Below are 71,134 nucleotides of genomic sequence, written 5' to 3'. Positions count from 1 at the left end.
TAGGGGGTTGAAAGTACGGGAACAGTAAAATGTTGAATATATGAGAGAAGTAGGAAGTTGAATGTATGAGAACAGCAGGGTGTTGAATGTATGAAAACAGTAGAGTGTTGAATGTATGAGAACAGTAGGGTGTTGAAGATATGAAAACAGTAGGGTGTTGAATGTATGAGAACAGTAGGGTGTTGAATATATGAGAAGAGTAGGGTGTTGAATGTATGAGATCAGTAGGGTGTTGAATATATGAGAACAGTAGGGTGTTGAATGTATGAGAACATTTGGGTGTTCAATATATGAAAATAGTATGGGGTTGAATGTACGGGAACAATAAGGTGTTGAATATATGAGAGAAGTAGGGTGTTGAATGTATGAGAACATTTGGGTGTTCAATATATGAAAACAGTATGGGGTTGAATGTACGGGAACAATAAGGTGTTGAATATATGAGAGAAGTAGGGTGTTGAATGTATGAGAACAGTAGGGTGTTGAATGTATGAAAACAATAATGAGAACAGTAGGGTGTTGAATATATGAGAACAGTAGGGGGTTGAATATCCGGGAACAGTAGGGTGTTGAACATATGAAAACAGTAGGGGGTTGAATGTATGAGAACAGTAGGGTGTTGAATGTATGAGAGCAGTAGGGTGTTGAATGTATGAAAACAGTAGGGTGTTGAATGTATAAGAACAGTAGGGTGTTGAATGTATGAGAACAGTAGGGTGTTGAATGTATAAGAACAGTAGGGTGTTGAATGTATGAGAACAGTAGGGTGTTGAATGTATGAAAACAGTAGGGTGTTGAATGTATAAGAACAATAGGGTGTTGAATGTATGAGAACAGTAGGGTGTTGAATGTATAAGAACATTAGGGTGTTGAAAGTATGAGAACAGTAGGTTGTTGAATGTATGAGAACAGTAGGGTGTTGAATGTATGAGAGCAGTAGGGTGTTGAAGTGTTCTATAGTGGTCGGTGTATATTGTATAACATCCCTCTCGAGAATTTTTCACACATATGAAGACGTCGCAATTGCCGGTGAAGGTTTGCAAAACTTAGGCCTATGGGATAATGCTCTTTGAGCAGGAAGAGATCTTTATTGTCCCACACCTGCTGTGACATGTGGCCTCGGATTTTACCGTCTTATCTGAATTACCGCCCCGTTTGGTTGCCTCTTATGACAAGCAAGGGGTACTGAGGACCTATTCTAAACCGTATCACAACGGTCAGTTTTCTATAGTGTGAAAGCTTTAAGAAGCGGATTGGTAGTACAGTGTAGACGGAGTACAGTGTAGATGGAGTACAGTGTAGACAGTAGTACAGTGTAGATGGTAGTACAGTGTAGACGGAGTACAGTGTAGATGGAGTACAGTGTAGACAGAGTACAGTGTAGACAGTAGTACAGTGTAGACAGAGTACAGTGTAGACGGAGTACAGTGTAGACGGTAGTACAGTGTAGACGGAGTACAGTGTAGACGGTAGTACAGTGTAGATGGAGTTCAGTGTAGACGGTAGTACAGTGTAGACGGTAGTACATTGTAGATGGAGTTCAGTGTAGACGGTAGTACAGTGTAGACGGTAGTACAGTGTAGACGGTAGTACAGTGTAGACGGAGTTCAGTGTAGATGGAGTACAGTGTAGACGGAGTACAATGTAGATGGTAGTACATTGTAGAGGGAGTACAGTGTTGACGGTAGTACAGTGTAGACGGTAGTACAGTGTAGACGGTAGTACAGTGTAGACAGAGTTCAGTGTAGACAGAGTACAGTGTAGACGGTAGTACAGTGTAGACAGAGTACAGTGTAGACGGTAGTACAGTGTAGACGGTAGTACAGTGTAGACGGAGTACAGTGTTGACGGAGTACAGTGTTGACGGAGTACAGTGTATACGGTAGTACAGTGTAGATGGAGTTCAGTGTAGATGATAGTACAGTGTAGATGGAGTACATTGTAGATGGAGTACAGTGTAGATGGTAGTACAGTGTAGATGGAGTTCAGTGTAGACGGAGTACAGTGTAGATGGTAGTACAGTGTAGACGGTAGTATAGTGTAGACGGTAGTACAGTGTAGATGGAGTACAGTGTAGATGGAATACAGTGTAGACGGAGTACAGTGTTGATAGTAGTATAGTGTAGATGGTAGTACAGTGTAGACGGAGTTCAGTGTAGATGGAGTACAGTGTAGTTGGAGTACAGTGTAGATGGTAGTACAGTGTAGATGGTAGTACAGTGTAGACGGAGTACAGTGTAGACGGTAGTACAGTGTAGACGGAGTTCAGTGTAGACGGAAGTACAGTGTAGAGGGTAGTACAGTGTAGACGGTAGTACAGTGTAGACGGAGTACAGTGTAGACGGAGTACCGTGTAGACGGAGTACAGTGTAGAGGGTAGTACAGTGTAGAGGGTAGTACAGTGTAGACGGAGTACAGTGTAGACGGTGTACAGTGTAGACAGAGTACCGTGTAGACGGAGTACAGTGTTGACGGAGTACAGTGTAGACAGAGTACAGTGTAGACAGAGTACAGTGTAGACGGTAGTACAGTGTAGATGGAAGTACAGTGTAGACGGTGTACAGTGTAGACGGAATACAGTGTAGACGGAGTACCATGTAAACGGAGTACAGGGTAGACGGAGTACAGTGTAGATGGTAGTATAGTGTAGGCGGTAGTACAGTGTAGACGGAGTACAGTGTAGATGGTAGTATAGTGTAGGCGGTAGTACAGTGTAGACGGTGTACAGTGTAGACAGAGTACCGTGTAGACGGAGTACCATGTAGACAGAAGTACAGTGTAGATGGAGTACAGTGTAAATAGTAGTACAGTGTAGATGGTAGTACAGTGTAGATGGAGTACAGTGTAGATGGTAGTACAGTGTAGACGGAGTACAGTGTAGATGGTAGTACAGTGTAGACGTTAGTACAGTGTAGACGGAGTACAGGTTAGACGGAGTACAGTGTAGACAGAGTACCGTGTAGACGGAGTACAGGGTAGACGGAGTACAGGGTAGACGGTAGTACATTGTAGACGGAGTACAGTGTGGACGGAGTACAATGTAGAAGGAATGCAGTGTAGACGGAATACAGTGTAGACGGAGTACAGTGTAGACGGAATACAGTGTAGACGGACTACAGGTTAGACGGAGTACAGTGTAGACGGAGTACAGTGTAGACGGAGTACGCTAAGCTACTCGGTTTAGTACTTTCGTTTAGACTATTATCAGTTTTAAGAATTATACTTGAGTTACTATTTCCTACCCGTGACATATTGTGAGAATGGATCATACCATCGTCGCAGACCACGGGTTATTGTTTCATTGTGAAATATAAAAGTGGGTGTTATAGATCTATTTTTGTTAGTTTTGTATTGTCGGTGAAGAATCTAAATTTCTAAACAAAATTTCGGGCTAATTAATATAATCTATTTAAAGAATCAGTGTTCTGTTTGGGAAATATTGATCAAACAATTTAATGAATTTACAGTCTTTGAATTAGTTCCATGTTTCTACTCTCTGTGTTACAGAGAATTCCATTCTTGTGTACACTATAACTGCTGTGTGTGTGGTAAATCACAAATATCGGTTTTTATCATTCGAGATAAGTAACGTAACTATGTTATTTCTGTTAAAAGTATTTCCATAAGTAACGAAAGAAGTTTTATGTATCGGATAGCGCCATCTGTTGGACGATTGATTCTCATGTATTCACTAGGAAAGGTAGGGGAAAATTAACCTCTTTTGCAGTTGTTATGAATTTATTGCATTTTCAGACATTCTCAATGTGATTATTTTATTGAGTGAAGAGATTCATTTATCATAAAATAATATTCAACCAAATACCTCTGTAATTCAGACAGATATTGCACACACATTTACGTGAAAAATCTTATACACATAATTGTATATTGTTACTTTTTCATTAGAAGTTAGTATTCGTTCGTAGATCTACAAACTTTTAGAATATAGTGATTACAAACAGAAATTCAAAGTACAGAATGCCTGTATACTTCTAGAAGTTGAACTTAAAATACATGCCAACGTTCCTGATTAAGGCGAAATGAATTGGCAGAAGCCATTCCTGCTTTCCCGTTCAGAAAAGCAAAGATCTTCAGAAATCCCGAATATGTAAAAATATTCCCCGATTTACGATAACAAAACCCGATTTCCAACCCGAATTTAAAATTCTGCGCTTCTTCTTTGAGGCTAGCCAATCAGAGATCAGTTGCTATCTTGCGGTTCAAAAATATTTCGCGATGTTGGCGTTTGTAATTGTATGATCTGTACCTTTGACATTTCGTTATTTTTCCATCATTGCAGTTAGTACAATAACGCTTCAGAGAGAGGCTGATCCTTAAACTTGTATGAAATCATAATAACTAGCTGTACCCCACAGTAGTAACCTTTAATAGAAGGAAAACTTGATTTTTCACCGACTGACCTTTGGCTGACCGCGCAAAGATACGCAACTTGCGACGAGGTGTTGATACTGTACTGGTCATATGGAGACATGGCAGTGAGGATCATGGATTTCAAATTGCCATATTATTTACACAAACGATAGATTGATTGTTTGTTTACGTCTTGTCAAGAATTTTTCACTCATATTGAGACGTCACCAGCCGTAGGTGAAGTACCACAAATTTAGACCTACATGTACATGTATGCTTAGTGCTCAGGGCCGTAGCAGTGAGGGTTCTTTAGCGTGCCAACGTCTGCCGCGACACGGGACCTCCGTTTTTAAGGTCATATACGAAAGATCTGTGATTCTCACTTTTTAAAATGCCGAGTGTTTGACAAAGGAGCAATCACTACCTATTTTAACGTCTTGGGTTTCAAGACGCGGCCGTGGTACGAGCGGGGCTTGAACTCACGACCCCCCCCCCCCCCCCCCCCACCCCCCACCCCCGTTACGAAGCGAACACCAGGATTAACGCCAGGGAAACTTGGCGAAGTCTTCTTTCTGACAACTCTGCCTACTTCTGCCTCATCTATACAATGCTTATTTCTGATTTACTGGGATTCTTGTCCTGGGTTGTTTTTCTTAAATACACATGGATACAAGCCGAGATTACAAGACTACATTGCATCTGGTTCCAAAACTAAGTTCCTGTTGTTCTAGAAGTACTCGATGTCTCACCCTTATTTAGGATTTCTCACCGCGATTGCTTGGTTTATCTTTCACCGGTGCCTTGTATTTCGACCCTAACCTTTCAGTTCCTTCTTTGGTACTCTACCTTCTGTAACGATTTCACTTCTGCCTGAATTTAGACTTCTTGATTGACGTTGCCTTTGTAGCCTTTTATATAGCAAAGGGCTGTATAAATATAAATAATTTGTTTTTAAACTTATTTTTCTCATCAAGTTCGGTGGATCACTATACAATTGTGGTTAAACTGCTTGAATATCATTTGATATAACTTTGTGCTAATACAATGTATTTTGTGTATTGTTATTTCGGATTTCCAATATTTCGGCTTGAGCATCACTGAAGAGACATTATTTGTCGAAATGCGCATCTGGTGCATCAAAATTGGTACCGCATAAGTTTCACACGCACGCACGCGCGCGCACACACACACACACACACATATATATTATGTATTTGATGTATATGTATTTGATGTACATTTCATGTCATTTTGATATGTGGATTTCTGTCTGTTACAGAGCATTTCAATTCTACTTTGAAATCCATTCATTCCTGATACAAGATCAGTAATAAATAACACAACACAAATTGGACTAGCAACAACACGTAGCAGCTTTATCTTACATGTAGTATAATACCATACATAAAAAATAATAAAATTTCCAAAAATTTAGGTGTGCTACCAGCTGTACGTGTCGTCCTAAACTGATTTAACCACGTACTCTATTGAAACCGGTTCTATTGACTGTACATACCTAAAAAGGTATTCGAAATGAAAACTTTAAAATTCCGGAATAATCCATTCATTATTATTACCAAGTAGAAATTGATTTCTGTCTAATTCGTTCCTCAAACGAAAGAAATCACATTTTATCCTATTGTATTGAGCAGTTAACTGTGCCAGTGAATAGTCAGACATAGCTGGAATATAAACACAAACTTGAATCTTCACTACAGTATGTCAAAAACGGACAGATGACAGGCAAAAGGCAGTCAGAATAGCTCACTCGAGCTTTCAGCTCAGGTGAGCTAAAAAAGGCTATGTTTGGGGGAAATTGTTAAGAAAATTATTTTTTTAAAGCTCACCTGAGCTAAAGGCTCAAGTGAGCTTTTCTGATCAAAAATTGTCCGTTGTCTGTCGTCGTAAACTTTTCAAATTTTCATCTTCTCTCACTGTCAATTTCAACCAAACTTGGCACAAAGCGTCCTTGGGTGAAAGGTATTTGGTTGAATATTATTTTTAAAATCTTCTTCTCAGAACCATTGGGTCAATGAAGTTGACATTTACATGAAAGGTTTCTGATATAGTGGATATTCAAGTTTGTAAAATTCATGGCCTCCAGGGGTAGGTTGGAGCCACAATAGGGACTAAGGTTTTACATGCAAATATATATGGAAAGTCTTCAGATATGGACCAAGGTGACTCAGGTGAGCGATGTGGCACATGGGCCTTTTGTTTACGTGTTGTTTCGACGGGGAGGGAGGGGGAGGGAGATAAAACTTCTTATCACAATTGGATATATAGGCTCATCAAATTGTATGTTAAGGTGGCTCCACAACTAGAAAAAAGTAATAAAAGGATGAGGTGGAACAGTTATTAGAGTCGGCTCCCTTTTCCCTGGTCAATAAAAGCAAGTTAAAATTTTATACATAGACGCCACAGACAATGGTTTCCTATTAGTTTTGATAGTTCCCATTGTTTTGTTGTGCTTTTTTTTTTTACGAGGAATGTCAAAATAATTTTAAACCCCCATAACAAGCAGTTTTGGTCTTGGTTCTCCTTCATGAATAATGATAAACAAAGTAGGCGGGTCTTAACACAAAGGACAACTTTCACTTTAGGAATATGAATAGATCTCATGCTTTCCCCGTTTATAAATCACGTGACATTATTTGTGTTAGAATCTTGATATATTTTATCAATTAAATGGAAGCTATGCATGATTATCATTGTGATGAAAGTTGATGATACTGCTTATACATGTACCTAAACACGTTATCAAAAGCACATTCGCTCATAGATACCGCCGCTGAAAAAAAACCCACCCCGAAATAGTACAAATCGTATTGTTTAATATTCAAATACTTATTTTCAACTAAATACTGAAATTATATTAGAACTGTTATAACCGTCAACATACGTTTCGTTCAAACCCTATATCATATTGTGATGTACTACATATGTACAATTGTAAATATATGTCACAAGTGTTCACAAATAAATAATAATTTTCTCAGGCTCTTGATCGACTTTGCCTTGAAGCAAAATATTATAAATACCTGGGCTCTTTTAATTATTTATGAAAATACCGTGATTATTTATTTTAATATTTAAAAAGTACGTGCTGTGAAAATAGATGTACAATATACGCGTTAGTCTTTATGTTTTGGATAGTCATATTACAGGTAGAATAATGAACCAAAAGATCTGCCTGTAATGTGTAAAATTTTGATAAAGAAAGTAAAACCATATACTAGTGCATTCCACTTTGCATATATATCATGAAGTAAACAATGGAAAGATATAATTATTTGTCTAGAAACGTCAACTCATTTTTGATAATGATAACTACACGTGTATATACAACTAAATACAACTGATCAAAATTTAGTGTATTTGTAAATAAATCACATATACATGTATACCGTATCGAATACACACTGTTTAAAGTACAAATGACGTAGAAGGCATGTTTATGTTCCTAGAACAGCGGTCAATACATCCAAATCATGTGATATCGTTCCTAGAACAGCGGTCAATACATCCAAATCATGTGATATCGTTCCTAGAACAGCGGTCAATACATCCAAATCATGTGATATCGTTCCTAGAACAGCGGTCAATACATCCAAATCACGTGATATCGTTCCTAGAACAGCGGTCAATACATCCAAATCATGTGATATCGTCTTTTTTATAGAGCGAGATACACCGAGTTCAAACAGGTTTCCATAATGGAGGAACTTCTAGTAAAATATTTGCTAATCTTTTTTTTTTTTTTTTTTTTTTTTTTTTTAAATATGGACGATATCATTATGGGTTGCGTTTATCGCCATGCGAAATTTGAAAGTTTTTTAAAATTATATACAACCAGAGCCTAAATTATGTAACTGTACCTACTATCGTTTATATATTTACAGATTTGTAAAAGTATGGGCTAGGCCGAATTCCTATGGGAATTTCAGCTAATGAGGAAACCCCAAACTCAGAGATATATAGAGTTTGTGGCGAATTTATGCGCCGTGTATATAACATTCAAATAATAAAAGTGCAAATGTTAATTAGTTGAATCATATAAATTTTAACATGAAATAAGGATATATTTGGGGCCATTTCATATAACCATTTCACCTCATCCTTTGAAAAGTTAAATCATAATTTTTTTCTTTTTGTTTTTTGTTTGTTTTTGTTTTGTTTGAAACAGTATATTGTCACAATCGATGGTGGTGGGGTCAGAAAATGACTAAGTCAGAAGAAAAGGGGGTGGTACCTACAAGCTCTTGTTTCCTACTTTTCATAAGTCAATGATCTTTAAATACAATGGTACTTGTAACTTATGAAGACATGTACAGTGTAGAAACTGAGGATGACTTCCCGTTCTCTCTGTAATTCGCAAGAAATATCCTTGTTCATAAGCCTTTTATTTTAGAATACCCATTTTCTGTTTTGCGTTTTAGCAACACCCACGTGTAACTACACATATACCAAACATAAAACAAAGAATCATTGACCAGTGCACACAGGAGCAATCATAAAAAATCTTTGGTTAAAAAAACATAAATTTTATAATTTAAAAAAAAATATACACAAGAAAAAGAAGTCCATATATTGCGTGTAAAACGATGCTACATGTATATTCAATAATCTTGTGATGTATGTTCAATATCTTGTGATGTATGTTCAATAATCTTGTGATGTATGTTCAATATTTTGTGATGTATATTCTATATCTTGTTATGTATGTTCGATAATCTTGTGATGTATGTGCAATAATTGCATTATGGGTAATATGATGCAACAGCGTACTATTAAAGTAAGGACGATTTTCATTGGTTGGAAAAAATTAAAAGACAAGGGACATTTGGCCAAAATATAATTATATACCCCAGGCCATTACACTGGGAAAGTGACCAAATTTTTATGCTTGACTGCACGTTTAAATTACATTACCTTGCCTAAGCATTTTATTCAATGAACCGATTCTTTATACATATACCCATCATATCATACAATATACATGTATAATATGAGTCTGTCACACATACATCACAAGATATTGAACATACATCACAAAATATTGAACATACATCACAAAATATTGAACATACATCATAAGATTATCGGATATAGCAACGTTTTACACGCCATATCCATATGTTGATTTACTCAGAAAAAGATCTGAAAGATCCTCTCTTAGTAGAATTAGATTAAGTGCACGTAAACGTGCAATAGAAAGTGGTAGATATAATTCCACATCAATGAATGAAAGATATTGGCACTAGTTGGCTGTAAAAATGCACGAGTTTGCGAGTGCATTATGACAGCCAATATTCACCTATATAAGTTCGATAACCCTTTTATTATATAGCTAAAGTATTTAGTTGTTAAATTATATCCCTTTTCACTCAAACTACTCCAAAACAGACGAGAATTCATCAATATTGGCATCTAAGGTGAAGGTGTGCAATAACAGCATTTCTTCACTGTTCAATATTTAACCCGTCATTAATGCAATGAAGCAAACTGATTTTGTAAATGGGGGCATCATAATTTATGTACAGTAAAACATACCGGCTCTGTCAGATTCGGAGGACCGTCGTCTGCCATTTTGGCTTGTTTACGTCGCAAGCTCGTGCATTTTGACAGCCAACTCGTGCCAATATTCACCAACATAAGTTCAATAACCCTATAGTATTTGTATTTGTATAAGAGTGAGCGTGTTTAAACAAACAAAATCTATGTCCTTTGAATAACTGTCATTGTTTATACTATATACATGTACCGAGAATTTTCGTCCCCGTTTTATTTTCACTTAAGGTAGTACTCTACATCGTCATAATGGCTGACTTCCTTTAAATGAAAAATTCGATATCAGCAACATTTGACTTTTCCATTTCTATTAACATACCTAGCCGAGTAGATCAGTAGGTTAGAATACCGACTGCTGAACTGTAGGTCGCAGGTTCGAGTCCAGCAGGGGTTTTAATTTTTTTCCAGATTACCTTCTACTAAAACTGTATTTTTTGACAAAATAAAGTAAATTTGAAATTTTTCAACTTCAAAATATTGTTGTACATATCCTCCACTTTTCATCTACATCAAATTTCTCTGGTGTAGCATACCTCCTTAATGCGACTGGGTGATTTAAAAAAAAAATAATATATATATATATATATATATATATATATATATATATATATATATATATATAAATTTAAACATAGGTATATATATATAACAGACATATACATTTTAGGAAAATATCTTCTTAAAGTTTAGTTTTATACAGTAAGAAGGGGGTGGGGTGGATCTGAGGAAATATGGGCCCAAACGTCAGGTGCTTGAGGGATTTGTTGTTGGTTAAAACAGCTTGGAATAAATTTGTTTCTGTTGAAGTTTCTTAGTTTGCCATCAAATATCCTGTTTAATGTTTCTTTGTCATCCATATCGATTTCAAAGATTTTTGCTAGAAGCACACTCTCCCCAATTATCAGCACGGGTTTTATCCTGCGTGGTGGCTTCTTTTGTCAGTAAATCATTACCATCGTTTACCCAAGTTCTCTATTTCAATGCAAATAGAATTTAGAGTTATCTCTCTTTGTGTACATTGATGTATGAAGGTATGAAACACATGTTTAAATTTTTTTCGTATATATATACTTCTATGCAAAACTTTAAACCTATATTCGGTCTAGTTCAGGGGGTCATTGTATGAACAAACTTGATTGCATGCTACATGATGATACTTGCATAAAAAATTGAGAAATTGATTCAAAAGTGTTTTACAAGATCCCCCCTAAATACTGTAAACAACATTGTTTTCATCGCTATATTCACGGGCACTGGAAGTTAATGTAAATATATAGTATGTGCATGTATAAAAAAGGAAGGGTAGGACACTCTTTTTGAGGCAAATTCGGGTTTGGGTTATTGTGGGCGTTTCTCAAACGGCCTGACGCCATGAATCGTTCACATATACCTTACTTTCAATATATGTACGGTTTCTTTCCGTTCCAATGCCGTTCATTCGAAGAAAAAGATGTTTTACCTTGACCATTTTTTACCTTATGTTAGATGGTAATCTTGACCATTTGTTACGTTTTTTTTTATGGTAATCTTGACCTTTGTTACCTTATGTTAGATGGTAAACTTGACAATTTGTTACCTTATATTATGTGGTAACCTTAAGTTCTGATAGGTCAATAATAATTGACTATTTGTTACCTTATGTTATGTGGTAATCTTGACAATTTGTTAGCTTATTCAAGCTGGTAATCTTGACCATTTGGTTCTTTATGTTAGCTGGTAACCTTGGCCATTTGGTACCTTATGTTAGATGGTAACCTTGACCATTTCTTCATGGAGTTTCATTGCTTAAGTTCTTACAATACTGCAGATATTATATGGGCATCAAATATTGACGGACAAATAGCAATCAATATGAAAAAAGCAGAGGTAAGCAAGCTCACATATCCCACACTCTAACATTGCTTGATAATGCCTCACATAATGAATGGCAATGCAATGCATTACTGCAAGCACAGGACAAACGGACTCGAAATTATAAGTTCAATAGGGGCATAACTCCCAGAAAAATTATTAAATTAGAATTTTCTGGGAATATACACATCTACATAGTATGTCCTTAGTAACAACAAAGTTTCACGAAATTCTGTTCAGCGGTCTCAGAGGAGTTGCGTTGACAAGAACAGGACAGACAAGTTCGAAATTCTAAGTTCAAAAGGGGCATAACTCCCAGAAAAATTATTAAATAAGAATGTCCTGCGAATATGCATATCTACACAGTGTGTCCTTATTAAATACAAAGTTTCACGGAATTCTGTTGAACGGTTTTTGGAGGAGTTGCGATGACAAAAAAGGGGACTGATGGACGGGTAAAAAACATTTTATCCTTCGCAACTTTGTTGCGTGGGATATAATTAATACCCTCGTTTTCTTTATAGCAAGGGGGTTACAGAGCTGATCCAATGTTACTATCGAAGGACTTACATAGTGCAGTTTTACGTTTGGGTTGGATGTTAAATGTTGGAGATCAGACAACAGAACAATCAGTCGCAGACGACATTATCTATAAATATATCTAGTGTAGTCCATCACCGAATGAACAAAATAGTTACAACTTTATAACTTACACATTATCATATACTATAGCTAACTACTAGTTACAACTTTATAGCTTACACATTATGATATACTATAGCTAACTACTAGTCTAATTTATAGCTTACCCATTATCATATACTATAGCTAACTACTAGTCTACTTTATAGCTTACCCATTATCATATACTATAGCTAACTACTAGTTGCAACTTTATAGCTTACACATTATCATTTACTATAGCTAACTACTAGTTACAACTTTATAGCTTACACATTATGATATACTATAGCTAACTACTAGTCTAATTTATAGCTTACCCATTATCATATACTATAGCTAACTACTAGTCTACTTTATAGCTTACCCATTATCATATACTATAGCTAAGTACTAGTTACAACTTTATAACTTACACATTATGATATACTATAGCTAACTACTGGTCTACTTTATAGCTTACACATTATCATATACTATAGCTAACTACTAGTCTACTTTATAGCTTACACATTATGATATACTATAGCTAATGACTAGTCTACTTTATAGCTTACACATTATCATATACTATAGCTATCTACTAGTTACAACTTTATAGCTTACACATTATCATTTACTATAGCTAATTACTAGTTGCAACTTTATAGCTTACACATTATCATTTACTATAGCTAACTACTAGTTGCAACTTTATAGCTTACACATTATCATATACTATAGCTAACTACTAGTCTACTTTATAGCTTACACATTATCATATACTATAGCTAACTACTAGTCTACTTTATAGCTTACACATTATCATATACTATAGCTAACTACTAGTTGCAACTTTATAGCTTACACATTATCATTTACTATAGCTAACTACTAGTTGCAACTTTATAGCTTACACATTATCATATACTATAGCTAACTACTAGTCTACTTTATAGCTTACATATTATGATATACTATAGCTAACGACTAGTTACAACTTTATAGCTTACACATTATGATATACTATAGCTAATTACTAGTTACAACTTTATAGCTTACACATTATGATATACTATAGCTAATTACTAGTCTATTTTAGTTTTCACTTGATAATCATGTTTGTATTATTTAGTATATCAATTATTATCATAATATTGATAAACATCATTTATTACACGGAAAATGAAGATGCACGTTTCCCCTCCTTTTGTGAAATTGACGGGTCATGTCGGTTACTGTGTCAGTAGCACAACCCGAGAAATAATAGAAATACATCAAGTGGTTTGACATTGTTGTACTGAATGTGCTGCAAGTAATCTTGCAGGTAATCTGATAAATCTGGTGACAAGATACCGGTGTATATATATATATATCACAAATAAGTGTACAAACGCATACATATACATACATTAAAGCAAGAGAGATATAGAAAAAGAGGAGTGGGGAGAGAGAAAGACTGTTGGAGATAGACAGAGAGGGGTGGTGAAAGAGAGAAAGTAATACAAGTATGGTAAATCGTTCATAGCTAGGTTGTGTTCATATAAAAGAGCAAGATAAAAATAAAAAGTAAAATATAGATAATGATAAGTGTATCTGCCAATCAGAGTCTGTCAAAGAGAAAAAACCATGCATTCCTCTGATTTATAAATTCATCATATTTACAATGTTGAGTGTTTTAAGATCAATCAGCAGTTCCTGGGTTGATAGGCTTTGTTGCTGATATCTTTTCCTGTATATATATGATTTGATAATTAACAGAATAATGCTTATTTCTTTAGAACTAGTGATTCCAAAAATAAAAGTTTTTATCTAATGTAATATTGATACCTTTTGTATTACATAAAGTTATGATAGATCGGATCGTCGATCTTAGAATCTCCTGTACCTTTGGACAATCCCAAAGCAGATGAATAATTGTTTCGTCACTATTTTGCATAAACAACATAATTTGGTGTCTACCTTCCCTATCTTAAATAAGAATGAGTTTGTAGTTAAAATGTAGTTGTTAATTCTAAATTGTAACCACTGCAATTTAGAATTTTTTGTATATTGAAAAGGATGTGAATAAATATTTTCCCATTGTGAATCTGAAATTTCAAAATGCTTTCCCCCATTTCATTTTTCCTAATGGAATTATGGTCTCTGCAATTAGAGTATTATAGATATGCTTAGTTCCTATTTTACTTGTACAGAATATTCTAATAATAAGAGGCACAACAGGTCTGGGGTTGTTGGTTTCCATTCGAATTGTCTCAGTGGTACAGCTTGTTTTTATAGAACTTTGGAGTGAAGCATATATCCAAAAAAATGTTTTGATTTTATAAATTTTCTGTAAATTTTATAAAGAATAAAAAGACCCCTTTTCATCAAGTAAATCAGATATGTACACTATATTCTTCTCAAACCATTTTTATTTATTATAGAAAACTGTTTTATTTCCAATTTTGATTTTGTTATTATTCCATATTGGCTGGCTTATAAAGTCATACCAGGATTGAACTTTTATTTTATCTTGAACTATTTGAAATGCAGTAATGATATCTTTCCAGAAAGCATTGTTGATGTCTTTTTTAACAACATTTATATAATCAAATCCTGTTTTAATTAGTATTTCTAAGGAGACAATTTTATTTAACAATACTTTCCATTTTGTGTCTTGAGAATATAAAATTCTTTTCATCCAAGATGATTTTAATCATTTATGCCCGTCATTTTTAGTCCACCATTTACATGGTCCTGTATTATTTGCTTTCTTTTCAGTTTGTCAACCTTAGACTGCCATAAAAAGTTAAAAAGAATTTCATTAAGATTCTTTATAAAGCTATTTGATGGAGAAGGTAGTAAAATAAAAAGATAATTCAATTGTGAAATAAGCAATGATTTAATAAGAGTTATTCTACCAAGTGGGTTATATGTCGTTTACTCCATTGATTTATGCTTTGCTTAATTTTCACTAGTTTCTTATCATAATTGAGCTTGTGAATGTTCGTTAAGTTTACATCAAAGTTTATCCCTAAAAGTTTAAAGGTATGCATCCATTGAAAATTCACATCCTCACATAATTTGATAGATGAGTATTTTTTTTACTACCGATCCAGACTAATTGAGTTTTTGATACATTGATTTTAAGTCCAGAAATTTTGTAAAAGTTGTTTAGCTCTTTAACTGTTTCTCTAAGAGACCTCTCAGAGCCATCTAATATAATAAGAGTGTCATCAGCATAGTGTGACAGTAAGTATTCAGTGTCATCAATATTAATTCCTTTTATGTCTTTGTTATTTTTTAATTTGAGGGCTAGAATTTCGACGCAAAGCAAAAAAATATAAGAAGATATAGGGTCACCTTGTCGACATCCACGTCCCAGCCTAAACAAATTTGACAGATGACCAGCCTATGATACTGTTGAAGAGATGTTTTGTTGAAACACTGATAACCATTTTCTTAAAGATGGTCCAAAATAAAAAATTTGAAGCGTTTTATCGATAGATTTCCATGACACTGTATCAAAGGCTTTTTCAAAATTTATCATTAGTAATAAACCTGGTATGTCATTATTCTCAGTATACTGCATGAAGTCATAAATAAGACGTGTATTTTCATCTATATATCTTCCTGGAACAAATCCAGTTTGGTCTGTACTGATTATTGAACTGATTACTGTTTTAATTCTTTGGGCTATACATCCCGATCCAATCTTATACACTACATTTAATAAAGAGATTGGTCTCCAATTGTTCATGTAAAATTTACTTTTCCCGTCTTTTGGTATACAAGTTATTATACCTTGTTTTTGTGTTACAGATAATTATCCCAATTTGTATCCTAAATTTAGTGACCTAATTACAGTGTCCTAATTGTTTCCAAAATACTTTATAAAAAACTGCAGTAAAGCCATCACTTCCAGGGCTCTTATTATTGGACATATTTTTCAATACACGTGTTGCTTCATTATATGAAATATAGCCCTCCAGGGAACCCTTTTGCATATCGTTAAAGTTTAGTGCTATTTGTTTCTGATAAGATTTCATTTTTAAAGTCAAAGTCACATAAATCACTCTTATTTTGATAGAGGTTTCTATAATAATTTTCTATTTCCTGAAGGATATCTTTTTGTACTGTAATTTCATCAGTGCTATCTTCTTTTATTAATTTGGGGACAATCTTATTTGTGAAATGTCTATTCTCTAAGTTAAGAAAGTAATTTGTTGGTTTCTCTCCTTCATTGGTCCATTTTGCTTCAGATCTGACTATATTTTTCTTTTTATAAGTTTGTGGTTTCTAATATTCTCTTATTCTTTCTTTTTGAAAATTATTGTTTGAATATTTTCTTCATATTTTTCTTCTAGCTGGTTTATTTGTGCCAGCAGTGATTTTTCCTTTTCAGTACTTTTCTTTTTAATGTAGCTTGAATATGAGATACATTTACCCCTGATTTCCATTAGTAATGTTTCCAGAAAAAGTTGATCATTTACTATGAATTGAATTTCATTATCTGGTATTTTGTCCATATAGTCGATATTGTATACAGGTAATGTATATTTTTGTTTGATTTCATGTATTTTTTGGTTAATTGTTTTAAGAAATTCATATCATTGTCATATAATAATGAATTATTAAACTTCCATAAGCCTTTTCCATGTGTAAATTCATTGAGTTTAAGACTAAGTGACACTGGAGAGTGATCAGACTTGTAACTTGCTAAAATTTCGCTTTCTTGTATCATATTTAATAACGTATTGGATATCAAAAGAAAAAAATCAAGCCTTGCTTGTTTAAGGCGGGTTGGTTTACGCCATGTATATCTTTTTTTTATCTGGGTGAAACTCTCTGTAAATACGTGAAACTCTCTGTAAATACCTGTGAGGTTAAATTGAGTAACTATTTCTAAAACTTTGTCTCTTACTTTTGGATTATTTAGATGAAGATAATTATAATAATCTATATCAGAATCCATAACCAGGTTAAAATCCCCAACAATAATGATATTCTCATTTCCTAAATCAATAGCTACTTTGGAAAGTTCATGATACCGGTATATTTAATCAACTTAACGATCACAAGGTGTGTGATGCCGATTAAAAAACTTCACCATAAAGTAGTTTTCACCTAAAGATGTTTTTCCCAAGTTTAATCAATATTTGCATGCTTATTTGTCGAATTCGTGAAAGTCTATAGAACATAGTAAATGTGTCATATAGGAATATCATTGCAGATGATTCACTTTTGGTCGACATTGTTCCATAATATGAAGTTGTTAAAATAACGATTGACTGAGTGTTGGAACTCTGTGTCAATCTCATGACAACTTACCAGACGGCGAGGAACATAGAAGTCAGAGGAACCAATCCATTTGTGCTATGATAAAAATACATCCCCAATCAATATTCTTTATTATTTAAAAAATACCCAGCAATTACGACAACAACACAAAAAGAAAACAATAACAATCTTTTCTGTAAATTAAAGGAAGACGCTTTTCCAATAAATAAAAAATACCTATCATTGATCGCCGTGTACAATATGTTTCTGAAAGTGGTGAAAATATCACTGCTTTTTCAGATGTAGAAGAAAACAGTTAATAAGTATTTGACTTTTATATCTGGTATTAACAAATAGTCTGTTACTTCAAATGTGCTCCACACGTAATGAAAGGTTAACGCACAATATCACACAGGCGTAATCCTTATTGAGGTTACCATTTCTCCACCAGCAGAAGAAATAGCACCGATTGTGTAGGTCGCAAACTGTAAAAGATAACAACAAGTGTCATTTCAGAATTTTTATTCACGTTTTGTCATTTACAATAAATCATTGGGTTGAAAATTTATTTTCTGCAAGATTATTGGAAAACTTCAAATCTCATTCATTTGCTTTATGTTTCCATCAATGTGCATGGAATATGAGAGAGAGAGAGAGAGAGAGAGAGAGAGAGAGAGAGAGAGAGAGAGAGAGAGAGAGAGAGAGATTTTGTCCCACATACTTTATTTGAATACAAGCAGGGACTTTGTACGAAAAGCATATTTCACAGTCATGTGTCCCTTTGCGTAATTCCATCCACACTCATTGAGTAATACAATCCAGATAATAATTTTGAATACAGGGCATGATGACGTTAGTTGTAATCGAACTGACCCACTAACACACTAACACAATGAAAGAGAGGTTGAAGGGGGAACCGTCTAAAATACCCGCATTGCGTAAACGACAAATGAGCAGTAGATTAGATTTCCTCGTGACGCAATGAATTGAGTTTTTGGCCTTGTATATAGAACGTGTCAGTTTCATGGCTTTTCCCCCTAGAACCGTGTCAGTTTCATACTTTCTATACTCCTATATCTGACATATCTAGATTTCTCAGTGTTTCTCTCATTTTTTGATTTGAACTCATTCAACTGAACATAAAATGCACAATTAGGTTCTATAAGGATTAGCTTTCCCTATTGAAGTGCATGTCCCCCAAAAAACAAAAATAAAAAATAAATAAAAAATTCAAAATTCTAAGTATGAATTTAATCCACATACACACATTTATATAAAAACAGGTACATGTAGATATACTTTTCGTAAAGACATTTCATATAAAAAATACATATATATCATAGACACTGATTCTTGAGTATAACTGATCTGAGATAATTATCTTTCCTGAGTGGGTATCAATATATTTAGTTTTTCTGTTCCAAAAAATCCTAACATCTGTATACTGAAATACCTAGTGCAAAAGAAAAAAGTAGTGGCGAGTATCTTAACTTTGCTCATGTACATAAAGAATTATACAAATATGGCGAAGTTTAGTCTAATATTAATCAACATAAAAAGAAAGAAGGAAGAGTTTTGTTACATTTATAATATAAAGATGAACTTTACATGAATTATAAAACAGGAATTACTTTGTCATATCTCAAAGGAGCAGAGTTCCATTCCATAATAGGTAATAATAATGTAAGTATGACTATTTACAGAACGGTATCATCAGTACCGGTAGATTTTTTATGAGACATGAAAAAAAATCTACATTTCAAATTTCAATTGATATCATTTGATGAGAAATGATGTAATTTCCTGGAACAAAATACGACAACTGCACCCAAAAATCGTAGTCACTGCAGTTTGCACAAAGGATATAGAGTTTTAAAAAACGTGTTTTGTCATACATATAGGCCTACATGTAAATATTTATATGTAACAAAACGTCATTTTCTATAATGTTTTGTTTCCTGATTCAATGTGCATTAATGAGATCATAAGGATACCCAAGATTTTAGACGCGTCAAATGAAGTAAGATTTTGTTTATGTGGGATTTTCTATTATTTGATCAAACAACAATACATAAAAGAAAGTTTTTGAAGGATTTCAATTTTTGGGTAATGTTTTTCCATTGAATAATTTTCAAGTAAAGATTTGTAAATAATGCTAAAAATAAGGGTGGTTTCATAGAAAACTTTTGTGGTAAATATTGGTTTTTAGCAATACTGACACATTTACAAATAGTTTTTCAAAATTTTGTAACAATTTTTTGGTTATACTATGTCCTTAAGTTTATATACACGCGCACCGTCTTAAGTTTATATACACGCGCACCGTCTTAAGTTTATATACACGCGCACCGTCTTAAGTTTATATACACGCGCACCGTCTTTATAAGGTCAGATATAATCAGAGGTGGATTAAGTTTATATACACGCGCACCGTCTTTATAAGGTCAGATATAATCAGAGGTGGATTAATTTCACAGAATATAAAGTACTATCGTGTGACTATCTCAAAACGATCAGGGGTTTTGTTCACAGCTAAACTTCATGCTTTAGACTTTTTAAAATTGCCTAAATTGCAAATATATATGTGATTTTCAAAATTGAAGTATTCTAGAAATTTAACTGTCGAAGATATGATAATTTTTAATAAATTATCTGCGGAAAATGTCATACAATTGATATAGCAATATATAATGACAATCATATTCAACGCATACCTAACACGCAAGACATTTTATGTAATTTCTTCTAATTCAAATGTACTTTCCCAGTTTCGATTGCTAATACTCGTGATGACAATCTCCGGTTTGATATACATGTACAATTTTAAAACTTTGTAGGTATGCACATTCTTGAATAATACTGCAGGTGAAAATGATCACTCATAAGTGTCGCTGGAAGTGAATGAGCGAAGCTGACCCCGGGGCCATTTCTTCTTACGGCAATTACCAGCTGATGTTATTGTACCCAGCCTGCAGTAATAGTACCCGGAAAATCGCACCGAACACAACACTCACTGGTCCACTGACACACTGACATACTAACATACTGACACAATGAAAGACAAGAAAAGACAGGAAGATGTGTCTGAATTAGAGTAAGTTACGAAACAAGATCCGATTCCCCCGTGATGTAAATACCTGTATGTAATGAGGACACTGATACTCTCATACACTGAAGCATGTAAAACAGAAGTGTGTGTGTGTGTGTGTGTGTGTGTGTGTGTGTGTGTGTGTGTCATAAAATAATAATAATAAAGATAAAAGAAAGTGCAAAAATTAGCTTGTCAAAAGCGCTTAGAAGATTTGATTTAGTTATGAACATAAAAAATAATTTTGCAATTCAAGTTATATGAATACTAAGAACTACCATATAGAACATAGTTCAATTGAAAAGGAACACCAATGTCATGAAATTGCTGCAGAAGAATATCTCTTTGATGATTATATTTTGAACATTCAAGGAAATAATGCACATTTCCTTCAAATTCATAGCCACAATGCAAACAGTGTGGATCATCAGTCAAATAATCTTTCAATAAATGAGCATTCAAATTACTAGCTTTATTCCGTAACTGACAGAGAATGATATTTTCTCGTCTATTGCCAAATCTAAAGTGCGTTTTGAATTTTGGAATTCCCATCATCTTGAGTTTAGACTGGAATATGGATAAAGTTGGAGAATTCTTTATATCAGCTTTTAGCTCATTCCCGAGTTTGATTGTCGACGGAATAAAACTGTTGTAGTAAGAAGATGTTCGGCAAAGTGGCAGACAATAAAGATTGCCACTTGACCTGAGATTATACACATGATCAGTTGGAAGAAAATGTTTAATTAAGTCAGACATATACTGTGGAGCTATACCATTTATCATTTTATAGAATAATATAAGCTTATAATTATCCCTACGAGCTTCTAAAGGCTCCAAGCCCAATTAACTTTTTTGAAGAATTAACTCTAAGCCCTGTAATTATTCGTGCTGCCTCAACTTGAATCTTTTCAAGTAATTCAGAATTTTCTTTAGTACAATTACCCCATACTACATCCCCATATTCCAAGACTGGTTTGATGAAAGCAAAGTAGATCTTGATAAGTGTTCACCTATCAAGAGTATGTTTAAGCGATCTTAATATGTTTAACATTTTGGATGCTTTTTCATAAATACTAGAAATATGCTTGGACCAATAACCATCAGACTGGAAATGTAGGCCTAAGTGAATATGAGAATTTTGTTGACTAATAGCTTCACCGTCATATCCAAACTAAATCTCAGGAAAGTTAATATTATTTCTAGTAAAATCAACGTTGACAGTTTTATTTGAATTAAAATATACAGCCCAGGTATTAGACCAGTTTTTATTGTGTTAAGGGCAGTGGTAAGTGAAAGAGTTTGGTTTATAATGTCATTATCTATGATAGCAAATGAGGAAGTGTCATCAGCAAATAATCGAATAGTGTTAGAAATGTCATTGGTGATATCATTGATATATAGTAAGAACAAAAAAGGACCCAGCACTGACCCCTGGGGTACCCCAGCATTTAACACTTTAATACTTCTAGAGTTACTCGTTGTTGCCTCTGAGTTAGGTAGTCCTTAATCCAACCTAAAATATTACCAACAAAACCCAACCCCTGAAGTTTGTGAACAAGACCTAAGCGCTAAACTTTGGAAATATCGCAGAAAATAAAACGAATATCTTTCCCTCTATCTAAATTTGACATTATTTTATCATAGATTTCAACCAGTTGAGTCTCCTGGCTGGAATCCCGACTGATATTTTGATAGTAACTCATGATCTTTGATGAAGTTGAACATGTATTTAAATAGTATTTTCTCCATAACCTTACACACAGAACTAGTTAAAGAAATGGGCCTATAATTAGTAAGATGGTCTGTACTACCCTTATTCTTATATACAGGTGTAACATTTGCTTGTTTCCATATATATGGAAGACATTTTTTCCTGAGTGAAAGATTGAAGATCCTTGTGAGTGGCTTAATTTAAGTAATCTTGGTGAAATACCATCAGGTCCTGGAGGCTTAGGAATGTTTAATATTATTTAACATAATATTAATACGTTTAAGAGGTTGCAGAAGAACAATTATGAAGAACAACAGACAATTTCAAAGATATGAGAAATAAAAACATAGAGATTTCTTCATATTTTCACATCTTGAGTTGACAATAGATTAGAAAACTTTAGAATATTTGGTCTTTCATAAAAAAAATTGTCTTTGTATTTTTTCCTTCATTGTGGAAAAAGTTGGACACTGTAAAATAAAACGGAATTCATCTCCGATTTCTCCTTTATTACAATATGTACATAGTCTTTCATTCTGGGGAATACCATACCATCTTCCTGTCTCTATGGGTAAACGGTCATTTGAAGTGCGAAATAATTAATAAATAATTTTCTTAATTTTACAGGCAAAGTAAGTACATATTTCTCTAAACCAAAAAAATATTTGAAAAATTTATAAACCTTAGTCATCAACATCAGAAGACCACTTCTGAGTAAATTGATATCTCAAAATCAGACTAACTGTTATAGATAACCATTTAACATTTGCTCATTCCAAATATTTGGAAGTCCACACATGTTTAAAAAAATTTGAACACAGTCAATCCAAGGGTTTTTATATCCAACTTTATCATATTGGGTACAAAAATATCTATAAACAATATTAACAATTTTATTTTCTGAGTATAACAACTTTGCCCAGTATGTAACCATTCTTGTATAAAGCTTGATATACATAGGAAAACGCCCAGATTCTCCATATATCATACACGTGTAATTAGAAGTTGAGCTTTTCATATTAAAAATAGTTTTCAGAAATTTTAAATGTACACGTTCAATTATATCTAGATTTTTATAACCCCATATTTCACATTCATAAAGTAAAACAGGTACAACCACTTTATGAAATAGATCAAGTTGACATTCTACAGATAAATTAAATTGTCTGATTTTTCGTATCACACCATACATAGCTTTTTGCGCTTGTTCACATAAGTGCTTTTTAGCTTTACAAAATGTTCCGCTCCTTGTTAGTATGATCCCTAAATATTTAAATTCTTTTACATTTTCTATGCTATTATTGTTATAATAAAACGTCTTAATTTAGACAAAGAATCCTCACCTCTATAGCCCTGAGTATCTATGCGCAGGTCAGTTTATGGCGATTTACATACAGCTAGGCACGTCTCTATCTGAGTAAAAGTTCTCGAATGGGATTTTAAAGGAAACCAAATGATCAAAAACTATCAATAGAATCCCAAGTAAACTAAGAAATCACCCGTGACTATTTTGTGACTGCATGTTCCAAATTTTGAATGACAAGCATGGATAGTTCTAAGACATATATAGTATCTTAATGAATATCATAATAATGATAATAGTAATAATAATCTTCATATGATAAAATCGTTGAATATCTATCTATCTATCTATCGAATTTTTCTTTTTACGCCTATTGCGCTACAATAGTACGCAATCACGTGCAGATGGATTTTCATAATGCTCTATTAAATACAGATTATTCAGCTAATTTACACACCGTTGCGTATTAGACGTAAAAACAATCAACATTATGTCTTATGTCCTATATGTCATAGCTTTTTTGCATGTTTCACTAATTATTCACCCTACGTATTTGACAATATCATTATCAACGAGCTTGTTCTGATGCACCACAGCCCGATTCACTTACTGGAACTGGGTTGTGTTTGTGTGTGTGTGTGGGGGGGGGGGGGGGGGGGGGGCAATAAACTCGGGTCTGACATGGAATAATAACAATAATAATATTCTTTATTTATACAGGATTGCAGGCTTAGTTATTATACCGAGCGAAGCTCGAAGCAAGGCTCTAAAGGTAACATCGAGCGAAGCTCCAATGATTACATATTTGAGTCACGTGATTTGCTCTTCATTAGCTGAAAAATGATGCGGACTACCCATAGTGCTCTGAAAAAAATGTCACCGTCACTGCGGTATACCTCATTGACAATCCCGTAGGTAAAATGAATTGTTTGGAAAGTACCACAAACGTTTGAAATTCCAGACAAGCTTTCCCATACCTTCGTACATTTTGTTGTTGTTGATAACTGTTTGGGTTGAAAGAAAAAGCATCGCAGCTAATATGACGTCACGATGCACTGTTTACATCGACTGTGTTATATTTCGGATGGTGTTAAAGGAATAGGCGGATTAATTGTCTAAAATAGTGTTGCAAGATGTTAAGGGTCTTCCCTCATCTCAACGGTCACACCGTAAAACATTACAAACTAGTTTACATCGTGGTCCTGTCTTTAATATATATACATAATGAAATGATTCAATCAAATTAAAGTTGAAGTATTTCATACTACTTTTTGAGAGAAAATCTTTGAAAATTTAGACTTTGGGAAGCAGAAGATAAAATAAGATTAAAAGTCTTCAATAGGATTCGAGCCCACTTCAACAAGCAAATAAGATTCTATACCACTAACTGGTAATACTTTTTGATGTCTAATGCGTGTACCCACGAAACACTATAAAACGTGAATTAGGGCAGTTTGCTCTAACTGCTAAAATCATTTCATCTTTATGGTCAGATGTCCTTAATAGTTTGTAGAAAAAGTAGAAAAGTGAAATACTGGTGCAAACACGAGTTTCAGTGACTGATGCAAGTTTTTCTACCCAATGGTCGCCATTTAAAAATAATATTCAACCAAAGGGGGTGGGTAGGTTGCAAACCCGTAGCTCCCTCTCGTTCCGCCACTGAGTATCTATTTCATGATGAGAATAAAAAATGTCAAGCAGAAATTATTTAGAGTAGAACTTGTTATTAGCCATAGAATCCGTTAAAACTTTTTTCTGATAATAAAATTAAATGAAATTCGTATTAATCATGACGTCACGCATACATAAAAATATGCAAATCTGAAATATTTTGAACATGCGGATGCCACATCAAGTTTCTGATTCCACCTTCAGATATTGTACTATAAATTACAGAATGTGTAAAGGTTTTCAATGTTCAGTACTGTATTCGGTGACATGCATATCACGTATTGATTTTTTCATCAACAGTCTCTTAAATTGAGCATGAAATTTGATTTATTCACGAATATATTTCAAACCTCACTATCTAATTGTTTGTTTTTGACAGAGTTCAATAAACTCATAATGACGTTGAATTACGTATCAGCTTGGCGACAACCATCCCACAATAAAAACCACTTTTAGATCAAGTCCAGATTGCATTTTGTTCCTCTCTATATAGCACTCTGCTTACTCTTTAACTACATGTACGAGGTATTATATTAAAATGACAAAAAGAATAAACCAGTTTTCCAACATATTATTTTAATTTACATTCTATACATGGCACTTCGATTTTCACGAATTTCATTCGTACTTTTGCTACAAGAAAACATGTACTCATTCATTTATACGGTCGAGTCTGTCCGTATTTGGCACAATGTACAGTGTATATACACGTGACCCAATCAAGTAAAAAGAGCAACTACAGAAAATAAATATAATTTGAAATCTATCTGAATCCAGAATAAAGAATGAAAACATCTCGTTCACTCAGATTATCACAGTTCAAATCAAACTGACATGTCTTGCACTAAATTTCCAAGGAGACAACATAAAACTATACTGACACAACGTCCGAAAAACACATAAAAAACAACATCAAAAGCAAAATCAACAGATAAGTGTTTGACGAGTTTAACTCGTGCTGGCTACACAAAGAGCAAACACATGAAAAGGAAACACAGCACAAATAAAACAAAATATGGCTTGATAAAATTCGGTACTTGGATTTCAATACTAAGACGCCTCGTTTTGGATTTGATAAAGTTTATGGGTTGTAGCCCTTTGTGCGGAGGTTTCATGCATCGCGAGATGGCGCCTTGGATGCAGCGTTTGGCGCCATTCCATTTTCCAGGACCCTCTAACCGAAACTGAGTAGGAAGACAAGGTCCAAAGAAGCAGCGTGTCGCTAAATACGGATCCTCGAAGAAAAGTTTCGTGAAGTTTGGTCGGACTCCGATTTTCTGGGCGATTTGATCCATGTACTCTATCCAGAAGGTCTGGAAGATAAATATGTAATAATAAAGGACTATATCGTAATGTCAGCTTAAATCAATTATTTTCATTTTTCTGCCCTTGATTTTGAAATATTTTAGACATTTCATAAGAAATACCAAATCAAGAATGAGATATACTTTACCTGTAAGGTGTGCCGCTGCGACGTCACGTATGTTTCATTCATCCAGTCCCGTTTGTTTTGAATGTCTGCGATCATTTCCGAGTAAGACGGAAGGGTACACTGGTCTATAAAGAACAAACGTATCAGATGAAAAAGTAAAAACCGATATAAATCGTAGCATAAGTGGGTCCATATTTTGTATAATAACCGCATCTTATTGAAAATAAAATTCACCTACCTGTAACAAGCCGTGTGAACCACCTGCATTGGATTTCAGAAATTGGCATAATGGCGCCAATGGCTTGAACCAATCCCACAATTCCTAGTGTCGGATGCTGGAGGTGGGGTGGAAACATGTATTTGTATAGGCAGGTTTGGTTGTTTTCTATCGTAGTAACAGAATTATCCAGAAAAGCGATCTTGTAGTCGTAGCCGGTGGCAAACACCACGGCATCAATCTGCTCCGTCGTGCCGTCCACAAAACTGACGGCATAGTCTGTAAATTCATGCACATTCGGTCGGACCTGAATTGCACCAACCATAATTCGAAACGGAAGTTCGTCGTTTATTGTCGGGTGTGTCTGGAAGCACCTACCAAACAAAATTAAACTTATTTCAGTTATCATTCATAGTTATATTCATGATTTACATTAATACACAAAAAATATTTGAATTGTACGTGTACATTTTGTAGCATAACTAAAATTTGCCGCAACCGGAGCTGATGACTATTTGGCGTTATCAAGATTTAGCGATTTACTCGGTATCATTCAAAGAATAGGCGTTGAATGATGACGAAAAATAGGTATTTTCATATTTTGCGCAGCCATGGTTCACTACCAACGACGCTAAAATATGAATAAAGCTTTAGTAAATACTAGTATATGTCTTACAAGACGGTTAGAACGCAACAGTAGTGGTTTACCTTTGTGACGGTTTTACTCCATAAGCCTCATGATCAAAGTTGAAGTTGCACATTTTTTCCACACTCCACTGTAACACATTTTTAGGTAAAGTGAACAAGAAACGACTGTTTGCGATTGCGTCAGCAGGATACCCCCAGAACCCCTTCCGACTAACTACCCAGGCACCGCGTCTCGTGCTCAAGTAAACCTACAGAACAAGTTATGTGTTACTTACATTGCATTACACAGTGATTTTAAATCCACAGATCAAATGAAATGCCTCCTGAAAATGATTTAAACAACGAAACAGTATCCACACGTAACAGTTGCAATTCTGATTGGTTGTTTAAGAAGGGAGAGAGAGAGAGAGAGAGAGAGAGAGAGAGAGAGAGAGAATGATGATGATGATTGAGTTTTGGCAATATCTACCTGTGAAGCGGCGTGACTAAGGTCTACTGCGATATCTACACCTGAATTTCCAATTCCTGCAACATGAGAAAAGTTATGTACTACATGACATTAAAAATTCAAAAGAGACAAGTGTGTGCCATTAAGTGATTTCTTTATTAATATGGAAAAAATTAACAGGTTCAGAACACTCACGGACAATGACATACATACACTATGTAAATTTATATGCAAATAGGCACCTGCTGCCAGAGGATGTTACTTTAGAAAGATTACACACTTACCGACCACTAAGACGTTCTTCCCGTGAAAGTCTTTATTGTCCCGGTAACTATGCGAGTGCATGTTCGTTCCCTTAAAATTCTCCAAACCCCTAAACTTGGGGAGATGTGGATACGTGTGATGACCTGTACAAATCAAAACCCCGTCAAAAATGTCCGTCATTGGACCATCTGTCCCAGAAGTGAAGGTAACCCTCCACCGCCCAGTTTCCTCGTAGTCTTCGGCGGGTACCACTCTGTCCACTGACGTTTGGAACTTTATATGATCCAGCAAACCAAAGTTCTCGGCGTACAGGCGAAAGTATTTGAGGACATATTTGTGCGGCATGAAAGACGGGAAATCATCTGGGGGAGGGAAGTCACTGAAAGCCATCATCTCCTTGCTAGTGTTGATGACACAAGATTTATATACACTTCCTTTGCCGACTTTTGGCGTATCACTATAGTTCCATAGTCCCCCAATGTCATTTTCTCTTTCAAAGCACACGGGCTCAATACCTTCATCCAGGCAACATTTTATGGCAGCCAGGCCGCTGCATCCCGCTCCGATCACCGCTACCCGTTTCATTTTGAAGAGAAATAAATTATATTTTTCAAGTCAATAAAAGATTAGGGCTATTCTACCGTCAGTCGACAAGTGCTAGCTCAGACCGTGTGCTAAATGTTTATATACAGAGCGGCGAACAGCATCGGGCGTGGACAGAACTTGAACTGACCATTCATCGCGAGACTGAACGCGCCGCTAAACAGCGGATTCTCTTTCAAGATTGGGATTAAAATTTCACTGCTCGACTTTTTTGAGATGAGAAATACATGTATGTTTAAGGTGATGTGTTGTGCTTTTGATATTGTGGAATAAATTAAAATTAGGGTATTTTCAGTGGTTATACCGATAAGCAAGTAATTCTTTTCTTTTTTAAATTTCATTTTTGTTGAATTAACATTAAGGTAAACAAAGAGAAAATACCTGAAAAAGTTTATTCAATAATCAAGTAGAATCAAATAGTCTCATACCTCTCGTTATCTAGTATAGACCGTCAGGAATTTTTGGAATTGGAAATTTTCTTAATGTTTATTTCTTATCAATTAAATAGCATGTGGCAAATTATGATACATTAAATCCTATCCAAAATTTGCAACGGTTAAATTATCATAGAATTTGAGCAATAATAAATCCCAATGAAAGTTTATTTCAGAAAATATATATATTCAATAAAAAAAAAATGAAACTAGTAAATTACTTTCATCATCTTAATTAGTTTGTATACAATAGTATACAATAGTACGGATGTAAATGATGTATTTATTTGTCAACGCAGCTTGAGAAATTCCCCTGGGTTATGTGTTACTTAACTTCTGGTGTATATAACAACTGTTAAAAGACCATTTAGTGCACATGGTATTTTACAGGTGACATATTGAAACTGTCCTCCGGCAGAGTTTTTATTGGACATCAAAAGATGAGTTATGTAACTCGTTATAAAATGTGTATTGCCTAAAAAAAAAAAAAAAAAAAAAAAAAAAAGAGAGAGAGAGAGAGAGAGAGAGAGAGAGAGAGAGAGAGAGAGAGAGAGAGAGAGAGAGAGATTGTATACATTATTACACACCACTGGACAAAATACCACATAGGCTGGACGTCTGTACTCTATAGAGTGTTTCAGAACTAGGGCGTTTAGAGCACTTGTTTATAATGAAGATACAAGGGTTCACTAAATTAAAGGTTTAGAAGCGGCCCGATCACCAAGCAGTAGTAACATTCTTTTGTATGATTTGTAGTTTCTCCAAAAATTCATTCTAGGCTTTTTTTCTTTCTTAAAATATCAATTTCAAAAGATATTTAATAGGTACAAGCTCAGAAGCCATAGAACTTAGTCGAGATCGCCTTTAATCTAAGTCTCACTTTTTCTCTGTATGTTTCTTTTGTAAAAGTGAGACTTAGATCAAACTTGAGATCATCCATGTTGGATGGCCTTGGAGCCAGATGTAAATTTCGCTGAGTTTGCTATATTCAGACTATGACTATGCCCATAGTTTAATGTATCATCGGTATCGTCTAACTGTTAAACTTATCCGATTGCACCAGAGAATTATACGCACAATTGAAGACAACCTAAATTAAAACGAATTGATATATCTACGAAATTGTGCAGCTTATGGTATGTTTTATTTCGATAGAATATAATACAGAAGGTATTTGGATACGACAAAACAAAAATGAGAGATAATCATAATTAAAAAACAAACACCTATATCATAATTTCTTTCCACGATGTATATACATCATGAATATTTTAAATCTTCAATTCCATGGGAAGTTAAAAAGAAAGTGTCCATTGTTATGTTCTTTCAATGAATTTCAACATGTATAAGAGAAGAAAAAAAATCAACTACAAGTACATTGTAAAGATGCAAGAGTAAGCCTGGAAACAGGTGAAAATTAGTGATAGATAGGCTATTTTAGTAATAATAAAAACCTGTACAAATTCTTTCACAAATCTATGTAACATAATAGTTTGTATATCCACTGTCCTTAAAACAGACAGATTCATTATCCCTACATAGCGTGCACGCGACAAGGTACGTAACATACATGATGTAACCTCGACAAGTAACCCGAAATGGTCCAATTACTGTCAACTCGACAAGGTCACTGATTATGCATATGATCATAATACTATAGCACCGATATGACCAATGACCAACGACATGAACAATTCGATAGATCCTTGGGACGACCTGTCCTTTCCTCAGGACAAACGAAAAAGTATTTCAAACAAATATACATATGTAGGGCCGGGCGATTACAGACCCCTGGACGCACCAGAGGTGGGATCACGTACATAGGAGGAGTGAGCATCCCCTGCCTACTGGTCAAAACCCCGTGAGCCCCATAAGAAAAGTCGTACGTTGAATTAAAGCCACTAAATTAGATTTGAATAAATTACCGTTTAAGGATACAAAAATTACGCGCAAGAATCTGGAACAATACAATAATGATATAATTTGAAAATTCAGGAGATGTTCACTTCTAGACATCTGATCCCACCTCTGGTGCGCCCAGGGGTCCGTGTTCGTCTGACCTTTCATTTATAGTAATTAGTAATCAGTAAAACCTTTTCGTTTGTCCTGACGATCCGTCTGTAGGACTTATCGAATTGTTCGTGTCGTTAATCCTATCGGTGCTTTTTACAATTTTTTAATGACCTTGTATCCACTATGAGGAACCGACTCTATGTTGTTGGATTTTAGCGCTGTTTATTGAGAGAGAGAGAGAGAGAGAGAGAGAGAGAGAGAGAGAGAGAGAGAGAGAGAGAGAGAGACTTGCCTAGATGGTTGAGCGGTCTAGTGCTGGTCACACGCTGCTAGGAAATTTGGTTCCGCGGGTAGTGAGTTCAACCCAGGGCAGGGGGCGGAAATGGGTATCCAGGTAATAGTGCATTTCTCTGTGCTTTTAAAGTTAAGAGAAATACTACAATGTTTTCGCCTTTGTTATCTTTACACATTGTAATGATAGACTATTCCTCATGAACGCGCTATAGTTGTAAACAATACGCGTATGAATATTGATAAATATAGTACGTACCTCTATTTTAACGACTGGGTATTCCAACAGAAATGAAATTAAACTTAATATAAAAAATAACACATGAGGGTATGAACTGAAACGATTCATGTTAGAATATTTTCATGAAGTAGGCTGGCGTGAAACGTCACAGTTCATACCCTCATGTAATGAAATTCATTTTTTAAAAAGTATTTCAGTGTTCTAATCCCTAAAAAATCCTATATCATTAGATCCTGGGGATGTTTTTCTTCGTGTCCATTCTGATTTAGTTCTGTTGTGTAAACATGAATTCCACAGCGGAAATATCTACAGTGTATAATTAGAATTTGCCTGTCTGTCTGTCTGCCGTTGTTAGTTTCAGTGGCCAACCTTCGTAAAGTAAGATGAAGGGGCGTGGTACATTTTGCAACTTCCAAAGAGAGATGCATGTGATAAGAAAATAGTGAAAACAGGGGAGGTTTTTTTTTTTTAAATTATCTTCTCAAAAACCACTGAACTAACTAAAAAAGCCGAAACTTGTAAAAGAGGTTCAAAATTTCACATATTACTATTCACATTTGTATAAACCCCAGGAGCCGGGGAGGGGGGGGGGTCACAATAAGCATCTAAACTTTACCTGGGGATAAACATGGAGATTTATATTTATAATCACAAGTTTGAAATTGATCTGAAAGTATCTTCATGCCGTGTAGATTCAAATTTGCTCAAATCATGCTTTCCAGGTTTAAGGTAGAGCAATGGTAAGGGATTTATAGTTGAAGATAGGAATTTACCTCATATGCTTGGTGTATATCCAACGCTTTTCAAAAAAAAAATCACTCATGTAGAGACGTCACTAGCTTTAGGTGAAGTTCCACAAATTTTGACCTATACTTGACGATCAAGGCCGTAACAGTAAGGGTTCTTGACCGTACCAACGCCTTAATGCAGGGCGCTTGGTGGAGGAACACTATCTATAAAACGTCTCTGACGTGGCGCCGGGATCAAACCTGGTCTTCCAGTTGGAAAGCGAACGCCCTAACCATAAGGTCATCGCGACAGATACACGATGCCACACGGTCATCGCGACAGATACACGATGCCACAAGGTCATCGCGACAGGTACACGATACCACAAGGTCATCGCGACAGGTACACGATGCCACAAGGTCATCGCGACAGGTACAGACAGGTACACGATGCCACAAGGTCATCGCGACAGGTACAGACAGGTACACGATGCCACAACGTCATCGCGACAGGCACACGATGCCACAAGGTCATCGCGACAGGTACACGATGTCACAAGGTCATCGCGACAGGTACACGATGCTGCAGATTTTCCCTTCATTTGGAGACGGTTGTTGCTAAAATTGTTTTAAGGTGTCAACTCAATTCAGAACATTACTCTTCCTAGGAAACAATTATTTCTGATTTCTGTATTTGTGAAAAATAAGGAAAATACAGTGACTCATGATGTCGTGTATTGAGTGTTCATGTCGATGTTTAATACAGCGATCATCGTAAAATGTCAGATCATCTCTGATTTCATTCCATGGATTTTAGTACTATACAGTGTCTGTATAGAAGCATAAGTAACTATTGATTTGAATAATATGGCCGTCGTTTCTTAAAATAAGTCATAGTCTTCCTACTTATTCCTCTGATTTCAGCGAGATATTGTGCTAATCAAGACTGAATGAGATAAACTATTTCTGTATATAAATTTACATTATGCCCCCTTCATGGCCCCTTTTGCTAAATATCAAACAATTAAAAATGTTGAATATACAATTTCCGTCTTATTTTAGTGAAAACTTAAACAAATTTTTATTTCGATGTACAAAAATGCATGCTGTTGCTAAAAAAAACCTATACTTATCTTTCAAACCATTTCAGGTGGCTCATTATACTAAGATTTTATTTTCTGGCTCGCTTAAGCACCTCGTATGAAGCATGATTTCACCGTCGAAAGAGTGATACAAACTCTCAATTACTTTATATTAATTTTTTGTGAAAAATGGAATAATAGAAAATGTGTACACCTATTGACTAAATGAGGGTTGATTATTGGTGTTCAGTTTAAGAAAATCCAGTGTCAGGACAAGAATGCCTGTGTTCTTTTAGATAGACCGGCTTAAATTTGATCCCTAAGGATAATAAAACTTAGTTATCATATTTCAAAACAAAATTTTTCAGAACACGTGTACTTAGGATTATTTTGTTTTCACATTATCACCAGTATGAGATCGGCTTTACCCATGTGACTATGTGAGATTTTTCTGTCTCACACTGCTGCGACGTCATTTGATTGTGATGTCACATATTATCTATGATTTACGTTACACGGTGAAGTAAGATAATTTACATTGTTTTCTTTAAATTTCATTTTGATATAGCTTTCTAGTGGACAACCTTGGGTTTTTTTTTAGTTTACACTTATAGTGTAAATCATTTTTGGTTATGCTTTTTCTGACTGTCTAATTAGTTTCAAATGAGGATTTCGATAATTTAGAATTTTCTCGAAGCTCTTGAATTTATTGCACTAAACTGTGGATAAAATGCGAGAAAATAACCCTTCATTGTTTACTCGTATGGGATAAGGAAATTCCAACTCTGGAACAAGATTAGCTGTCTAGGACTCTGCAAAGCCTCGTCCCAGACTGCGAATCTTGTTCCCTCGGTGAAATCTCTCTGTCCCTCACTCGTACTAATGAAAGATTCTTTTAATCCTACATGGACAAGCTCTAAATATGTACATCGCTAAACTTCACTTTTAAATCTATCTGTTTGGTCGACGAAACTTTATCATAACAAATGACCACTCCAACACCCACCAGCATATCTAATAGTTTGGCATCTGATGCTGTTTACTGCATGTTCTGACACGGTAGCCGAGGGCCGCCAACAACCTTGATCTAAAAACTTACATATAAGTATACCTGCATGTAAATGAAAATTAGCTTATTGTTAAGAGTATATATGACAGGTGTCATCGGCCGTCCTTGAGAAAACCGAAAATACATCTCAGTTCGGGTGTCCATCATCGCTAGCTGTCTGACTGCTGGCGAGGGTTAAGATAAGTGAAGGTTTTTCTTCAATCCGAATGGCTGAATGGCTGGTACTCAGACGCATGACCTACTTTTGACGATTACCAGACATTTCCGCTGCTGTCCAGTAATGGCGTCATTCATTCTTACACTCAAGCATAAACATTTCGGTCAGTGACCAGTTACGAAACTGACCACTGTATCTAAAAGCGGGCATTTGTTTATAAAGAGATGATTACACAAGCTTCTCCCTGGAATTTGCGCGTACATGCATATCTCTTTCGAGCCACTTAACGTGACCAGTCGGCTGCCAATGGAGGGAGCACCTGCTACTAGTCGTGCATAAAGGTCACAGCTTAGATATATAAAGGTACTGAACAAACGAGTGGACTTTTTTTAACATAATGTCTCACACATCTGAATTCACATATGTGTTTTCTACAAGGTTGTATTAAAAAAGGTTTAACAGAATTAGAAATAAACGGAAGAAGTAGAGATGTACATAGGAAAAACCTTATCTATTTATTGATGGAATAAGTTAAATCAATTTCTCTTCGATGTTTTATGTAAATAGCATAAAAATCAATATTAAATTATTTTTATTTCTGCATTTTTTTGGGCGTCACTAAGTATTTTACCACGTTTCAATATATATAAACTTTCAATTAAGTTCAAAATTTATCCAAGCAACTGTGAAAAAAAATCCATCTACCGAAGCAGGACTGTCTGACCTTCTTGAGATCACAATGACCCGGAAGCAATAATGCACATTGATGACACGCATGTCACAACAAGGTATATAGTTCCGGTTGATAATAGCAAAGCTTTAAACAGGAAACGAGCTGAATATAGCAAACTGGCTCATGACCAGAAACTATTATAAAGCTGTTAATCCCGATATTTATTGATTCCAATTCCGTGCATACCAGTTCCCCCTTTTTTAAACGCATAGAATGAGAAATAATGATGATAGAGACTATGATATGAGTTATATGGAATACTTTGAACAAACAGTGGTATAGATACGAAGGGAAAAATCAAATTTCAAAAGAATAAAGACTGTACGTTTAATTTAACAGAAAAGAATCAAATTGTCGGAGGACAAAAATCGGAGAAAAATATTCAAAATAGATAAATGATTGCATACATTGAACTCCCCAGCGTTAGGGACATTTTTCTCCGTTATTCATATTAAATACAGACTTCTTTAACCAATCATGAATGTAATGTCCAATTTATCTTTAACAATAACATTTCTTTTTGAATGGGGATGGATTATATTCTTTACAAGTTCTTTTCTATTTCATATCAAGAAGATCAATATTTAGGAATACATGCCCAAGGAGAAGGTACACTGAGGATCAATTTTGGCCTATTATCAGAAGTTGGTAATTTTATGCCCTAATACTATATAGGGTGTGTACTTTCTATATATAGTAATTATATCCATGTATTACGTATATTTATTGTGATATGAAGTAGCAAATTTGGCATGTTTTGCGAGTGCAAGATTTAACGTTGCGTCTTTAACCTGTGTCTGATGACGTTTTCTCAATTCTTATTCAGAAAAAATAGTTCAATATACCTTGTTAATTAAATTGCTTTGGATAATTTTTAAAACGTTATTAACACACACACACACAAAATTCTTTTCAAAAACATCATACAAATATCATATTCAAACACTATTTACAATTAACGTGTATTTGAATTGTGATATGAAGTAGAAAAGTTGTCATGTTTTGCGAGTGCAAAATTTAACGTTGCGTCTTCTATCCGTGTCTGATGACGTTTTCTCAATTCTTATACAGAAAAAATAGTTTAATATACCTTGTTAATTAAAATCCTTTGGATAATTTTTAAGAATTTGTTGATACACACATACAAAAATTCTTTCCAATAACATTATACAAATATCATAATCAGAAACCATGACCAAAGCCATCGAAATCCTTGTTTGAAAAGTTAGACTAAAGATGGTTAAATGTGAAGTAATTACGTGTATTCTATTGTAAAAAAAAACTTTTAATGGTATGAGCTCTGAAAATCTACGAGATTTTTTTTTTCAAACTCCATGCGTCCCGAATTAAATCATAATCTTTGTTTACCAAAACATCGAACAATTTTGAATGAGGTTCATAAATAATGGAAGCCAATTATGCAGATATTACATGGACTTCATGCTTCCATATTTTACATACCCCCTGTCATATATTACTAATCAAAACAAGACTTCATTTCTTTACTTCCATATTTGATATAACCTCCGCCCCAGTAATATAGTAGGAAATCAAACTTGGCTTCATTTCTTTATTAGTACTAATCATCTATATGAATATAAACTTCTATGTGGAGTTGTACTAATTATCTATATGGATATAAATTTCTATGTGGAATTGTACTAATTATCTATATCGTATATAAATTTCTATGTGGAATTGTACTAATTATCTATATGGATATAAATTTCTATGTGGAATTGTACTAATTATCTATATGGATATAAATTTCTATGTGGAATTGTACTAATTATCTATATGGATATAAACTTCTATGAGGAATTGTACTAATTATCTATATGGATATAAACTTCTATGTGGAGTTGTACTAATTATCTAGATGAATACTATACACCTATTTAGTGGCTATGAGGACAATAACAAGTTTATTGTCCCCCAAGACAGCAACTATTTCCCGAGGCGCAACCGAGGGAAATAGTTGCTGTCGAGGGGGACAATAAACTTGCTAAATTGTCCGAATAGTCAGTAAATAGGTGTTTTATTATACCGAAGTAGACTTTACTTGTGTCAGACATACCAAAGTGAAGTAAACTAACATACGGTATTAGCCTAGATGGAATTGACCGAGGTGATCCGAGTGGTAAACTATAATTAGAGTTATCAGACTTTGACGTCACAGAAAAGAAAACGTGGGAAAATATAGCATCCGGTAAATAGTTTCGACAGACAGCGTTATCCAGAAGAAATAGCAAATTTATTCACTTAACATCTATATAGGTATAATAAAACCTTCTATGTGGAGTTGTACTAATTATCTATATGAATATAAACTTCTATGTGGAGTGGTACTAATCTAGATGAACGTAAACTTCTATGTGAAATTGTAACGTCAAAGTGACGATATAACACTACAATCTAGCTTTATAACGTCATTATTTCACGTCAAAGTGGCGATATAACACTACAATCTAGCTTTATAACATCATTATTTCACGTCAAAGTGACGATATAACACTATATTTATATTGCAAATCACATTTTCCTCTAAGAACCAACCAATTTCGGCGCGCGACACAATCCGTTCACATTGACTATGAACGGATTATGAACTTGCTTAAAGCACGCGACTGAGAGAGCCTCAAATCCAAATCCGTATATACTGACCATGAACAGCTCAAAATTGCTGTTCATTTCTTAAACAATCTAGCTTTATAACGTCATTATTTCACGTCAAAGTGACGATATAACACTACAATCTAGCTTTATAACGTCATTATTTCACGTCAAAGTGGCGATATAACACTACAATCTAGCTTTATAACGTCATTATTTCACGTCAAAGTGACGATATAACACTACAATTTAGCTTTATAACGTCATTATTTCACGTCAAAGTGACGATATAACACTACAATCTAGCTTTATAACGTCATTATTTCGCGTCAAAGTGACGATATAACACTACAATCTAGTTTTATAGCGTCATTATTTCACGTCAAAGTGACGATATAACACTACAATCTAGCTTTATAACGTCACTATCCTCATGCCTTTGATAAAAATCTTGGAATTTCATTGGCAGAAACCAATACTACATACAACGATGTTATGTCTCTTACTAACGTGATTTTTTTTATTCCCCCTTCCACGTGATTTATTGACCACATACATGTATGTGTACTATGACGTCATGATAATACATATACCATGTCACTGGAGTCAGCGCATATTATGACGTCATAGGTATACGAAACAAATTAATTCATTTTTGAATTAACAGTTTGTTAAAAAACTTGTTTTTATACCTTTGTTGATGGTTTAAATGTTGCAGCCACTTTTTCATTGGTGTACTTTTGATAAAGTACCTCAAGAATACACACAGTGCAAGTCATTTATCATGACAATTGTATATGTACATCAGAAAAGCATTAAGAATGAATAATGTCAATATGCCTTTAATTAATGTATATGTAAAATCATCGACAGGATGAATTCGTTATGTAGACACATAGAAGGGTAATACGGAATTAATATATGGGGTCCTTGAAAAAAATTATATTGGGCGAGGTGTATTAATTACCCCTCTAAGTGTCTACATAACTAATAATATTTCACACGGTATCGACACAACTTATGTATCTGTCTTTTTATTATTATTATTATTATTATTTTTTTTTTTTATAAATTCCGTCAAATCGCGATGTTCCGATTGACTACCGACAGTGTTTGTGTGTAGAACGTGTAAGCTTAGGCTATTCCGAATACAGATCGAATTACCGGTAAACTAATTACTTACTTCTTACAAGTATTTTTATATTAATAAACATACATGCAAAAAACAATATATATATATATATATATATATATATATATATATATATATATATATATATATCAGAAGATTAAATAGTATTTCAAATTTGATAACAAATTTGAAATCATTGATTGAACCTTACCCCACTCTATCCCAAAATGATAATGAATTTAAACAAACTATCATATGTAACAAAAACGATTTACACATGCATATTTTCTGTTCACGTGAAATGTTGAGGTAGCGATAGAGTTTTTATACATCATTTAATAAAATGTCCTCACTGAATTTGAATCCTGGGAATCTGAAGTGCACGTAGAGTTGGTGAGAGAAAATATTACATATTCTTTCACAAACACAATAGCAGAGGGCCGCCCAACTCCAGGTTTTTGTTGGAAGCTGACAAGTCATTTAGAATATGTAAACGAGCGTGTAGACGCCAACTGCGCAGAGAATAGGAAAACCATCTCATTATTTTACTTTGCGAATTGTGCATGTCAGGCCAACCGCGGGTCAATGTAAAAAACAAGTGTATTGTATGTAGAGGGGACTTCTTCACCGGCCAATAACCGGTCACGCCTAATGGTGACGATTTCAACTTTTAAACTTCGAGACAGACACGTGAAGACTTAAACAATGGAACGATCGTCTTCCCGGGAACTTCCATGTATATCGAGGGCTGCAGGATTGTCATCTACATAATTAGATATCAGATTTGAATTTTACACTTGAACTTAATATTTTTCTCTATACTCCTCTTGATTTATTGATGCATATGATAACTTCATCAGCTGTTCATGGTGTATTGAAAACTGACAAATTACAATAATGAAATGGTATAATTACGAGTATCTCACCCGCACCAATTCCTAGTTCGTGCATCAGAATCAAGCGACCCATTTGTCTGTCGTCGCGCGCCCGTCATGTGTTTGTGCGATAATCTTGTGATGTATGTTCAATATCTTGTAATGTATGTTCAATAGTCTTGTGATGTATGTGCAATAATTGCATTATGGGTGATATGATGCAACAGCGTACTATTAAAGTAAGGATGATTTTCATTGGTTGGAAATAACGAAAGTATCCGGTGATGCAAAAAATGATACACCAGTATGTTAAATATAACACTGTATGAATTTTTAGGATCTGTCCTAGACAAAGGCCAGGCACCTGAAGTATGGATACTGCTTAACCCCCACCACACCCCTTTTTTGATATTTTTGCCGCGATAATTTCTCCGAAATGTGTCGATTCCCTGCCTATCTCATCTCTCTTTCGATTTATGTAATCGTTTCACGCTTTTTGTAAGCTATAGAGATTGGCCTTCCACCGGTATACACACTCCAGAGAAATAATCACCGCAAAAAAAGAGAAATTATTAAAAAAAAAGGGGGGGGGGTAGTATCCATACTTCAGGTGAAGTGTTGTTCAGAGTCAGAACTCGGGGGGTTAAATTCAAAATTCTGGTTCATTCCTTTCTGTTTTTCTATATTTTGGACCCGCCCTAGAGTCAGAAACTTAAGGTTCCGGAATTCTCTTGTTACATTCCTTTCCTTTCTGCTTTTCCTACATATGCATTTCGTTTTTACACAGTATTAGCAGATCTAAAAAGGTCTTTCAATTGATAAACAACCTTATAATAATTTTGGCCCCACCCCGGTACCAAAACACCTACACTTGGAATCATGTAATTTACAATTTCGGTAAAGAGTTACATGTACCTGCTCATATCCATTTAGATTCAATAGGATTAAAGATGTTACCTAAATGTTTTACACATAAACACATACCAAGTTTGGGCTTGGTCTGGAGTCTGAACCTCTACCGTAGGGATCATGAAATTTACAAGGTCTTCCTGTTCTACATGGCTATACATCGAGTTTTTCTTACAGATGTGAGGTTGTGAAGAAGAAGGATTTTGAAAATTGGTCAATTTCTGTCAGTTTTTGCCCCCTAAGGTCCCAGGGTGCAGGATTCCTGCAATACTTATGCTCTCTTGTCTCGAATATGCTTCATACCTAATTTGAGAATAATTGGAAAGGTAGTTATCAAGAAGTTAAAGATGTTCAATCAACACAAACATTCAATCGCTATAACAGTTTGGCCCCACCCTGATACCAAAACCCCTACCCCCGGGATCACGAATTTCATATATAATTTTTGTAGAAGGCTATCTGCTCCTTCTAAATATCCATTTAGCTTCAATTTAGTTCAATAGCTTTAAAGATTTTATGTAAATGTTTTACTCATAAACACTATATACATGGACCAAGTTAAGCACTGCCCTGGAGATAGAACCTCTACCCAGGGGATCATGAAATTTTGGTAGAGGCAAAGATTTGCATTTGTAGAAAAGAAGGGTTTTGAAAATTTGTAAATTTTGGGGAGTTTTCGCACAACCCCTAAACCCCCATGGGTGCAGGATTACTGGAATTTACAATTTTCCCCTTGTTCCAAATCTGATTCATGCTAAATTTGAAAAGAATTAGTATGGTAGTTATCAAGAAGAAGTTAAATCAACGTTAGCTTTAATTTTGGTGCTGGATGTTTTTTCCTTGTAAAATTGTGATTTGTTATTTTTATGACAGAAAAAATTACGGTTTACAAACTAAATATGTTAGTAATAAAACCTATTCACAGGCTCTGAAAGAAGCGAAACATTCATGTCCTCTCGAACAAAGATGATTTCTCTATAGTGCTATATATTTAATATAACCGAAATCTTTATTTTGATAAAATCTTTAACTTGATTTTAGTCTTATTAATGATTATGGTTAAAGTTACATATAAAACTATGATGATAGCACATTTTCACTACAAAATAACCTTTTCAAAATAGTGGTACAGTGTAATATTGCTTTAAAAATGTTCATTCATTAATCACTGACCATTTTGGCCCCACCCTGATACCATAACAAAATCCCCTGGGTAGAGGCGTACCTGCTCATTCTAAATATCTATTTAGTTTCAATGTAGTATCAATAGCACTAAAGATGTTTTTTTTTTTTTTAAAAATGTTTAACACATAAACACTATATACCAAGTTTGGCCCCGTCTTGGAGTTAAAACGTTTGCACCCAGGGATCATGCAATTTAAGATTTTGGTAGAAAACTTCCTGCTCTACATAAGATGTGTGGTTGTAAAGAAGGGTTTTGAAAATTGGTCAATTTTTGGCAGTTTTTGTACCGCCCCTAAGGCCCCAGGGGTGCTGGGGTCCTGAAATTTACAATTTATATCCCCCTTTTCTCAATGATTCTTCATACCCAATTAAAAAAATTGGAATGGTAATTATCAAGAAGTTGAAAATGTTCAATTGTTAACGCAAGACGGACCACTGAGTTTACTCAAGTGACTTAAGAAGATAAGTGTGACACAACAGTTATCTGAATAAGATTATTGTTCGATCACCACAATAATATGAATAAGATTATTGTTCGATTACCACAATAATATGAATAAGATTATTGTTTGATCACCACAATAATATGAATAAGATTATTGTTTGATCACCACAATAATATGAATAAGATTATTGTTCGATCACCACAATAATATGAATAAGATTATTGTTCGATCACCACAATAACATGAATAAGATTATTGTTCGATCACCACAATAATATGAATAAGATTATTGTTCGATCACCACAATAATATGAATAAGATTATTGTTCGATCACCACAATAATATGAATAAGATTATTGTTCGATCACCACAATAATATGAATAAGATTATTGTTCGATCACCACAATAATATGAATAAGATTATTGTTCGATCACCACAATAATATGAATAAGATTATTGTTTGATCACCACAATAATATGAATAAGATTATTGTTCGATCACCACAATACTTTGAATACGATTATTGTTTGATCACCACACCGCAGCTATTTGAACAAGATCAGTATTTGATCACAGCTATTTGAACAAGATCAGTATTTGATCACAGCTATTTGAACAAGATCAGTATTTGATCACAGCTATTTGAACAAGATCAGTATTTGATCACTGCAGTCATTGTTTTAACTATCGCAGTTATCATCATAAGACTTCTTTTTTCAAAACAGTAACTAATGTACATTGTATTAAACAGTTTGTCTACAGTATTTAGACAATATGTTTTAGTTTAACGATTTAACTTTATATATAACAGTTTAGCTTTATACAATGTATGAAACAGTTTAACTCTATATATAACAGTTTAGCTTTATACATACAATGTATATATGAAACAGTTTAACTTTATGTATAACAGTTTAGTTTATATATGATAGTTTAGCTTTATATAAAACGATTTAGCTTTATACACACACGTATGTATGTAACAGTTTAGCTTTATATATAATAGTTTAGCTTTATACATATGTATGAAACAGTTTAGATTTTTCCATATATAAAAAACTTTTCAGCTTTATATAAGATAAGATATTCTTTATTTCCTTCAAGGTACCGGTACTGGAGAGATATGAGTAGTTGACAGCTAGAACATTATACAATTAAATATGAACAGGAACAAACAAACATCATTATATATGTATAAAGTTACATTTTACGACAATCATACATAAAGAGATTTTTCAATTTGAAAACGTAATTAGAAACAATTTGAATTACTTTTTTCCATTTATCACGAGACCAATTTCCAAAACTAGTACCATTCATACATCCCAAAAGAGAAAGATATTGTGTTTCAAAACTTTGGCTCTCAAAATTAACATATTCTTCAAGGTCTAACAGATCCAATACATTTTCTAGTAAATGTTCTCTTTCTGATAAAAGTTAAGCTTTATACATATGTACGAGATGGTTTAATTTAAACAGTATTTTATTATGAAAAACATAATAAGGATTAGGCAGCAGGCAATGCCTACATATGTATGTATAAGCCTTCTCCTTTAAGGTACAAGGTAAAGTCCACATAATCATACACACAAGAAATTACAATATAGATATGAAGTAAAAGGATAATAAGTCATTCCAAATATAATGATTATATAAGTATTGATTTCTTGATATGAATAATAGGATAACAAAATAGAAATGTGGGTGGTTAATGGGATCTAAATGACATACAAAAGAGAAAAAATGAAATTAGATAAAAATAATGAAAGAAAAACGAATAAGTACAACAGGGGGGGAAAAACTTGAGAGTACCGACTCAAACATGATAAAAATAGACACACATAACAAATACACAGGTATTAAATGCATTTTTAGAATCTTTTGCTTTCTATAATATATTTCTGAACATATTCAAAAATCTTTATATTATCTATAATGTTATATATAACAGTTTAGCTTTATACAATGTATGAAACAGTTTAACTTTATATATAACAGTTTACCTTTATACATAAGTATACAGCAGTTTAAGTTGATTTGAATACTAGTATGCATAAAACAGGTAGTTTTAATTTGTTTACAAATGTATAATACAATTTAGCTTCATTTAAAATAGCGTAGCTTTATACAATACATACATTGTATGTATAAAAAAAATAAATAAAGGAAGCCTGTAACTGCGTAAGTTTTATGTGTGTGTGTGTTTTTTTTTTACCGTATATTGCAAGACTTGGTTGGAACTTCTTGAACCAACACTAACATTCCTTGCCTTGTACTCAATTGTATTTCAATCATACCGCATACGTAACCTCATTTTCTGTTATGTTTTCCAAACGAATAGATCGTAATATCTTAGCTAAAAAGGATGGATGTAACAAAATCATATCCAATGAGAATGGATGTAACAAACTCATAGTCTATGAAGATGGATGCAACAAACTCATGTACAATGAATATAGATATAACGAATTCGTAGCCAATGAGGATGGAAGTAACAAACCAATAAACAATGATGATAGATGAATTTGTAGTCAAACATTACAACACAACAAAGATCTAGAAAACACATGCAGGACCCAGAAAATAATCTCAGCTCTTAGAATTTTGCAACCGAAACAGCATGAAATAGGCAAGTTTAATCATTTTTTACTATCCTTTGAAGGATCAAGCATTTCTCTCCAGGAAGACAGTAAGCAGAAACATTAACCATACCGACATTTTCAACAACGTACATGCATTTTCTCAGCGTAAAAATGGGGACAGATGTACTCCGCATTACAAGATTGTCATTTGGAAAGTCGCCAAGGTCGGACTCGGTGTCAATGACCACTGTCCAGCAGACGGCTGGAATGACAGCCCAGGGGACAGTGGATGCAGGTGCGCGAAGATCTCGGACAATTCCGCTTCATCTTTCTCACTCCATTGCGCTTTTCACTGAGAAAGAACAAACCACAGTCGACGCAAGGTCGCCCAACTAGACGAAAATCCTCAAGCAGGGTGTTATGTTACCGAATACGTATTCAACATTTGCATAAAATGGACGACTGTGAAGAATATGACATTTGGAGCGGCCGCGGGCCAAAGCGGCCAGGTAAACACATGCTCGAGTTACATGTTGGACAATAAGTAATTTTTCTATGGAAATGACACAAGAAATAAGAATGAGTCAACAACCTCGGACTTTGACACAAAAAGATTAAAAGTCAACATGTTTCCATCCTAGAAGGTTCTGGGCAGTGTCACAAAATTAATTTAAAACCATTTTGACACCGAAAACAAATAGTAGGTACTATGTAGATACTAGTAAACCACGATAAAAAGGCGAGGACTGCATTTCTAAAAATATTGAATATTGTCGTTCTGCGCATGCATGTGCCTTTAGATCACGTGGTAAAGGCAATCATAAGCTGGCCAAGTTTGATTCAAATACTCCCTCTGATTAGTCTGCTGAACATGCAAGTCACTGATCCAAGACAAAGTGAATTTCTATTTAGACAGAGGCGAGGATTTGTTTTTAGTATAGTCCATTGAAAGCTCTGTTACGTTTCATAATGCTCAGAGACCATGTTGGTAGAGCGCTCTTTTTACGAATAGAATGACAAGTGTTTCTGTAATCATGAAAGTATTCACGGTATTCTGAAAACAAAATAAATAAACGTGACATGATTTAAACATATGTACTTTTCGAAAGTAAACATGTCATTTTACAGGCGGGTCAGCATGGATGGTAACTTTGACAATGCAGAAAACAAAACATTGACGTCACTGATGGTTTATAAGCAGTTCCATATAAAGTGTAGTTAATATAATAATAATAATAATATATATATATATATATAATCCAAAATGATCACATAATAATCAACGATCAGTTCCTGCTAGTACCTACGCTTACGGCCCCTCAGGCAGTTTGTCTTGAATATTTCAGTTTCATATATATATATATATATATATATATATATATATATATATATATATATATCAACGGCAAACTAACAACTCAACTTTATGACAAACGGGATGATTTCAGCTTCCCCGTCGTCAACTTTCTATATTTATGTAGCAATATTCCATTATCACCTGCATATGGTGTTTATATCTCTCAACTGATTCGATACGCAAGAGCTTGTTCTGCGTATGGTAAATTTTTGAATCGAGGCAAACTACTGACAAACAAGTTGATGGTGCAAGGGTTTCAACAGTCTCGTTTAAAGTCTGAATACAATCTATCATTGGGTCAAATGCTGTCTGACGTGTTTCATACCGATTGTTAGACCATTCTTGGCACACTGATTTTTACTACGGATAACTACGTTTACCTGATCAAGATATAGGGCTCACGGCGGGTGTGACCGGTCGACAGGAGATGCTAACTCCTCCTAGACACCTGATCCCACCTCTGATGTGTCCAGGGGTCCGTGTTTGCCCAACTATCTATTTTGTATTGCTTATAGGAGTTATGAGATTGATCACTGTTCGTTATATTCACCTTTCATATATACACAAATACAAAACACACACATACAAAACATACACATGCAAAACACACACATCTATAATACACACATACAAAACACATACATACAAAACACACACATACAAAACACATACATACAAAACACACACATACAAAACACACAAAAACAAAATACACACACATACAAAACACACACATACAAAACACATACATACAAAACACACAAATACAAAACACACACAAACAAAATACACACAAACAAAACACACACATACAAGACATAGACACTCAAAACACACATACAAAACATACACATACAAACACACACATACAAATACACACACACACACACACAAAACACATACATACAAAACATACATACAAAACACACACATACAAACACACACATACAAAACATACACATACAAAACACACACATACACAACACATACATACATACAAAACACACACATACATACAAAACACACACATACTAAAAAGACACACATACATATAAAACACACACATACAAAACACATACATACAAAACACAAACATACAAAACGCACACATACAAAACACATATACAAAACACACATATACAGAACTTACAAAACGTACACATACATACAAAACACACACATACAAACACATATATACAAAACGTACACATACAAAACATACACATACAAAACACACACATACAAAACGCACACATACATACAAAACACACACATACAAACATACACATACAAAACATACACATACAAAATACACACATACATACAAAACACACACATACAAACATACACATACAAAATATACACATACAAAACACACACATACAAACATGCACATACAAAACATACACATACAAAACACACACACACACACACACACACACGCACGCACACACACACACACACACACACACACACACACACACACACACACACACACACACACACACACACACACACACACACACACACACACACACACACACACACACACACACACACACACACACACACACACACACAAAACGTACACAAAAAAACCCACACATATAAAATATACACATACAAAACACACATACAAAACATACACATACAAAATATACACATACAAAACACACACATATAAAACACACACATACAAAACCTACACATATAAAACACACACATACAAAACCTACACATACAAACACACACATACAAAACACACATACACAAAACACACACACATATAAAACACACATATACAAAACATACGCATACAAAACGCACACATACAAACACACACATATAAAATGTACACATACAAAACGCACACATACAAACACACATATATAAAATATACACATACAAAACACCCACATACAAAACACACACATATAAAACACACACGTACAAAACACACACATACAAAGCACACACATACAAAACACACACATATAAAACACCCACATACAAAATATGATGCGAATTTTTCCGGAAAATTGTTCTACCCATAGATCTTTTTCTTTTGTTACCCTGGATTGATCCTTTTAATTTTATAAAAATACATGACGGCATGAACTGCGATGCGTCATGTCATACTTAATGAAGTGCGTTAGATGTTAAAATGGTTCCATATTCCTATGACGTCATAAGAGTTTGCAAAATCAATTGTTTATTTAGATTTATGCATATTTTACCAAACATTTGTTGGAGTCTTTTCCAGTGGTTATTGTAAAAAAAAAAATGTCTTCTTAAACACAGAATTATTTTAACAGTTTAAGTTATATATGAATATTCAATATGTTCCAAAATATTGAACCCAAAGGCAATAACTCCCTTATCACGTTCATTATTCGATAGATTTTCTTGTTCTAATACTGAAATTATAATTAGTTTTGTAAAAAAAAAAAAATCAACAACAGACAAGTTTAATGAAATTATTATGAATACCATCAAATCGTTTTAACCAGTTTTTGTGAAATTTTGATGATTCTTGTTGAAGAATATCTTGTGATGTATGTTCGATAATCTTGTGATGTATGTTCAATATTTTGTGATGTATCATAATCTTGTGATGTATGTGCAATAATTGCATTATGGATAATAGGATGCAATGTAGCATACTATTAAAGTAACGAGGATTTTCATTGGTTGGAAATAACGAAAGTATCCGGTGATGCAAAATGTGATACACTAGTATGTTAAAAATAACACTGTATGACTTCTTCGGACCTGTCCTACACATAGTATGAACACTGCTAACCCCCGCCCCCTTTTGCTATTTTTTCGGCGATGGTTTCTCCGAATTTTTTTGATTCCCTGCCAATCTCATCCATCTTTCGATTTATGTAATCGTTTCATGCTTTTTGTAAGATATAGAGATTGTCCTTCTACCGGTATACACATTTCAGAGAAATCATCACCGCAAAAAAAAAAATTAAAAAGGGGACAGGGAGTAGTATCCATACTTCAGGTGCATGTGATCCTAGAGTCAGAACTCGGGGGGTGGGTGGGTTAAATTTCAATTTTTGGTTCATTCCTTTCTGTTTTCCTATATATGCATAATTTTAGCTTTTGTCAAAGTTTCATATATCTCTGCTTCATTTTAAATAGTATCAGAATAATTAAAGAAATCCTTCAAATGATAAAGACAATTTTAAAATCACTATGACAATTTTGGTCCCACCCTAATAACCCTACTCTAGGATCATGAAATTTACAATTTTGGCAGAGGGTTTTCTGGTTCATTCAGTTGCAATTTCATATCATTAACATTAAAGAAGAATTACGTTATTCTTGCATCACCGGATACTTTTGTTATTTCCAACCAATGAAAATTGTCCTTACTGTAACAACGCTGTTGTGTCTTATTACCCATAATGCACATACATCACAAGATTATAGAATATACATCACAAGATATAGAACATACATCACAAGATTATCCAATATACATCACAAGATATTGAACATGCATCACAAGATATTGAACATACATCACAAGATATAGCTGCAATAATGTAGCCCTATCCAATTTTTTTTATTCTGACATTTTCGGGATAGGGCTACAATTCCATAGGATCTCCGTAATGGTGCAAAATAATTTTATGAATAGCCGACAATAAACTCTGTGTATTAGTCCCAAATGTTGTTTACACCAAAAGGAGTACCAACTTTGTGCTCGGGCATGTCTAATAAAGGTGTTTTTCATTAAATATAATGTACAGCATGCAAAATTCTTCGTCTGCTCCGCCATGCTTGTTATCGCGAGATCTCGTAGGTGGATCTAATGAAAAGCCTAAACATTGACAATCAGCGCGAAAATGTAGTTACTCGAGCCACTTCGACAAAGAAAGGAAAATCATATTGCTGCAGAAAGAATTTACACTCTGCTGTTCGGTTTTTAACTTGATATTCAATTCAAACCTTTTCAATACCGACGAAATAGCTTTCGCCTCCATACTTGTCCATTGATGTAAATACTACCTTATATGGCATATGCAAATGACTTGACAACCGGAAGTTGAAACTTCAGTACATCAAACATGGCGCACAAATATGAATCGAGAAATTGGAATTTATCGAAATTGTTGAAAACGGTACAATAGAGCCTCACAAATCTAAAGTTGCAGGTTGTAAATTTATATATTGACTAAGAAACATATTATATCATTTTATTTACGTAAAGAAAGTCAGGAAATGTTTAGAATGAGCGCAAATGTTGCGGGAGTGAATCACTCCCGCATTTGCACCATTACGGAGATCCTAAGGAGTTGTAGCCCTCTCCCTTAAAAAAAAAAAAAAAAAAAAATCAGAGAGGGCTACATTATTGCAGCTACACAAGATATTGAACATACATCACAAGATATCGAATATACATCACAAGATATAGAACATACATCACAAGATATTGAACATACATCACAAGATATAGAACATACACCACAAGATATTGAACATACATCACAAGATTATCGAACATACATCACAAGATATAGAATATACATCATAAGATATTGAACATACATCACAAGATTATCGAACATACATCACAAGTTATAGAATATACATCACAAGATATATAATATACATCACAAGATATTGAACATACATCACAAGATATTGAACATACATTACAAGATATAGAACATACATCACAAGATATTGAACATACATCACAAGATATTGAACATACATCACAAGATATTGAACATACATCACAAAATATTTAACATTCATCACAAAATATTGAACATACATGTACATCATAAGATTATCGAATATAGCAACGTTTTACACGCCATACTTGTTTTCATTTATAATAAAAAAAATTAAAAAAAACAACTAAGATTTTAATCCACAAAAAAAAAAAAAAAAAAAAAAAAGAAAAAGAAAAGTAAAATCAGTAAATTTTCGTAATATCAAATTTTCCAGACTTTAAGTTTTGGTAAGATATTGATTAATCAAACAGCTGTGCCGAGTAACAAATATAGAATATAGGTGTGTAGAAATGTATCTATCATTATTACATGTATATCACAGAAGTGGGGGGGGGGGGGGGGGGGGGGGGTTAACTGCTTTGCCGTGGGTGACGAAAGGGAAAGAACCATTACAAAAATATAGGATAACATTTCATACGTAGTCATCTTTCCTTAGTCATAGACAGAGAACTTAGTATGTGTTCACTGTGCATAAGGAATATGAATTCTCTAGGGACACAATTTTGTTTAGTCAGTATATGAACAAATAAAAGGCCCATGGGTCATAGGAGTAAAAACTTCTATTAGAAGAATTGCATGTGGTTAGTTTTGAGTGACGTCAGTATTTTCTAGATGGGGGGTGGGGGGGTGGGGGGGGGGGTGTTGTTAACTGCTTTGCCGTGGGTGACAAAAGGGAAAGAACCATTACAAAATATAGGACAGCATTTCATACGTAGTCATCTTTCCTTAGTCATAGACAGAGAACTTAGTATGTGTTCACTCATCGTCGGATACCCACGGCTGATCTCGTCTACTACTCATTGTCAGATACCCACGGCTAATCTCGTCTTCTACTCATCACATCGTCGGATACCCACGGCTGACCTCTTCTTCTACTCATCACATCGTCGGATACCCACGGCTGACCTCTTCTTCTACTCATCACATCGTCGGATACCCACGGCTGACCTCGTCTTCTACTCATCGTCAGATACCCACGGCTAATCTCGTCTTCTACTCATCACATCGTCGGATACCCACGGCTAATCTCGTCTTCTACTCAGACGAGATCAGCCGTGGGTATCCGATGATGGTGTTCACTGTGCATAAGGAATATGAATTCTCTAGGGACACAATTTTGTTTAGTCAGTATATGAACAAATAAAAGGCCAATGGGTCATAGGAGTAAAAACTTCTATTAGAAGAATTGCATGTGGTTATTTTTGAGTGACGTCAGTTTCTTCTAGATAACAACTCAATGATCTAATAAAAGTATTCTTTTAAAAACGATTTTACGTGTGGCATCTAGGTCACGTGACCTTTAATGTTTCGGTTCATTACATGTTACCTTTTCTGACAAGTTCCTAATATTTCTTTACAATACCAAGTTTTGGAAAAGTGTCAAACTTATCTTTAGGAGAGAAAGGAATATTTTTAGAATTAGATAATTTTTTTTGGGTTTAGATGTTAAATACCAGGACACAGTGATACACAGCCAAATCTAATGTTATATCACTGCCAAGATCCATATAATTCAATCTTCGTGTCATTCCTATGTTCATCTTGATGGTCATGAACAACGTCGATTCCGGTAATTACATTTATATACCTAGTAAGTAACATTCATCGAATAAAAATTCTATGAACTTTTTTGTGTTAACACATTTATATGTAATATAAATGCATCACTATGTCTAAAGGGATCTATTGTTTTTCAATATTCAAATATAACATTTGACTTTCACCTCTGGTATATCCAGGATCCGTGTTTGCCCAACTCTCTATCTCTCTATTTTGTATTGCTTATGAGATTGAACACTGTTCAGTAACTTAGAGTTTTCTGCCTAAACGGGATACCGGAAGTGACGTTATTCATTGATTATCATTACTACACGGAAAGTGATTGCGACGAACTGTTGAATATTCCTGGATTTATGCGTTGATGAGGATTATTTTTTGTATGGTGGATCAATGACATAAATAGAGATATTGAATAGTTGTGAACAGTACACGTATTTATAAAGTACTTTTACCTTAACGGGTGGGAATTACGAATGAAATGAAAATACAATGTGTTGTGTAATACGTATATTATACTTGATTGACACATGTGTCCGATGCCAGATTCTAGATGTTCTAAAAATAGAGCTTCTAGAATATTGTTGTTGCTCAGAGTTCAGCTGAAAGATGATGTAATTAATACTTGTGTGCCGTAATACTGTAAAATGTTCTAGAAGAGAATTCTTCAGAAAATTAGTTTAGTATAAATAGACTGTAAAATTTTGGTAATAAGAACCCTGAAAGCACTCTACAGAATTACATTTGGAATTTTACATCTGGATTGGACTTAACGGCCGAATGATGATTGTTATTTACGTCTTGTCGAAAAAATTTCACTCACATTGAGACATCACCAACTGGTGAAGTATATCACAAATCTAAACCTATGCTTAGCGCTCAGGGTCGTAGCAGTAAGGGCTCTTTAACATGTCAACGCCTGCCGCGACACGGGATCTCCGTTTATAAGGTCGTATCCGAAAGACCTGTCATTCTCACTTCTATATGCCAAGTATTTGGCGGAGCAATCACAACATATTTTAGGTTGTAGGCTTGACTAGGCCATGGCACGAGCAGGGCTCGAACTCACGACTTCTCGGCTACGAATCGAACGCTCTACCACTGAGCTAACCCGATCGGTGACTTAAGGACCGATGGTGATAGCTTATATCCTCGTGTGCGAATCCAGTTCGGCAGAAAACCAGCATCTGAACTTTTATTAGACATACTGTAAATTAGTTAATTCTTATTGATATATTTTATGATTGGTTTCTGCTGGCCTTCTGTTATTCTGGCCAATAACAAGCGTCAATATAAAAATATTTTTGAATTTACATATGGAATGCACTGCCACGTTTTACTCCGACATACTTTACATGCAGCGCCAACGCTGAAATAATGTGAAAATATAGAAAATACTGTTTTATAAGGTACATTGCCTTCACACACGCACACACGCACACACACACACACACACACACAACTTGTTATATGTCATACAAAAAAATGGTGATTTTTTAATATTCATTAAATACTTGGAAAATTTTGTTTTGTGCACGCCTCGAATACACCATTTGTTAACTAAATTTAGATGAATGTGCTGACGTCATAATGCTTCCCAGTATGAGGACAATCAAGAGGTATAACAGTTGGAAAACAAATTTAATCCATTTAAGAACACCATGAACATACATAATACTTTGCCAAAAAATCCTTTAAAATCAATTTTTCATCTTCATAATTTTCAGAATGTCTATCTTTTAAATCCCAAAAAGCTGAGAATGCGATCCCTCCATCTTCTCCGCGGTCTCACCACACGGGGTTCTTCCGCAGGAGAAAGTCCCGTGGTGTAGAGGAAACTATACCGTAAAGGCCTTGGTTTCATGGGCTTGGTCTTCGATTCTTCGTTTTTGGTGGAATCCTGGGTATCGGGTACAAGTTTAAAGCTTTCTATACTGGATAGAAACAGCTTTCGGGGAATAAACTTTGGTATTTTCCCTGTTTCTAATGCCGCAAGCTCCCCAGGTTTGACCAGTTCACTTTTGACCGGCTGGGTTTTCTGTTTTAATTCTTGTAATTCAACAGGTTTCTGTAGACACTCATTTTTCATTTCCTGACTCGCATCTGAAGTGTTCACATGTTTTCTTTCTATCATTACACTGCCGTCATCCTGATGTAGTTTCTGGGCTGTTATATCTTGGAAAACTATTGCACATGCCTTTTCGACAATGCTCAGGATATATGCTGCAACATCCTCTGTTTTTATACCAAGTTCTTCGCCACTGATCTCAGGAACAGAATGTTTGATTTGTCCGTTTTCTGCGTTCAGAGAGCTCTCAACAGTTGTCTTGTCTTGTGACTCTTTCTCCAGCACTGCCTCTCCAGTTTGCATGCTTGTCTCAAACACATTTCTCTTCTTTATTTTCTTTGGTTTGTGTAACTGCATGAAGTATTCATCGTCAGCCCATGACGGTAGGAATAAAGAAACATTTGCATTTGCAGCTTTTAAAACTACAATTTTCGAGATGGTGTCCTCAACCTGCTCATAGGGTACAGAATCATTTTTCGAATCCTTGTCGTCTGCCATAGAACGGAAAACTTGTCCAGAAATCATCTTCTTTTGATTTTCCATTCGCTTTACTCTTATCTAATGTATCGCCTCCAAGCAAGCGCACAGTATGTTTATGTTTAATCGCAAGGGAGAGTGTGTTACGTCGTACACTTTATGACGTGCTGTACATTGTGACGTAATAATTCGGTGACGTTTAAGAAATCAGATATTTTCTGAAAGAAGAGCATACACTTTCACCCCTTTCTTGCCCTGCACAAAGCACATTCTTAGTGTGTTATTTGTAATGCCAGTAAATGCTTTAATATCAACCATTCTAATGTTTCATTTTATGAAAATAAATTCTTGAATTAAATTAAAGACCATTGGAATAAAAAAGAAAAGCACTAAATACTAAAGCAGCACCCATATCACACGAGCTTTCACCTCAGATAAGCTTTTTAAAAAACTAGGGTGAAGGGTTTGTTCACGAACGCCCCATAGTTATTGATAAATTTTCGTAAGACATAAAGTATTCATATGAATATTTAATTTGTTATAGGACTTGAAAGTTTGTTGTGATAGGGAATTTGGTCATATAGTTAAGGGTTCTATCTAAAATCGCATTTAATTTACTGTTGTATGGTGAAAATAACTAAAACAAATGTTCAATAAAATTATTATCTTTTTCTATGTATTGAGAATACGAAAACCAATACAAAGTCTGCAAATGGTCTCAGTAAAGCATTTAAGAGATGTTTTTGTTTGTTGTCTGTGTTCGTATCTATGAAAACGCTAAAGGATCTCTTCATGCCAAATATTCAACAGAACGATTAGAAATTATTCAAAGTGTCCATAAAATTTCTGGCTTCTAGACGATTATTTTACGATGACTATTAAGACTAATAGTTGTCGTAAAGAAGACGAGAAAATGTTCATTTCATGCGTCAAACAAATGAATAAGCAATTGTATCTATTCTTGAATTCAACAACAACAACAACAACAACAACAACAAAAAACCCAAGTTTCCGTTCTCAAAACTTGACGTGATTTTTATTTATCGTTTTATGATACATGTATGTAGCTAGTCTAATTGTAAAACAACGGTTTTTCAAACTTTCATAGCTAAATCGGTGTAAAAATTGAGCGAAAAGACCGGTCGGGCTAGGTACAAATTCTATCAAGAATAAAGATGTACAAGGGGCGGGTTCAGGAATTGAAATTAGGGGGCGCCACTTCATAAAGCGCGAGAAAATTCCAATGCGAAGACTGGTAAAATATTTAGAGCAATGTTGATCAAATCCGGAGATGAACGAACTAAGTGAAAAGAATCGTTAATTATATGTTGCAACTATTTATTGGTAACTCAATAAAGCATCTAGTCTTATATAAGATTTGAACTTAATTCGTAATGTACCACAGTCAACAGCAAGCTATAAACAGTTTACGCCTGTCCGATCGATCGATACGAAAATGCGTTTGTCCGATCAGTCCAGTCGATCGATTATGTATAATTTCTTTTCTGTGACGTTGCACGTGAAAATTTCTGATCTTGGCAGTTTCCGTAAAGTCACATGGTCTTATATTTGAATAAGAAGACCTCTAAATGGGATACATCTTCACAATGAAGCTCGAGTTATTTCCCCTTGAATACAGGTTGCTGTCCACAATTCATAGCGTCAATATAAGGATTTATTATATTAATATATCTGATAGTGATTAAGTGCCAGTTAAGGGTTTTTATGTAATTAATGAAAAATAATATGACTGCAAAATAACTTTAGTCATTGATTTTATTTATGTGTCCATTGTGTGGTTAGTTGTTGTTTTTTCGCAGTCAATAATGTTGAGTCAGATGTAATGTTCAAAAACTGTAAGGTATTAGTCCCCTACTTATTTTGATCAGGATCAAGATATCTTTAGCATATCATCAATTAATTATTAACTTTAATCAATATTTTCGACGACCAAAACGCAATTAGATATGCACAAATTACATGTGCAACCAACGCATATACATTACATTGGCGGATCTAGACGGGTACGGAGGTTGCAACAGACATGTCCCTTTGATTTTGGTTTTAAAAAGAGTGCAAGAGAAAGAGAGAGTGGTATCAAAGTATAGAATTTATATATTTCCGGGAACATTATTTCTGCATTGATTGTGGAATAAAAATCTATAAATTCAAGCAGTTAGGGGAGGGATAAAACTCCTGTAAGCTTACTAGTATGTTATCCGACATCGATTTTAACACACCGATTATTATTTTCAACATTCAACAAATTTAGTTTGAAAGGGGGGTGGGGTGAATTAATCACACCTCTTAGCAATATACGTTGTAAATTCGTTTGTCATTTAAAATTCGTTTTGAAAGAGTGTTTTTATTTGGTAGTTAGCCTATAAAACCCAATGCAAACGATAAAAAATACAAAATACATCTCACAATTTCAACACTTTTTCACTCCCAACATTTTCTATAGATCCGCGCCTGGACAATGTTAATTACATTTACATGTATATGGAATCCGTATCTTATGTAATCTTTCTGTTGAAATCTGGGTTGGTTTTTTCTTTTTTCCCGTGCGATTCAATATTTTGAAAATATTTTTATTATTATTATTATTATTAAAATCAAATTGTATTGTATTAAACAGCTCGACCTGCATTGAGTTACGTAGCACTAGGGGGTGGAGGTGGGGATTAACTCCACACTATTTTTGACACTGTTCTTTTCCCGCTATCATTACAGGGAAAATTGGACATTTTTTTAATTTCAATCTATAGGCTGGTTCCTTACCCCCCCCCCCTTTTTTTTTTTAAAATAGTAGTAGTGTAGTGGAAATATAATCATCAGATTATATTCCAAGATAAGAATTTTCATACAACTGTAAAACCAACTTCTTCTCCGGCTCCCCCCTTACAATACACGATGCAATGCAACGCGCCTGATTATATTTATAACATCACATGATCTTTCCGGCTTTCTGGTTTTTTAAAATTAGATTACTTCTAAAATTGTCGGGATTCAATGTAACACACGACTTGGACAGAAATAATCATTAAATACGGCTGTAACCCCCTCCCCACTTTCCCCAAACCTACCATATGACGAAAATCTTGGCAACATTTTTACGATACCCAATGTAATGATCAAGTTTAACATCAGTTCTCGTGAAATCCATGTACGTCCAGATCGATGGCCTGGCACACCCCGCATTTTCTGTCTTCTAATTATAGAATGTCTCACTGTGCGGAATGTATACTGCAAAAGTCTCGATATTTAAAATTCTTGTCGGAAGTTTTACATATACCATGTTTTATTTTATCGTGGTCATAATCATTCTTGTCCAAAAAAAAAAAAAAAAAAAAGAAATAAAAAAGAAAAAAGAAAGAAATATTTAAAAAACGTCATTCTTTATCAGTTAGAAAACACACGTCTCCCGCAGAAACGCATGAGTCTTCTCCAATTTTATATCAAATAATGTTCTTCCCGGCCCATAATCGATTTACAATTTGAATATCACACACACACATGGGCACACACACACCCGCACACACACACACACCCGCACACACACACACACACACACACACACACACACACACACACACACACACACACACACACACACACACACACACATACACACACACACACACACACACGGGCGCATAAGGAGGCATAATGACAGAAAAAACGTTGACACGGGTACAAAAAAATGAACTTATATATTAAGATAAATTTTTATGATTTCATGACAGTCATTAAATAGAAAAGAAAAATGATCCGATTTAACTCAATCACAAGTTACAGAAAAGGTACAATAAAATCCACACACATAACTGTCGTCAAGTGTCACACGGACTAATAGAATTTCTCTTCCTTTTCTCTCTGTGTCTTTTCACACCAAACACAAAACAAACCGCACACGATCCTACAGAGGCAAACAGCAGGGCCGACACCACAAACAGCGTCACGATACCTAAATCAAATAAAAGTACTGATACAACAAGTGTCACGATACCTAAATCAAATAAAAGTACTGATACAACAAGTGCCACGATACCTAAATCAAATAAAAGTACTGATACAACAAGTGTCACAATACCTAAATCAAATAAAAGTACTGATACAACACGTGTCACAATACCTAAATCAAATAAAAGTACTGATACAACACGTGTCACAATACCTAAATCAAATAAAAGTACTGATACAACAAGTGTCACAATACCTAAATCAAATAAAAGTACAATACAATGTTCTATGTAGCACCAATGTTTACCGTGACATGGGGCTTCCAGATTTAAGGTCCTTTACGAAAGATGTATGATACGCTAGGCATTACTTAGGAAAAAATGAATCTACCGAAACTGTGCAGATTACATCATTTGACATGCTAAAATAAATATATATGGCGATGCATAATCTATCAATAAGCAAAACATGTAATGGTTCCTATTTAGAGAGAGTGTATAATGCAATTTGGTGAGGAGGGTCGTGAAGAATGTGTTCATTCTTGGTATCAGAGCACGGTTACAGGGGTAAGTGTAAGACGCGCCATTAGTAGACCAATATTTACATTGGGATCGGTTGTCTTTCTTTTTGTTTACTTCGAGGTTAGAAACTTCTTATCTACTTATGTGTAACTTGTATGATTAATGTCAGAAGTCTTTTATCATGCAATATAAAAGATCAAAGTTACTAGTCATTGAGAAAAAAGGCCAAGAATGCATTGAAATAGATTGATGACATCTATTATTTGCTGTTTGTTTATGAAAAGAATCATCTGAATGTAAATGAAAAGAACTCGGCACAAATACGTATCGAATTATTTTGGCATAATTGAGCACGGATATAAATCAGTACGAACACAATCAAATTATTTAGACAGCACATATTCCAATACAAAATGTATGAAATCATTAACTTGCATACTTGTGCACACTTTTACATAGCAGATACGCAAGAAGCAATATTATGATAGAGAAAACAAAAATTACGGGGGTGGGCTACTCTTGTACAATGTTTTCACTGTTTCTGAACTATTTGAGTTTAACACAATTCTAACAAAAAGAGGGTTGGATTTAATTGTTTGTAACCTGTGCAGATTTTGACGTGTACAGTATCTATGATTCTATTCGAACACGTATATCTATAATTCTATTTGAATACATATATTATGATTCTATTAGATCACACTGTATCTATAATTCAATTCGAACATGACTCTATTATCATCAAATAACTTTTAAATAGATGACTTAACAACGATGCTGATTGGATGAAAAATTCGTTTGATTTCTTAGTAAAAAAAAATTCGTCCGGAGTTCATCTACACTAAGCACGCGGGACTACTTTTCTCTGGAATGCGTCTTCCCCATTCTCACAATGAGGGCGATTTAGTTGAAGAGGTGTTAAGCTTTTTACTTGATATTGAAATGGCGCCAAGTCGCATTCCAAGATTCCTACGACACAACCAGTGTTCAGTCTCCTCCAACACAATGCAGCATACATCCAGTCATCGATTGTTCTCTTCCTTTATATCTAATTCAGCTTTTAACCACTGCACCCTTAATTTGGGGGCATAATCCATTTAATTCTGCACAGTAACTCTACCTGACCTGAACGTATGTCGAGCCAGTTTTAGTGTTGTTTTCGTTGTTACATACATGTATTCCTATGCGCCATTTTTAGTGTTGTTTTCATTGTTACATACATGTATTCCTATGTGCCATTTCAAAAACGTTAATTAAAGCTCTTTGAGGAGAGAAACTATTTGTTTTCTATTTTAAAAACCCCACAACAAATGACAGGAAATGAAACTTATATGATTCTTTTCTTGATTCAGGTTTCAAAGGAAAATTGGCCGGAAAACTTTTTCATTAATGCGCTTTGCGCATTAATGAAGTTTTCCGGCCAATTTTTCCTTTGATACCTACATCAAGAAAAGAATTACATAAGCTTAATTTCTTAATTAACACTTATATCTATGAATCTATTCAAACAAATATGTCAATGATTTTACACACACACACACACACACACACACACACACACACACACACACACACACGCACGCATCACACACACGTATATATATATTTCTATTCGAACACGTACCGAATGGTCTTGGAAGGTATGTCTTTGACACTTCTGAAAAGGCTGCAAAAGGAGGCGTTAGAATAAATGAGATTCATGTTATTTAATGCTTATGAATATCAATTTGGATTTACTTGAAGACACGCTCATCTCCTTCTCTCTCTTTCAGTTTATGTTATTACTTTTTCTGTCCTTTGACATGGTCGTCAGTGACGTTGTTAACTCTGTTGTTTGAGGGGAAACTGGCAAAACAGCTGAAAAAAAACGCAGTACTGTTGCTGCAATGTTTAAATGAAAAGTAGTAAATGTAATATCTGAATAATTATATTAGCAGCATGTTTTTCTAACAGACCCCATGTCAGTGAACATTTCAGATAAAACTTAGAATGATTTTTCAAAAGGGCAACATAATAGTTAAAGCTGTATGATCCGATGTGTATGTATTAATTTTGTACATAATTACTTTAAAGCAGATTAATTAGTTTTTAAAGTTATTAACTTTCCCTTAATTACATGCATGTAGAAAACAGGGAGAAGACTATTTAAAATGTAAATATAGTGGGTACACACAAATTGTACAGTGTAAGTGTCTATAAATAGCCCCACGCGTGTCAGGGGAATTCCAACATGATGTGTATATTTCACACGCACCTGTCTGTTTAAGAATGTAGAAGATACGAAATGGATCACTCATTAGTAAAACTTATTTTAGAAACCATGCATCAGTTGTATTCGCCCTTACCGATGGAAGGACTGTTGCTTGTCCGTATCAAGGTTACTGGTGATGTTGTCTGGGACCAATTTTGCTGAATGGCTGTAAGATATTGATGGATATATTTGAAGAACTGGTTACGAAAAATAGCTGAATCTGATATGGCAAACATACTTTTGAAATGATGCCTTTTACGTCCCTCGAGACCTTTACTCTCATATCAAGGAGTCACCAGCTGTAGCATTTAGACCTATATTAAGGCTGTAGCAGATACTTTTCTCATATCTACACAAATAAAGTAAAGAGATCCTATGAATGACATAGTTACGTGGAGTTAAATCGTCTGCTTGTTAAGCATGACCATATCCAGTTACCTTTAATTACTGACGAAATTTCTTCTAAAAGAAAAATCGTGTGATTTATTCAATGTCCCCTTCCCAAAGAATTTAATACTTATGGCATCTCGTCCAGATGTTTCTCCGATGTAACAAGTGTCTCCACTGTTAGATATGAGACTTGAGCCTTTGTAGGTTTGGATATAACTGTCTATGGAAATGAAAGTAAAATCAAAGTCTATGTCCACTAACAAAACCTACTTGGAATCTCTGTTTACACACCCGTCGTTTAACAACTGTGCATTTAATATCAGTATCAATGTTCCTTTGAAAAGAAAACGCACGATTTTGATTGGGCCTAACTGGGACTCGGTAGAAGATCAGATGACTTCGCGTTGCACTGAAAGACTAACTTCATTAATCGGTTGATTTAGTTCTAATGCATACATGTAGAGAATATCTAATCAATTTTAAAATTCTTAATATGGCGTTTCTGGGCACAAGGAAAACGAAAAATAATCAGAAATATCAGAGAAAAATACTCTCTTTTCAAGTTTTATGAGTAGTCATGAAATATTAAAGTACATATAATTCCACCCTCGGCAAACCCTCGGGTTTTACGGTAACCGCTTTTCTGCAACCCTCGGGTGGAATTACCAAGTATATTCCATGGCTACTCATAGGAGAGTCTTATAATCTTTCACATTCCAACACATTACTTGACAAGAGACTTCTAAGGTTCTAAGGGCGGGTCATATCAGAGAAGTTGGATTACAATGCACTGTCTACAATATCTCGCATGCGTCATAAACTAAGGTGAATTATGAACCCGATGTATGGAAACATTTTGCCGAAACTCTCACGTGCTTTACCATAACGACGTCACCATCTATACTTATAGATTAACAAATGTTGCCAATAAACTCGGAAACGCTTGCTCCGGAGTTACTCCTTGCACCTTTAATATTGTTTCGTATGTGAGGTGAAGTCTGTAAGCTATAACAGAATCTTGTAAACTCGATCAGTAAATATCGTAAAATTAAGTAAAAACCTACTTTTGTTTTCGATAAACTATTCTGATATAGCAAAAATGAGAATAAAGTGGCGTTGGTGGATCTAAGTCAGTTTTCTTTTTAATGACATGTAAAAGTGCACGATATGAAGTAAATCTTCTGTTCGTCGATGCTTGATTTTGATCTTGCAGAAGAGATAAGTTTTGGTAATTGTTGAATAAATAAAATATGACTGTTCGTTTCTTTAATCCGTGATTTTAGTCTTGAATCAGCCTTATGAAAATTTCCAGAATTAAGAACCCAGAACGAGACAACGTCATAGACGCTTAGGTCTACAACACATTCTCGGGCCTTCCCGGCAAGCCGAGACGTTGCAACTGGTTTACAACATGATCAGCATAATATTGTGTAGGTGTTCATTGTTAGTTATACTTATAATAGTTTTGGCTAGGCCCATATTTATCATTCTATGAAGATTTATTATTAACATTACTTATATACATGATTTCATTCAACGATGGACACACACCCCTCCCGTGACCAACAATCTGACACATCGATAAATTCTTAAATACGATATTCATCTCATATTTTCAATGTTCTTATTTTTTTTTACGTGATTATAGAAGCCACTGTTACAGCTAAGACGTACATCATAAAACTGTGTGATGGCACCACTGATTACAAATGGGTCCAGAGGATAAATAGGAATATTGATATATACTTGCAAGTCTCTCCCTCTCTCTCTCTCTCTCTCTCTCTCTCTTCTCTCTCTCTCTCTCTCTCTCTCTCTCCTCACACTTTGTAGTTGCTGTGTCTCCAGACATGGTCGCAGCTGTTTCTGCCAACTTTGATGTTGTTTGAGGCGTTGATTTCACAACACCTAAAACATAATTTTAAATGACATATGTTATGAGTACGACCCAGCACTTTATATAGAGAGGTACCAAAGCTAGGAAGACAATAACGAAGACACATTTCCCCCATAAGTCTCCATGCTATCAAAATGGGCAAAATTGATTTCATTGCATAATTTTTGTGAATATTTTTTGTCGATGCGGTTTCTATAAGTAATAGATGTCTGTGTTGTCAGCTTTACAGGGTATAAAACAATGGTGTCATTTGTGTGGTTTTTATCCTCCGTGATAAACACAAACTAGACATTCATTTCTTATATTCTTATAGTTTGTAAATGAACTTGATTCGTTTTATGATTGCTTTAACTTTTGTGAATAAATGCTTAGTCTAGAGCCCCCCCCCCCCCCCCCCCCCCCCCCCCATCTACTGTGTGCTTCATGTAATTGTATGACATGTCTTGTGAAATCAAAGTAAATGAATAGAGTTTTTAGCAATTATGCGTTTTTATATTTTAGATAAAGGTTCAAACAAGAAATAAAATACAAGAAAACAGCATGAGACTCTTGCTGACAAAACATTGTATGCGTCAATGTGATCTATTAATTAATTTCTTAGATACACATTTTATTACACCTGTACTAGTATCTGAATTCAAGCTAATCATCACAAAGATTCATTTCTAATCTAGTCTTTATATACATTTACATATGAAATATATTCACAGAGATATAAATGATTCATTGCACGCTTAGTACTTTAATAGAATGTATTATCACCCCCAAAAAATTACCTGTAACGAGAAACGATGATTTTAAAACATTTTGTGATTCCAATTGGAAATTCAAAATGTCAAGTGTAAATTGTTTTCGTAATGTTTTTCCCTTTTAATTGTCTTCAAGAGTTTATCTAAAAAGGACTGTTTGTGCTCTATTTTTTTTTTTTTAAAAACGAGAGAGAAAGATAGAAAGAGAGAGAGAGAGAGAGAGAGAGAGAGAGAGAGAGAGAGAGAGAGAGAGAGAGAGAGAGAGGAAATATAGGAAAACATTTAGTGCATAGTTAGTTACAAGAATTACATTTGTAAATGCTGGGACACAACGGTTTTAAAACAATTGAAATTAAAAAATTAGTTTTCAAGCATTTGACGCCAAGGTTTTCAATTCTTGAAAGATAAAAATATTATTTTAATCGCGTGTTATTTTACCTGAGTAACATTTTTCCGTCGCGTGACAGACTTTCGTTTGATTGTAATCACTCTCCGTCATGTTGCACCTTTTTACAGCGCATTCCTCAAAAATGGTCTCAGCCGTAACACCTGACGGACAGCACAATCCGGGCAGACGATACCTGATTCCTTCACCACAACCCGTGGAGCAATCTGACCATTTAGCCCATAACAAAATATCACAATACGTTGATGCTGAACACTTTGATTCCGCAGCAGGAAACAAAATCAGAAAAAGTAGCAGCAAAGTCAGGTTTCTCGCCATTCTATTCCAGAGAACATGTGACCCTAGTGACATCATGATAGGTAGACGGTTCATGTAAGGCATACATATTGAGTATTTCAGACAGATAAAGACCCCAACCTTTGAATTTACATATTGTATTCAAACGCACATGTTTTATCGACAAATACGGAATTGCCTTTTCAATTACTTCAGTAAAAGAGAAGACATCAAATGCTATTTTTTGTTTTATTATCACCATCGATTAGATTTACACAGTAACATTTGATCATTAATTTACAATTTGAAGTAGATCTGATTTTGTTTTCTGCAACTAGATGCAGCACTTTTGCCTTAAGGATGCATGCTACACCACAGAAATTTGATATGGATGAAAAGTGGAGGATATGTACAACAATATTTATTTAGTAAAAAAAATACAGTTTTAGTTGAAAGCAATCTGAGAAAAATAAAAAAAAAAAACCCGTTGGACTCGAACACGCGATCTACAGTTCAGCAGTCGACGTGCTGGTGGTTTTTTTTCTCTCGTCGACGTGCTAACCTACTGAGCTATTCGGCTAGGCGAATTCTTTTTTTTAAATGAATACACTGTAAACAAATATTGCTGATATATATATTTTCATCCATGTTTTAAAAGGAAGTCAAACATCATGACGATGTAGAGTACCCCTTAAGTATATTTTTCGTTACAATTTTCTGCTCTGGCACAGTTTGTGGCATCTGTGTGTATCACTCTTCGATTGTTTGGTTTGAAAGAGAAAATAATCGAAGCTGATTGTGACGTTTACGTTTGACGTTATATTCCCCACGTTAAATGAATAGGCGGATCATTTAGTCATCCTCATATATCCCCCTTTAATATTTGATACTCGTTTATAATTGAGATTTTTTGTCGTCTTAATGAGCAAAATTAATGATTTATTGAGTATGAAGATATATGCGTGGATATTAAAAAATCATAGGCTTAATTAAAGACTGGGAACAAAATCTAAATAGAATTCATTGCTTTTTTCATTTTCTGTCCTTGACGTTCATGGCTATACCAGAAATCATTTCTTGAATCAAATGTTGAATCACCATTGAAAGATTTTATGGTGAACTCGATTGCTTTGTCTTTGTAAAGGAGAAAAATATGAAATTTAAACGTTTTTGATATCATAAATCAATACTAAGGCGAATGTATTAATTAGATGTCTTCTTCGTCCCGTAGAAACATGTATTAAAGAAGACTTTATCTGCAAATCTTTAAATGCATGCGATATGTTCCTATTAACAAATGCCGCTTTATTCTCAAGACATTTGTCAAATAAAGACCAAATTTATGCTTTGCTTTTATTGCCAATATAGGATCAAAACATAATCCGCAAAACGGGGTTATGTGGACTACTAAAACACATGTTCTTTAGATTTTGTTTTATCCTATTTGTAAGTAATTCAACAGAAGTATCGCCCAGTATGATACATGTAAACGGCAAAATCAAACGTGCTGCCTACTACGAATGTGGTATTTGAGAATGAAATATCAATGTTTATCAGCAACGATGAAACAGTAAAAATAACAATTAAAGTAGATCTCTACTCGACCTACGTCGCAATCAAATGTAGATGCGGAACAACGTTTCCGTTTTCCGAAATGTGATAATGATAACGTTTTGATTTTTACATGGCAGTATGAACTTCCAGGCCATTCTCAGACACCACGGACCATGGTAAAACAATGCCACTCTCAGACTCCACGGAGCATGGTAAAAAGATGCCACTCTCAAACTCCACGGACCATGGTAAAACAATGTCGCTCTCAAACTCCACGAACCATGGTAAAACAATGTCACTCTCAGACTCCACGAAGCATGGCAAAAAGATGCCACTCTCAGACTCCACGGAACATGGTAAAACAATGCCACTCGCAGACTCCACGGACCGTGATAAAACAATGCCACTCTCAGACTCCACGAAGCATGGTAAAACAATGCCACTCTCAGACTCCACGAAGCATGGTAAAACAATGTCGCTCTCAGACTCCACGGAGCAAGGTAAAACAGTGTAACTCTCAGACTCCAGGGATCATAGACCATAGTAAAAATAATGCCACTCTCAGACTCCACGGATCATAATAAAACAATGGGATGTACATGTATGTCTGTATACCTGTACATGTATGTCTGTATACCTATACCTGTATGTCTGTATACCTGTACATGTATGTCTGTATACCTGTACCTGTATGTCTGTATACCTGTATGGCTGTACCTGTATGTCTGTATACCTGTACCTGTATGTCTGTATACCTGTATGTCTGTATACCTGTACCTATATGTCTGTATACCTGTACCTGTATGTCTATATACCTGTATGTCTGTATACCTGTACCTGTATGTCTGTATACCTGTATGTCTGTATACCTGTACATGTATGTCTGTATACCTGTACATGCATGTCTGTATACCTGTACCTGTATGTCTGTATACCTGTACCTGTATGTCTATATACCTGTATGTCTGTATACCTGTACCTGTATGTCTGTATACCTGTATGTCTGTATACCTGTACATGTATGTCTGTATACCTGTACATGCATGTCTGTATACCTGTACATGTATGTCTGTATACCTGTACATGCATGTCTGTATACCTGTACCTGTATGTCTGTATACCTGTACCTGTATGTCTGTATACCTGTATGTCTGTATACCTGTACCTGTATGTCTGTATACCTGTACCTGTATGTCTGTAAAATTTTAAGTAGCCTATTAACCAAAATGAAAAAATTGCATTTAAATGTAAGTACACAGTTGTCATTGTTTGATATGTATATAGGAAGTCTAGCAAATTATAGTTGTGAAGTTTGGGTCTCACATCCAGCAAATGATTTGGAAAATGTTCATTTGAATTTTTGTAAAAAAGTTTTATGTGTCAAGAAGTCTACTATGTCTATGATGGTCTACAATGAATTAGGACGGACACCTCTACATGTGCTAAGAAAGTATATAATATTGAAATATTGGTTAAAACTAAAGAAGACAAATAATTGTATTTTAAAGAGTATTTATCAGGAAATGTTAGATGTTTGTGACTCAAATTCTTATACTTGTTGGTTGACATATGTAAGAAATTTATTATATTCTTTAGGATTTGGAAATGTATGGAATTGTACTTATGATATAAATGAAAACAAATTTTTATCTGAAGTAAAGCAAAGACTACAAGATGTGTTTATACAAGAAATTTATAGTGTTTTTGAGACGTCACCAAAATGTAACTTATATAAATATGTCAATGAAGGTTTTAAATTACAATTGTATCTTACAAAATCTGTTCCAAGTATGTATGTTCAAAATATTAGTAAATACCGATTACAATAACAACTAAGTAAACAAACATCGAATATTGGGAGTTGAACTATGTTCAATCTCCCTGGGTCATCACGCACTTTTCTGCGCAGTAATTTGTATTGATTTGTATAGTGGTCGTCAGCGGGGGTTCTGTGTCAGCTGATTTACTCCTAGGTAAATCAACATAAACTTTTATAAACATCCGCCATTAAATAATCCATGTAACTTTTCTGAATTAATCTAATTTTAATAATTGACATGTAAATAAATGCAATGATATTGTATTCAAATCAATTTGAATACAAGATTTCGATCAAATTGATACTGATAGACATAGAAAAATAAAAGATAAGGTTGAAAATTGTCGTTTGTAGCGCAGCGTCACCTATAAACATTGATAGGGAAACAAACGACAACTGCACACATGCCCTATTGACACCGTGGCGCGAAATATCGAATATGGTGCGAAACCTCAGAAAATTTACAAGAAATAACTCTACAACATTGTGTATGTTTATATATTTGAGTTTTTTTTAATGTGAAATAAAAAATGCTTGATGTTACATGTAGATTGAATTAAAACACGTCATTCCCAGTCAACAACTTTCGATTGGGATCGGAATACGAAATAAAATTTCTTATATCCGGTGGCAAAGTGAAACTGCTTCATGCTTCAAGTTATTGAATTACGTAGTAATTGCACGTTACACATTAGAGAACTGTTCCTTTTAATAAAGAAAGTCATAAAATAGATACAAAATGAGTGTACCTTATTCATTACTGTTACCGAGCTTTCGTCGACTATAATCTCGAAATGGCGTGTTTCGCTGCACTTGATGACGGTAAGGTCCACATTTTCTACGTGAGTAGTGTGATATTTGTTTATGAATTTTTTGCGCATACATGGTATGTCTCGGCTAGGAATAATGGAAACTTTCTCACCTATGTATGTAAAGACATATTAATCTCTATTTTTAAAAATGTAGAACACTTTTATCAAATGACAATGTTTGAAAACGCTTAGAGCCCCGATGTCAGAATTTCCTTTTCCAAGACATCAATATGTCAAATTCATTATCCTTTTTTAATAGTATGTACCATATTTTGTACCAGTTATCAATTTTGAATCCCCTATTACAATGGGATTTTGCTGCACTCTGTAATGTTTGAGTGGATGTCATGAGTGTGTGTCAAACAGAAATTTTAAGAGCATGGGATAAGGTGCTGCCATGTATTACTTCACTATCAAAGTTTAACCCAGTTGCTACAATGTTGAATTTATGCTGCAAAAAGGATTGGAAATTGCTCTGGTCAAAACACATTGTTTATTTGTCTACAGATGAAAGAGACATGAGGATTCTCCCTCACAAACTGAGAGAAAAAAATAGTTATGGATCTTGTACATGTATAGTTTATTAATCACTATAGATTTCCAGCATCACAAGTCTGATTCCACTATATGCTTTCCATACTGTCAGGTTCATTCACCCCCTGTTTGAGCCACAGTATAATATCCTA

General features: G+C 34.5%; 2 protein-coding genes across 3 annotated transcripts; both read right to left on the bottom strand.

Annotated features, from left to right (window-relative positions):
* Window positions 1-26,163: 26,163 nt before the first annotated feature.
* LOC125664896 (flavin-containing monooxygenase 5-like) lies at window positions 26,164-29,082 on the bottom strand. The gene is made up of 6 exons (XM_048897695.2): window positions 28,518-29,082; window positions 28,255-28,310; window positions 27,846-28,033; window positions 27,159-27,511; window positions 26,942-27,045; window positions 26,164-26,801 (listed from the first exon to the last, which is right to left on the bottom strand). Exons 1-6 carry the CDS (start codon window positions 29,080-29,082, stop codon window positions 26,451-26,453), a joined length of 1,617 nt encoding a protein of 538 aa, XP_048753652.1. The 3' UTR covers window positions 26,164-26,450.
* Window positions 29,083-59,529: 30,447 nt separating this feature from the next.
* Window positions 59,530-66,489, bottom strand: LOC125664897 (uncharacterized). 2 transcript variants are annotated; one of them, XM_048897696.2, is made up of 6 exons: window positions 66,020-66,489; window positions 64,760-64,843; window positions 62,643-62,714; window positions 62,083-62,178; window positions 61,922-61,963; window positions 59,530-59,780 (listed from the first exon to the last, which is right to left on the bottom strand). In XM_048897696.2, the coding sequence occupies exons 1-6, from the start codon at window positions 66,366-66,368 to the stop codon at window positions 59,647-59,649; spliced, it is 777 nt and encodes a 258-aa protein (XP_048753653.1). In that variant the 5' UTR covers window positions 66,369-66,489; the 3' UTR covers window positions 59,530-59,646. The 2 variants fall into 2 exon arrangements, with proteins under 2 accessions (XP_048753653.1, XP_048753654.1); XM_048897697.2 differs by having other exon boundaries at window positions 62,083-62,154; window positions 66,020-66,480.
* Between the last annotated feature and the right edge of the window lie 4,645 nt (window positions 66,490-71,134).

This window comes from Ostrea edulis, chromosome 1 (genome assembly GCF_947568905.1).
Source record: "Ostrea edulis chromosome 1, xbOstEdul1.1, whole genome shotgun sequence".
NCBI lineage: Eukaryota > Metazoa > Mollusca > Bivalvia > Ostreida > Ostreidae > Ostrea > Ostrea edulis.
This window is presented reverse-complemented; position numbering and strand designations above follow the sequence as displayed.

What these genes read in the sequence shown, in the direction of transcription:
- LOC125664896 (XM_048897695.2), bottom strand. Translation starts at nt 29,082, where the DNA reads ATGAAACGGGTAGCGGTGATCGGAGCGGGATGCAGCGGCCTGGCTGCC. An exon ending in GGAGTAAAACCGTCACAAAG is followed by an intron (nt 27,512 to 27,845) that starts GTAAACCACTAC and finishes TTTGTTTGGTAG; the next exon opens with GTGCTTCCAGACACACCCGA. An exon ending in GTTCACACGGCTTGTTACAG is followed by an intron (nt 27,046 to 27,158) that starts GTAGGTGAATTT and finishes TGTTCTTTATAG; the next exon opens with ACCAGTGTACCCTTCCGTCT.
- LOC125664897 (XM_048897696.2), bottom strand. Translation starts at nt 66,368, where the DNA reads ATGCCTTACATGAACCGTCTACCTATCATGATGTCACTAGGGTCACAT. An exon ending in GACGGAAAAATGTTACTCAG is followed by an intron (nt 64,844 to 66,019) that starts GTAAAATAACAC and finishes ATTATGTTTTAG; the next exon opens with GTGTTGTGAAATCAACGCCT. An exon ending in CATGTCAAAGGACAGAAAAA is followed by an intron (nt 61,964 to 62,082) that starts GTAATAACATAA and finishes CTCCTTTTGCAG; the next exon opens with CCTTTTCAGAAGTGTCAAAG.